The sequence below is a fragment of the Salvelinus namaycush genome, chromosome 4, assembly GCF_016432855.1.
Source record: "Salvelinus namaycush isolate Seneca chromosome 4, SaNama_1.0, whole genome shotgun sequence".
Classification (NCBI taxonomy): Eukaryota; Metazoa; Chordata; class Actinopteri; order Salmoniformes; family Salmonidae; genus Salvelinus; species Salvelinus namaycush.
In genome coordinates, this window is record NC_052310.1 from 63,642,573 (window position 1) to 63,714,661 (window position 72,089).

General features: G+C 43.5%; 1 protein-coding gene across 2 annotated transcripts; it reads left to right on the plus strand.

Moving 5' to 3' along the window:
- The first annotated feature begins 205 nt into the window (after positions 1–205).
- Positions 206–55,221, plus strand: LOC120046722 (disks large homolog 5-like). 2 transcript variants are annotated; one of them, XM_038992176.1, is made up of 34 exons: positions 206–912; positions 16,166–16,234; positions 17,920–18,097; positions 21,606–21,749; positions 22,747–22,930; positions 23,921–24,180; positions 24,362–24,560; positions 24,780–24,893; positions 25,249–25,479; positions 25,994–26,178; positions 26,409–26,534; positions 28,697–28,829; positions 29,042–29,169; positions 29,272–29,447; positions 34,031–34,134; positions 35,633–35,725; positions 36,182–37,261; positions 37,868–37,988; positions 38,582–38,735; positions 39,243–39,379; positions 39,568–39,657; positions 40,324–40,498; positions 43,513–43,675; positions 44,013–44,146; positions 44,461–44,625; positions 44,760–44,946; positions 46,397–46,545; positions 47,333–47,503; positions 47,875–48,068; positions 48,205–48,348; positions 49,209–49,336; positions 49,725–49,834; positions 52,455–52,564; positions 52,768–55,221. In XM_038992176.1, exons 1-34 carry the CDS (start codon positions 612–614, stop codon positions 52,869–52,871), a joined length of 6,141 nt encoding a protein of 2,046 aa, XP_038848104.1. In that variant the 5' UTR covers positions 206–611; the 3' UTR covers positions 52,872–55,221. The 2 variants fall into 2 exon arrangements, with proteins under 2 accessions (XP_038848104.1, XP_038848105.1); XM_038992177.1 differs by lacking the exon at positions 47,333–47,503.
- The last annotated feature ends 16,868 nt before the right edge of the window (positions 55,222–72,089 follow it).

A 72,089-nucleotide genomic window follows, 5' to 3' on the forward strand; every position in this document is an offset into this window, starting at 1 on the left:
ACGTTTTCATGCAAAATAAATTATCCATTGTCATCTTTTCCGCCTGGAATTTCAGAACGTACTACGGAGCACGCCCATTGAAAATCAGGTGTGTCTTGGGGTAAGGCCCACCCCGTTTTTACCTTACATGGCATTGTATGGGAATTTGATTGACAGCATGCAGCAGCTGCTGAACAGCCCAGACATGGCGGAGGATACAGTGTAAGTGGGGAACGGCGAGAGAGTTACGATAGTTTTCCTAGCAGTTGAGTCGGTTTAGTGCTTTATAGAAAAGCAAATGTGTTAGACAGGTTTTCGTCGGAATAACGCAAAAATGGACGAAGTTGCCAGACGTAAGTAAGCTGGGAAAATGTATCTCTGTTTAGTGCAGTCAACGGCCGTAGACAACAAATATGGCTTCTTGTCCCTTTTCCTATTTGTTATAAACAACTGCTCTCCCATGCTATTACATGTCATGGCTGTAATGCAAAATTCATACAAGTGACAATTAGGAAGTTAGTTCCTTGTTCGCTTATCGGGCAGGGGGTCATTTTGGAGAAATAAAGCCGAGGATACGTTAGCTAACCAGTCTGCTAGCTAGTTAGCTAGCTACGGAACTAAAGCGAACGGCAATGGAGCCAAAGCACAAAGAGTTGTTAGAACAATTCCACCAAAACTTGCTGGACTCTATAACAGACGCAGATCGACTGATAGAGTTGCTGATACTCTCCGGTACTCTGAGCCAGCTCGACCGCTTCGAACTAGACCAAAACTGCTCTTCCAGCGCGGAGAAAGTGGACCAGCTTTTGAAGATGCTTGTGAACAAGGAAAGCGACCATTTCCTCGAGCTGTGTGTGGCCTTGGAAAAGGCGTACCCTGACCTGTATTCTGCACTCTTTACTAACGGCGGTGGACCCGTGGACCATTCCTCCGGTAAGGCACCATGCACGCATACAACACTTTGGCACGCAAATGTTGGATGCATGCTAGCTACATTCCTCTACACAGCCTTTGAGATATTGAACAAGTTTTACGGCTACCCCAAGTCTCATAATGCACTTACAGGGTGGTCACCCGTGCAATACTTATATGGATAATTGACTAGGTCATTCTCATTTATATTTATTAACAGAGCATGTTTACGTTAAGGATGTTGATATGCCGCATTCGAAGCCAAAACTTGAGAACTTTGCTAACAACCTAAAATGTTACCAAAGTTCCATTCCGTTTCAGCATCACATTGTTCATTCCACAGCAATATTTCACCTTAAAAAAGCTAGTAATCACCAGCAGAGGCAAAGATACCACAGACTCTAAAACCAAATTCCATCACTATTTGCTACATGGGAGTGCGTGGACTCTGCTACTCTGTGGCTAGGCAGTAGATGAAAAATTATCACGTTTGCCAACCCTCCCTTTGAATGAGAACGGTTTCGTCATTTAGCAGATGCTTCTGTAATTTGCTGTGGACGAGCAATTAGGGTTAAGTGCTTTGCTCAAGGGCACAATGACAGATTTTTCACCAAGTCTACTCGGGGATTCCAACCAGCGACCTTTCGGTTACTGGCTCGCTCTTAACCTCATATTTTATTTATTCCAGACAGACACTTCAGAGACCTCATGTATCCAGGCCCCAACATATTCGGCGCAGTTGCAATGTGTGCAACAGCCTGTAGTAAAATCATGGAGTAGCCTACATATACCTATTCTACAATGTATAGGATACAGATGGGTCTATTTCACTGTATTTAGGTTTCAGATTTTCCATCAAACTAATTTGTCCTTTTACTTTAGATTTATTAGGGGAAATTAAATGCAGTAGGGTAATTCCATGATAACGGAATTACCCTGACTTTTTCACTTTATAATGTATACCAACCAAAAAACATAGATTTCAAAGTTTGATCAAACCATAGAACTCTATGCACAATGACTACTCTTAACAATTTCCACTGACAATTTTACAAAAACACAATTACAGGAAGAACTGTGCAGATACAAAGTTTTGTAACAGAATATAACTGCCGAGGAAAATTTTACCATAATTATGTTACCAAACTATGCATCTGCACAGTTTTTCTAGTAAAATGTTTTATTTACTGTGTAAATTGTTTAACGTAGTCATTGTTCATAGTTGTATGTTTTTTATCTCCATATTAAATCATTTCCGGGTAACAATTTAAATACCTTACTGTTTTCAATTAAAATGGTCAAAAAGAACTAAAAATAGCTATTATTGGCAAAGAGGTTTGGAACCCTCTTTCTTATTGGTCTATTAACTAATCTGGTTATGTCATCAGGCAGGCCAAAACTCCATCCCACCAAAACAGGTTGAAATTTCAAGCTGTCTTTTCAAACAGCGCTTATACTAAAAAGGATATTTCTTCCGCATAGTATGGAAATGCATATAAAACGCATGAAAATACTGTTTTTGACTGCAATGAGTCTTTAACCGTTGAAATCAATGTTGTTGTTTTTACATACATTTTAAAGTAAAAAATCAGTCTCAGCATAATTCTGTGGAATTGCCCAGTAGCCTATTCTAGGTAGGGTTAGATGTGCACAGCAATCTCCCAAGTTGTCATCAATGGTTTGCAATACTAATATCATGTAATTTGCTTTTCCATCCAAAGACAAGTACTTCCTCTTATGTTATTTGCTCACAGATAGCCTGACTTGTTTCCATGGAAACGCTCTTGCGGCTGAAGTGACGTTTCATATCGACCCTTGCGTGGTGTGCGTACGTATAACCATGCTTAAAAATCCATAATATGGCAGCAGTCATATTCTCTATTTTCCATGTACAGTAGTGGGCCCATAAGCCAGTAGTATACTATACCCCCAGTTATTGTCCTACGAGACCATTAAAATGTCTGTTAAGACAGTGGCTGTGTGGGGAGAGGAGAGACTAGGCTAAGTCAAGACAGACTCAAGTCGTTGTATTTATCAGGAGTCTACTTTATAGGCCTAGTCTGGTCATCTGAAAGACTGATATGACAACTTTCATTATGAAGAGTGCTAACACTAGTCTTCAGGTCTCATGTAAGGTCACTCATCACACAGGCATGGTTCACTCACTGAACCACATTTGGTACACTTGCAACATTTGCAATTTGCAACCTTGGTGTTTAATGCTGTAGACGAGAGGAGCAGCAGCAGGGCTGTATCTATGTAAACTTGGCTGCGTCCCACAAGGCACCCTATGGGCTTATGGGCCCTAGTCAAAAGTAGTGCACTACATAGAGGATATTGTGCTGTTTAGGGCGCAACCCTAGTGGGTTCATGGTGGTTATTCACCAGAGGATTAGCTCTATGCTGCCTGCCTGTTGTAAGCTCTCTCTGTGAGACGTGTATTATCATGCCTCCACAGCCCTCTCTTCTGTATTTTCTCCTGCTCCCTCCCGGCTGCTGCTGCCTCGGCACAGACAGAGAGAGAGCGAGGCAGGCAGATGTAGTGAAGAGGTATTTTTGAACACTTTTCATTATCTTTAGTGCAGCGATTCAGGCTGACGCGATTACTGCATTTAACCAGGCTGCCTGGCTGGTGAGAGAGTGGAGATGAGCCTCCTCGTTGCTTCAGGCAGAGAGGGAGCGTAGAGATGAAAGACTGAGCTCCAGTGCGTGTGTGTGATCTGCGCTGATAACAACCTGCTCTTAAGCCATTCTCTCAAACTGGCTGCCTTTGCCTTTATTCACTGGCAGGTTTCCTCTGCCCTTCACTGAGACACACACACACACACCGAGACACACCCCTCTAACTTAAAGCTGCACACACATACACTTGCATGCACGTAGACTGTGACAGCAGTGAAGGAGGAGCGGGGATGGTTCAAAGCAGGGTTCTCCTCCAACCCTCCCAGTATGGCAGCTGTAGGAAACCGAGAGAAATATTGTCCTTTTTATTTTATGCACCATTTATTGGATCTCTAAATCCAGGCATGTCACATCATTGCACAAAACACAGTGCCCTAATTCCACGTTTGTTTATCATGTTAATTATTTTAATAGGATATTAAGTAAATTAATCCTGTCAGTCCATCAAACTGCCAATATGATCATTTTTATTTAGTAAATATGAGAATATATTGCCTATGTAGACTACACCAGTATCAGTGCTTTGCTGATAAGAAACCATGCTAGAGCATTTCAAGCTGATTTCATTCATACACATTGCAATAATCAGAAACAATTTCATTGCCTTGACTTTGTCTTATGCAGTGCTTTGTTGGTAGACTTCTCTTAGACCTCTGCAGTGATTTGTTGTTGTTTCACCTATAGAGTAGTTATACCTGTAACTCTACTTACGAACTGTGACATTGATTCAAACACACACAAAGAGGAAGGTGTGACGCAATGCTCCTTGACAGGATGCTGTGTTTGCGTCCACTCAATCTCCTACTCCCTCCCTCACTGTGTGTGTGTAGAAGATGGGCCATTGCCTTTGGGCGACTGTGCTATACCTCAAATCAGCTCAGAGCATTGTGCACTAGGGCTGGCGCAATTTCCGTATAACTGTGTAACCGACGGTTATGGGTGAAGACCGTGATGAAAATAAAATAACCATTGAATAGATTGATTACAACAGGCTTTGAACCTCTGCAATTTGATTGGTAAACTCATTGGTACACATGCAATGGCTGCTTGGTCTTGTGATGCAATAATTCCCATGGCAATGTAGAATTTTCATTCAAATGATATTAACTGATGTGGCTCATGCAGTGGAATGTATTTTTTTTGTAATGTCTGGTTGATTCAACTCAACTATCACAGCAAATTTTAGCACGTATTTTACTAACTGCTTTTCTTCTATGGTTACACTTGCAATGGCCGCCAGTCCACCAATTCTGGCGTCATTGACCTGAATGGGGAGGAAATACCTGTTCTATTATTTATATGGCAGCACATGCAGTCAGGAGTGGAAGAGAGTAGAAAATGTACAAATAAAATAACGTTAAAAAAATACTTTATAACGTGCAATCTGCAGAAATCGCTCCACCATTTCCTGGTTGCGAAAATTCTAATAGCCTAATTTCAGTTTGTGACAAAACAAGCAATGCATAGTGTTGAGAATTATTGTACCATCTAAACCGCTGTGAAATATACAGTTGAAGTTGGAAGTTTACATACACTTAGGTTGGAGTCATTTAAAACTCGTTTTTCAACCACTCCACAAATGTCTTGTTAACAAACTATAATTTTAGCAAGTCAGTTAGGACATCTACTTTGTGCATGACACAAGTAATTCTTCCAACAATTGTTTACAGACAGATTATTTCACTTATAATTCACAGTATCAAAATTCCAGTGGGTCAGAAGTTTGCATACACTAAGTTGACTGTGCCTTTAAACAGCTTGGAAAATTAGGTCATGGCTTTAGAAGCTTCTGATAGGCTAATTGACATAATTTCAGTCAATTGGAGGTGTACCTGTGGATGTATTTCAAGGCCTACCTTCAAACTCAGTGCCTCTTTGCTTGACATCATGGGAAAATCAAAAGAAATCAGCCAAGAACTCAGAAAAAAAATTGTAGACCTCCACAAGTCTGGTTCATCCTCGGGAGCAATTTCCAAATGGCTGAAGGTACCACGTTCATCTGTACAAACAATAGTACGCAAGTATAAACACCATGGGACCACATAGCTGCCATACCACTCAGGAAGGAGATGCGTTCTGTCTCCTAGAGATGAATGTACTTTGGTACGAAAAGTGCAAATCAATCCCAGAACAACAGCAAAGGACCCTGTGAAGATGCTGGAGGAAACAGGTACAAAAGTATCTATATCCACAGTAAAACGAGTCCTATATCGACATAACCTGAAAGGCCGCTCAGCAAAGAAGAAGCCACTGCTCCAAAACCGCCATAAAAAAGCCAGAGTACGGTTTGCAACTGCACTTTGGGACAAAGATTGTACTTTTTGGAGAAATGTCCTCTGGTCTGATCATGAATTTTTATTTTTTTGAAATGTTTGCCAGAATGACCATGGTTATGTTTGGAGGAAAAAGGGGGAGGCTTGCAAGTCGAAGAACACCATCCCAACTGTGAAGCACGGGGGTGGCAGCATCATGTTGTGGGGATGCTTTGCTACAGGAGGGACTGGTGCACTTCACAAAACAGATGGCATCATGAGAGAGGAATATTTTGTGGATATATTGAAGCAACATCTCGAGACATCAGTCAGGAAGTTAAAGCTTTGTCCCAAATGAGTCTTCCAAATGGACAATGACCCCAAGAATACTTCCAAAGTTGTGGCAAAATGGCTTAAGGACAACCAAGTCAAGGTATTGGAGTGGCCATCACAAAGCCCTGACCTCAATCCTATAGAAAATGTGTGGGCAGAACTAAAAAAGCGTGTGCGAGCAAGGAGGGCTACAAACCTGACAGTTACACCAGCTCTGTCAGGAGGAATGGACCAAAATTCACCCAACTTATTGCGGGAAGTTTGTGGAAGGCTACCTGTAACGTTTGACCCAAGTTAAACAATTTAAAGGCAATGCTACCAAATACTAATTGAGTGTATGTAAACGTCTGACCCACTGGGAATGTGATGAAAGAAATAAAAACTGAAATAACTAATTTCTTCTACTATTATTCTGACATTTCACATTTCTTAAAATAAAGTGGTGATCCTAAATGACCCAAGACAGGAAATTTTACTTGGATTTAATGTCAGGAATTGTGAAAACTGAGTTTAAATGTATCTGGCTTAGGTGTATGTAAACTTCAGACTATAACTGTATATATTGTCAATAACCAAAAAATATTGTATTTTCAGCTGTTTGAAGCTGGTGTACAAAACCGAAGGAGGAACAAACACGAAACTTAAGAGCAGGAAGCATAGAAATGGCGCTCATTGAACAAATCTACTGCTTCTTAGACTTGCTATCAGTTAGAAATGTACGTTTTAGATCTGTCATTCTATGTGAATTTAGTCATGTTGCCCAAAAAGTTACAATATTGCAGCTTTAGTTTTTAAGTTTCAAGTGTTTATTATGGTGACCGCGGTCATTTGGCTGGCCAATTATCGTCATCCAAAATTCTATAACCGTCAGAGCCCTAGTGGTACAGTGTACTCAGAAAACAGCTCTGTTTTTCCCACATCACTCTACCACTCAGCACTCTGTGCTGAGGTGAGAGGCAGTTAACAGCAGGTGTCTCTTTCTGTATTCTTCTCTCTCCAAATCCTCTAACTATCTCACCCACCTTCCCAGTTTCTCTCTTTCTAGGCTCCACGATTTCTCTCTTTTTAGTCTCTTCTTCAGACTTGGCTGAGTGGTGGTTACTCCTCTGTGGTGTTAGAGGGACTGGCGAGAGGTTGCTAGATAAGAGAGAGAGGGATACACACAGACAACGGGCCCTTTGTTTTGAAGGGTAGCAGGCCCAAAGTGCTCAGTCAGGAGCTTGCTGTTATGTGTGTGTGTGTGTGTGTGTGCGGCCTAGGACAGGACCAGTGGGGCTGTCTGCCTGCCTGTCAACCAGTGTCCCACTCCCGGCAGCACATAAACCATGGGGACACAATGAGTAATGTCCTGACACTGTGTCACTACCAACTAATGCTTTTATATCTCTCCTGGGATCTGACTACTGTAGCTTCTAGCTACAGTCTATCCCTCTCTCTACTCCCTCTCCCTGCCACCCTACTCTCTCTCTCTTTCCCTCCCCCCTTTCTCTCCATGCATGTGTGTCTCTAGATTAGGCCATCAATCCATCCATTGTACACCCAGCCTGGCTGCTGGGTGTGATTGATGTCATTTCATAGCCCTTATTTTATACTACATGTCATTGGGCATTTTATTATTGCGCATTGCCGTGCTGGTGTATCCACTCCAGCATCACAGGTTACAACTAAAATGGGTAAAGATTGCTCTATTTTGTCAGACATGAACTGTAATGTAGTAGGAACGATCATTGCAGGAGTTGTTGTGACTACTCACTAATGTTGACCAATAAAGCCATCTGATTTAAGCCACATGTAGCCAATATTTTTTTTACATATTTTTTTCTGGGTCAGTGGTGCCTTGTCCCAATTTAACTCTTTTGAGCTCTGATAGCCTATTTAAACATGTGAACTGAGTACCCTGCTCCTTTGTTTTCAATGCAGTGGGCTGATGTAAATGTTGATTTGGAAGTGGTGAGAAAGGTCGTCTCCTCTCCTTACTCGATGCTGTGTGTGTGATTTGTGTTCTGACTGTGCCAGAAGGCAGTGCAGCAGTAAGAACAGGGCTTCATTACCATTTACACGTGTTGTTGCTGTGCTTCCTAATCACCCCGCAAGGCAGAGGAAATGCCACAGTCTAAACTCGCACAGTGTGGTGAGGTCATGGAAATAAACAAACAGAACTACTCTCCTCTACCCCTCTCTTGATCGTCTACCCCTCTGTCTTTCTCTTTTGCACTGCTGTTTGTTCTTTCTTGTCTACCACTCTCTATCTCTTCTACCCCGGTTCTGTGTTTTTGTTGCACTGCTTTGCTTTATCTTGGCCAGGTCGCAGTTGTAAATGAGAACTTGTTCTCAACTGGCCTACCTGGTTAAATAAAGGTGAAATAAAAAAATAGACAGAACCTGTTATCTAAAAAATATATATATATCTACCCTGCTCGGTCTCTCTCCTTCTGCTCTCTCTTCTGCTCCTTTCTCTCCTACTGTTTTGCTTCTCTCTCCACCTTTCTGTCTCTCCCTTCTATTTCTCTTCTACCCCTCTGTATTTTTGCTCTCTTCTCTACCTCTTTCTATCTCTCTCTCCCATCCAGTCTCTGATGCATGACAAAAGGCCTGTGTTTCCCGCCACTGTTTTTAATGTCATGATAATAACATGCACTATATATTCAAAAGTATGTGGACACCCCTTAAAAATAGTGGATTCATCCACACCTGTTGATGACAGGTGTAAAATCGAACATACATCCATGCAATCTCCATAGACAAACATTGGCAGTAGAATGTCCTTAGTGAAGAGCTCAGTGACTTTCAAGGTGGCATCGTCATAGGATGCCAACTTTCCAACAATCAGTAAGTCAAATTTCTTCCCTGCTCGTGCTGCCCCGGTCAACAGTAAGTGCTGGTATTGTGAAGTTGAACTTCAGGAGCAACAACGGCTCGGCTGTGAAGTGGTAGGCCACACAAGCTCATAGAACTGGACCGCTGAAGCTCGTAGCGCTTAAAAATCGTCTGTCCTCGGTTGCAACAATCACTACGGATTTCCAAACTGCTTCTGGAAGCAACATCCACACAATAACTGTTCGGGAGCTTCATGAAATTGGTTTCCATGGCCGAGCAGTCACTCACAAGCCTAAGATCACCATGCGCAATTCGAAGTGTCTGCAGGAGTGGTATAAAGCTCGCCGCCATTGCACTCGGGAGCAGTGGAAATACGTTCTCTGGAGTGATTAATCACTCTTCGCCATCTGGAAGTATCAGGGTTTGGCAGATGCCAGGGGAGCGCTGCCTGGCTGACTGCGTTGTGCCAACTGTAAAGTTTGGTGGGGGAGGAATAATGGTCTGGGGACGTTTTTCATGGTTCGGTCTAGTCCCCTTAGTTCCAGTGAAGGGAAATCTTAACGCAAAAGCAAACAATGACATTCTAGATGATTCTGTGCACAATACGAGGTCCATATTTTGGCTGGCCTGCACATAGCCCCGACCTCAACCCCCATCGAACACCTTTGGGATGAATTGGAAAGCAACATCAGTGCCCGTCCTCACTAATGCTCTTGTGGCTGAATGGAAGTAAGTCCCTGCAGCAATGTTCCAACATTTAGTAGAAAGCATTCCCAGAAGAGTGGAGGCTATTATATCAGCAAAGGGGGGGACAAACTCCATATTAAAGCACATGATTTTGGAAAAAGATGTTTGACGAGCAGGTGTCCATATACTTTTGTTCATGTATTGTGCTTACTTACATTGTTCATAAAGGAGCTACAGTATCGCTCAGGGTTCTGCTCTCAGAAAAGTTTAGAGAATTCAAGATTACCTTCAGAATTTAAATATGATATAATCTGTTCAGAATATATGACACAACTGCATGCCTATGTAAAGCTATAGCCTAATGACTATAAGCTTAGTACATTGCCAAATGGTCACCGCATTCTGCTGCTCCCTGGCATTTGATGCTTCTGATTGGCTAGAGAATGCGCAAACTTGGAGAAGTGTTTCACTTTTCATAAGACAAGGGTGAAATACAGCAGGACTACATCCCCCAGAGGACCAGTTCTGTTCACCTCTGGGTAGAGTCATGAGCTTCTATCCTATTTCAGTTTTTGCTGCCGTTCAGCACTTTTGATGGACCTTAGGCACTTGGGCTTCACCCCAGACAATGTCTTTCTATTAAAGGGGTAGGGAGCAGACTCTTTACCCCAGCCTAGTCCCAGATCTATTAAGTGCAACCTTGCACTTAGCATAAAGATGACTAAATGCCAGCGACTATAGGAGTTGGGCGATACAGCTCTTGAGAGATCTAGGTCCAGGCTGACTTCAGCCAGCCTCGACTTCTTCAGTGCTCACAGATCTGAAGTGGCTGGATTAGTATAAGAAGGATGGTGATCATGGCATGTTGTATGGAAGTTCCTCCACCATGTTTTTCTCCTATCAAGGTATTTTCAGATTATTGAATAATTGTCGTTTAGGATGATTTGTTCTCAAGCAGTAAGGGTGTATTACACTGCTATACAGCACACGCTTGCTAAGTGATGACTTTTTATTTAGCAAAATTAGTTTAGTTTGAATTTCAGTCCTGAGGAAAAGACTAGGTACAAGTCATGAGTGGTCTCAGATTTGTTTAGCCTGCGTTAGGCCATGCCATGTACTGGGGTGGGATTCAGAAGGGCACAATGTTGCAAAACATTTTTGCATGCTATTACAAACTTTAATTGGACAAATTCAGGTTATGTACCTCCGTTTTGTTTACGCTTGATTCTGTTTAAGAAACCATTTGCAACAGAATCAATGTAATGAATACGCCCCTTGTACCTCCCTGTTTCACAATGTTTTCTTTCTGTTGACCACGACCCTGGAGACTCTTCTGGCCATGTGGCCCAGCAGCCATTGTCTCACTCCCCACAATCCTGGCCCTTGGTGCCACTGTCATGCATGGCCTTGTGAGAGACAGACCCCCTAGCCAAACAAGTGGTCTTTTCTCTCTCTATAACACACACACACACACACACAGTTTGTTCTTGAATTCAGACACAAAGTGAGAGGAGCTGATGGTGGTTAATACAGAACAGCAGAGTATTTTTGGAATGTAACAATAATAACTTCAGTGGCTGTTGAAGGTTTTCTTCTTCTCCTCAGGAAGAGAATATCTTGCATCAGGTCGGTAGTTTCAGAGTTGTCAAGGTCTTAAGATAGAAAGTGTTTTGAAGTGGCAGAATACCATTCTTTACATTTTGGGTAGTTGGTGCATTTTTAGATAAGATAATTCTCTGGGTCCCCTCATACATTTTTTTTTTGTCACAGTTGACTCTTCTCTCTAAGGATGGGGTAACACTGTCGTTCCTTGCCACTCTTCTTATTTTCGTCACACTGCAGAATTTAGTATTCCTCTACTTCAGGGAAGGGGTAGATAATCTGGTCGTAAGGAACAACAACTGTTGGCCCTGGATGGGAGGGGGGAGCAGAGGGAGGATGGAGAGGAGTGATAGAGGGAGGGGAGGAGGAGAAGATGGGGAGGCAAAGATGAAATGGAGAGTGAGGGGAGACTTGATTAAGGGAGATGATGAGAAGCTTCAGAGTTGTGGGGGGGGAGCTAGGAGGATAGAATGATGGAGAGGGAGTAGTGGAGCCCCCAAGGCAGAGCCAGGGTTCCCCTGACCTAGTTAAAGACATGGGGGGGGGGGGGGGTCAGGAAGGGGAGAGGAGCCTTTGTTCTAGTATCCCTGACTGTCTACCATCAGCTCAGCTCATGTTACTATATATTACTGGATCTCTACTATCATCACATCTACACTCTGAGTAGTAGTAGGCTATAACTCACCTCTGGGTAATTACAGTAGCTAGTGGCTTCGTCTGCACTCGAGGACCATATAGCTTGGTGAAAACAGACTGAACGCTGTGCTCAAAGTGAAGTGAAACAATAGTGAAACCTTTTGCCTTTTGTTTAGTAAATCAGGTAATAAATCAGGTGAAAGGAGACTGGAGTGCCACTTTAATGCCCCTTCATTGAATGAGTGTGACAGTGCTGCAGCAGTCTCAGCTCCAGTGGCTAATACAGGCCTCGATGTTGTTTCATGGCTACAGTGTGTTTGAAGGTGTGTTGAGACTGCAGTTAACTTCCAGACTGTCAGGATAGATCTGTAGTAAGGCTGTGAACGTTTAAACGAAATTGGGATCCTTAACATTTTAAGAAAAATCCCTAATGGGAAAAATGATGCGTGTGTGTGTGTGTGTGTTCAGTCTTCAGTCTGTTGTGTGTAGAATATTCTAGCCTATTCATTGATGATGGGCCCTGCTTTACAGCTTTTGATTGCCGATAGATGGGCCTAGTGTGTGGTGGCCAACATGCCTATACTGTGCCCCTCCCCTCTCTCGCCGTCCCTTGCTAGCTCGCTATGAAAAGATGCAAGTGTTTGTATTCTGCAACTAATCAGTTTCCTTCGTTCCAAAAATACTGAATCTTAAGTCGATTCGTAGCGGAAGATGTTTTTCTTTCTACAAAATGTCTTGGTAAGTCACGGTATTTAACAAACTTTAAAGTACTTTTTTAGGAGAGGGTAGTCTGGGCGCAGGCAGCTCGAGATTATTTGATTGACAGTTCTAGTCGCCTAGTGATGGTCTGTCCCGCTTCGGAAGCAGCATTCCTTTACAGACAAGTAAAATGCCCGTTCAGAGAAGGTTTTGTGTCGGCATTTAAAAAGTTGTAGTGTACCCTTACAGACAAACAAACATGCCGTAGCTGATGCGCTTTCAAGGCTATATGACTGGTAGAGAGAACATTTATTTTTACCCCCTTTTTCTCCCCAATTTCGTGATTACGATCTTGTCTCATCCTCCGACACATGATCCGCCAAGCCGCGCTTCTTAACACCCGCCAGCTTAACCCGGAAGCCAGGTGCACCAATGTGTCAAAGGAAACACCGTTCAACTGACGACCAAAGTCAGACTGTAGGCATTCAGCCTGCCACAAGAAGTCGCTAGAGCGCGATGAGCTAAGTAAATCCTCCCCTAACCCGGGCGACGCTGTCCCAATTGTGCGCCTCCCTATGGGACTCCCGGTCACAGCCGGTAATATCATAGCCTGGGATTGAACCCCAGGCTGTTTTTACGCTGCAACACTGCAATGCCACAGCCTAAGACCGCTGCGCCACTCGGAAGGTGATTTTTCTCGTTTAAATGGAAAACCGATAAAATAATTGCTGTTAACATTAAGCTACATTTTCCATTTGTCACGTCTCTTATCTGTAGGAATGGGACCTGGATGTCACATTGTATTGCTCAAGGATTGACACTGACTGACTGGCATAAGGTGTATTCTCCAAGGTCGCGTTCAGAAACTCTTCCTAAAGAGTGCTTTGCTCACTCACCCTCAGTGATTTAAAAGCATTGGATTTTGGTGAACGTGTGCACACTTCGGGTTGCATTCTGATTCCCCACACTTCTTCCCAAAGTGTCCATTTACTCACACTCCCCTCATGGCGCGTGCACACTTCAGGGTAGAAGGGCTGAGAATTGGACTGTCTGCAGCCTAAGTGCCGACCACTAGATCTTTTGCAGCTCTAATTCATGTACTTTTATTGATGCTGTCAGCTTGTTTACAAATGAACGGCCCGGCTGAAAGAGGCTAAAGTCTAATTGCTATTGATGATAAAAGGCCTGTTAGGGGTCAGCAGCGATAGACCTCTTTCACCACCAGATGGCCTACTGCCATTCAATATCTATTCTGCATCATTGACCTGCTAAAAGAGACATAGTGTAGACTGTTGCCACTACTCAGAGTATTCAGCATTTAGTTCATTTCTATGCTCTTTCTCAATGTCCATATTGTATGTTATACCATCTATATCTGTTGAATTGGGAACAGCATAGGAGAGGTCCAATTTAATCTGTAGTGAGCAGTGATGATTATTACACAGAAGTGATTTTGGTCTAAGCAATGTGGCATGACATGCTGGTCCCAGAGGGGACAAATAACTGAGAATCTCTATTTATTTTGGTGTCCCGGGGCAGGCTTTTTCGAATCACACATCTCCCAGCCCTGTTTAATCCCTAACCCCATAATGAACTTTGAATTGTTGCATTGGTAAAAAAATATATATTTCTGGCAAATAATCCATCCTCTTACATAGAAGTCTGAGGCTATCTGCTGAGGAGCAAGAGTTATCGCGTAAAACAAATATATCTGTTTACTTCACACTGGTCTTCAATATCTGACACAAGTTTAGAAAGTTGTAGCCCACTACTTTTTAAATATCATCTGGGAGAATGTGTGTAACGAGTGTAGGAGCTGCCTGCCTGCCTTCAGTGTGCAGCAGAGGTGTAGTAGGCTCTGCCTGGTTCTCATGTCAAGCTGCTCTGAATGTGTTCCACAGTAGAGAGCAGCAGCAGAGAGAGCAGTGAGCACAGAGCTTCAGGGATTGTCAGAACAGATTAAAAGCCAGTCTCTTCTCTTCTACCCCCCATTTTTATTTCTTCTCTCTTTTCTCTCTTTCTCACTCGCTATATATATGTATGTACACTGAGAGACTCAGTGAGGGAGAGATTCTAGCTAATGAGACTTGGCCATGTCTGAGCTGCAGTGTTGGTGTTGTAAGGACTTTAGCTGACACAGCAGGGTGGGAAGGACACTGATGGACATCTGGGATAGTGGGATTTGATCGATGACCTCTTGACTTTATCTCTCCCCTTGGTGTGCGTCATGACTGGGTTTTTAGAGGACACACTGATTGCAGTCTTATATCTGCTTGAAATGTGACAGAGACAATATGGCTATTAGGCTATTTAGAACCAGCTATTGTATGTCTATTTGACTTCTTAACACGTAAGAGCACTAAACTTTGCACCGAACTGTAAAAATCCCAAAGTGGAACACTGAAAATGACGACATTCTAAGAACTCTATAACTCCATAAAGGGTTATACCCATGATATGTTTATGTGGCCCTTTAGAAAAGGCAGTCCATTTTGCTACTGCAGCTAGAGCTGTGATGTGCAGCAGAATGACTTACTATATCCCCCCTTCCTCAACATGGAATATCCCTGGGTTTAGCAGTGTGCAGCACTATGCAAATAGGACATCATTGTCCTGAGTGCTGTCTCCATGTGCTGCTTGTGCTGCTTGACTCAAAGGAGAAAATCACATTCTAACCACGTTACACTCTGCTTGACTAGCAGGGACATACGGGGAAGATACATCAAAGCAATGTACTAGGTGCATGGAGAGGGGACATGAATAAAGAGGAATCCTGAGTTAAGAACTAGGAGTCCAGAAATACAGGGGAAAATATACGTATAATGCATGACCAAAAGTATGTAGATATCTGCTCGTCGACCATCTCATTCCAAAATCATGGGCATTAATATGGAGTTGGGTCCCCCCATTTGCTGCTGTAACAGCCTCCAATCTTCTGGGAAGGCTTTCCACTAGATGTTGGAACATTGCTGCAGGGACTTCCGTTCAGCTACAAGAGCATTAGTGAAGTCGGGGACTGATGTTGTGCGATTAGGCCTGGCTCCCAGTCGGCGTTCCAATTCATCCCAAAGGTGTTCGATGGAGTTGAGGTCAGGGCTCCTGAGCAGGCCAGCACTCGGCGTCCCCGTTCTGCACTTACAGTTGACCGGGGCAGCTCTAGCAGGGCAGAAATTTGACGAACTGACTTGTTGGAAAGGTGGCATCCATTGAGGGTGCCATGTTGAAAGTCACTGATCTCTTCAGTTCGGGCCATTCTACTGCCAATGTTTGTCTATGCAGATTGCATGGATGTGTCCTTGATTTGATACACCTGTCAGCAACGGGTGTGGCTGAAATAGCTGAATCCACTAATTTCACTAATCCACATACTTTGTGGGTATGTTGTGTATTTTTCAATTTATTTCATGCAGATTTGTACTGTGTTATGAAGCTCACGTTACACTATTAATTCATCATCGATTGGTAAACCAATCGTTTCAAGGACTTCATGGAAAAGTGCATATGATTTCAGGATTTTCTTTTTGTACTGATGTCGTCTCTTCTTCCCCATATCACTCGTTCTGCAGGCTCTACATACAGTGTTCTCTCCACCATGCCCTCAGACTCTGAGAGTAGCAGTTCCCTAAGCAGTGTCGGTAAGTATGAGGCCAAGACGTGTGTGTGTGTGTGTGTGTAATCCAAGTCATGGTTTCGGTAGTTTCAACGCCTCTCAGTGCAGCTTTGTTTATACCAGAATAACCCCACTAGTCCAACAAGACATCTTTCACTAAAGACACATTAGTGCTGCCAATGCCCCCTACGGCAGCCCACCTGGCCAATCTCTCTCCTTTCTCTCATCCATGAGTTTAGTTCACCATGCTTCCTCCTTAACATGCACACTCACTTACTCACTCTTGCTACCAGAGCTTGACAGTGGTCCAAATGACTCAGCGCGTCACTGGCTGTTACATAAACCCTTAAGGGCCCAACCTGGTGCCAAGGATCCTCTGAGTTCCTCCCTGGCGCTGACTCTGCCTGTCGGTCTGTCTGTTGGCCAGGCCCACTCCTTCTGTTTCTGTTCTAGGAAAGCGGGAGGGAGGTAGAGAGAGAGGGGGTCTGCTGCCTGTCTGTTGGCCCGCTCCTTCTGTTCTGGGAAGAGTGGGGAGGAGAAGGGAGGTTTGTGAAAGAGGGAGATCCAATAATTTCACAAAAGTGGTCGTAAGGAAGAGACACAAAGAAAGGTAGCTGTTTTTAAAGTATTGGGACACAGCCCCGATCATGGAAGACATTTTATAACCGTGGCTAAGGGAACATGGCTAGAAGGAAATTATTAATTTCAATAGTAAGTAAGCATTTCACGGTAAGGTCTACACGCGCATGTGAGAAATAAAATTTGATTTGAATATTCTTCTTCTACTCAATTGCTTACGAAGACCTTTCTTACTCTATTTGAATGACTGCACAAATGCGTTTGTTAATCCACTACTATGAAAGTGCCCTAGAGAGACTGCATAAGCCAGTCAGACACAGTACCAGGAATATGTTTTATTGACTCTTAACTCCAATATACTGCGAGTCATTTTCCTGTCTGAGATTACCAGTATTGTTTCCATGTGAATCTGAGGGTATCTTGGGAAATGTAGAAAAGATTGTCATGGAAAAGATTAAAGAGGAATTTCATAGCAGACAACCGCTGTTCTAAAGCAGTACCTTTGGGTAGTGAATTGTTAAGAATGTCTAGGACAAGGCCTAAACCACTTTAGACCTTATGTGAGCAAAGAGCATTGTAATGCTCTACAGTTTGTCATAGTCCAGTGTATTCTGTGATGCATTCAATCATCATTTACTGTCCCAGTCTACTGGTGATGGAAACTGTGTTTTTCAGAAATATTGCACTTAAACCCAACATAATATAGTATTCAATAGAAGTTGACAAAGTTGCATGAGGTTGAAGTGAGGTTACTCTTTCCTGTTTGTAAGCTAAAGTCCTAACTTGGGATTTGTGTGCCTAATCTCAACCTGAATAATACACTGTCAACTAAATATTGTTGCAAAGGTCAGATTCTTGTTTAAGTAGCTAACTTTTGTAACTCAAGTCAGATGTCAGCCGTGGCAGACCTGCACCTGTTGTAGAGCTCTATTCCCCAGAATGAGACACAGGAGAACCAGATCAACCATCATGTCCAGTTAGAATCACCTCTAATACAAAGGACTGAGCTTATAAATGGATATACCCTTGTGTGTTTATATTGTGATGTAAGCGTCTTCCTCTCCTTCCTGTCCCGTGTATTCCGGTGACAGTGAGCTGCTCTTGCTCCTGGTGACATACTCACTGTTGCAGGTTCACCCCCCGGTAACGGCTCAGCCTCGTCCCCGCCCCCGGCCGTCAACGACAACCGGCCAACCGGTGACAACCTGGACACCATCCTGTTCCAGCTGCGTCAGGTGACCCGTGAGAGGGACGAGCTCCGCAAGCGCCTGGCTCTGGCATCGCCCGGCACCACCTTCGATGACTGCAGGTACAGACAACCCCAATCCCCCTTACCACATAACTGAGGAGAGGGCAGAGCAGAGTGGAATGTCTTTATTCTGTACATCAATGTATTAATGCAGTAAGTAGTCAAATACAACATCTAGACATAAGTAGAGTAGATTGTCTTCATACTGTACTATACACCAATGTCTCCATGCAACAAGTAGTCAAAATACAAGATTTAGACATAGACTGAGAATACATTCCAGCTAGTCATTAAAGTTAAGGTAGCCTACAGCAGAGTAAAAAATACTATTCAGCCATTGTTGTGTTATCCTTAAGCACACATACACATGGTTAGCGGATGTTACTGTGAGTGTAGCGAAATGCTTGTGTTTCTAGTTCTGACAGTGCAGTAATATCTAACAAGTAATCTAAAAGTTCCCCAACCACTACCTAATATACACAAATCTAAAGGGATGGAATAAGAATATATCCATATAAATATGGATGAGCAATGGCCGAGCGGGAAATGCATATGAGTAATGTAAGATATGTAAACATTATTGAAGTGGCATTGTTTAAAGTGACTAGTGAGTTTATATATAGGCAGCAGCCTCTCTGTGCTAGTGATGGCTATTTAACAGTCTGATGGCCTTGAGATAGAAGTTGTTTTTCAGTTTCTCGGTCCCAGCTTTGATGCACCTGTACTGACCTCGCCTTCTGGATGATAGCGGGGTGAACAGGCAGTGGCTCGGGTGGTTGTTGTCCTTGATGATCTTTTTGGCCTTCCTGTGACATTGGGTGGTGTAGGTGTTCTGGAGGGCAGGTAGTTTTCCCCCGGTGATGCGTTGTGTAGACTGCACCACTCTCTGGAAAGCCTTGCGTTTGAGGGTGGTGCAGTTACTGTACCAGGCGATGATATAGCCCGACAGGATGCTCTCAAGCCTCCTGTTTCCTGAAGTCATTGTACAGAATCAGGAGGGATGCACAATAGTGAGTTCATCTCTCACAAGCAGACTAGTACCTTCAGGGAAAAGGTTTAGGATCCGATGATGATATTAGGGAAGTTTTTTTATACAAGTCAACGAAGTGTATGTACAGACACTGCTATGAAAAGTAGTCTCTAGAAAGTTGCATAGGCCAGCCTCTGACTTGAGTGCAAGCAAGTCTTCTGCCCTCAGTGTCATCTGATTAGTAATGTTGATGGGTAGGCCTAACCATCTGGTAAACACCCTGTTCTGTTTATGAATGCTTTCTTGAGTTCCGGGTACCAGGTCGATTTAAAAACGCAATTCAGAACTGGGAGGGACGCCTAGTGGATTTGACCTGTGAGAGAAAGCACTGACAGAGAGGGAGGAAGATGTATATACATTTTTTAGTACCAGTCAAAAGTTTGGACACCACCTCATTCCAGGGTTTTTCTTAATTTGTACTATTTTCTACATTGTAGAATAATAGTGAAGACATCAACACTATGAAATAACACAGATGGAATCATGTAGTAACCAAAAAAGTGTTTAACAAATCAAAATATATTTTATATTTTTTAAAGTAGCCACCCTTTGCCTTGACAGCTTTGCACACTATTGGCATTCTCTCCAGAGAATGCCAACCAGATTCATGAGGAATGCTTTTCCAATAGTCTTGAAGGAGTTCCCACATATGCTGAGCATGTGTTGGCTTCTTTTCTTTCACTCTGCAGTCCAACTCAACCCAATTTAGATGGTTTGGAATGAAGTCGGGTGATTGTGGAGGAGAAGTCATCTGATTCAGCAGTGAAAGAAAAGAAGTGCCCATAGCAGCCACTTCTTCTTGTTTTTAGCTGATATGAGTGTGGTTTTCTGCTGCAAAACCACTGTTGTACTGTGCCGTTATTTGTCTTTGTAAAAAAATATATATATTTTTTTAAACGCTCTGTGCTCACAGGGAAAAAAACTGCTGCTCCAGATTTTCTCCATTCATTAAAATTACAATTTAACCAACATCCATCTGTGACTACCTGGACCTACCATTTGGTTTTGAAATATTGAAACCAAACCATATGGATTTGAATGAAAAGTATTTGACATGGGAAGGTGAATGTAAGAAGCAAACAATTTCAACTAGGCTACATGTCATATTAAACAGCATATAAACACTCTAAATAGGTGAGGAGCCAGACAGGCAGCCTAAGAAGGAACGAAAATGAATTATTTAAGCTTTATTATTTCAAGGCTGTAGCCTACAAATAAATACATTGTGATGCATTTGCGATTGACACAATAGGCTGGTAGGGACATAAAGCGCTCAGCATTTAAACAATATTTTGTTGTATTAAATCATTGTAGTCTATAAATTGCGCATATAGCCTGTGACTTAGAATTCAATACAAATTAAACTAAAAATCACTTAGTGCCTTAGAATTCATTTTTAGAAACACGAGATTGGCCAGTCTGTGGCTTCAGGTTCATGCGATGGTGTCTGGAGAGCCGGCCAGCAGCAGAGAATATCCTCTCCACACTTGCAGAGCCACTGGGGATGCTGAACACTCTTTTGGCCAGGCTGGACAGATGCAGACTTGTTGTTTTATTCTTTTATAGGTAGGGATGAAGGTTTTTAGGCAAAATAACCCAATCACAACGGAAAGCTCCTTGAATGTGGGAATATGCCTGGCCTACTGGGCCAAAATCAATTATGGCCTATTGTATAGATAATAGAACAAAAATGAACGAAACATTTAAGAGATCAGATTTTTTGTTTATAAATACTTTGCTACAATGACAGACTTAGCTAGCTACCCAACTCGTTCCTTTCTTTTAGCATGTGCACATAGTAAGTACACCATCATGCTTTTGGGAAATGGGTCTTTTCAGATTCTACAAGGATTCTTTATTTGTGGACACTACATCACCACACTCCCTCTCTTGCTCTTGGTTCTCATCTTTGTAAGTCACCTTGATTTTAGCACCTGTGTTTTTTTCTTCATGAAAATATTTAGCGAACTTCATGACAGTAGCTAAAGCAAGTGACTATAGCAACACACAAGTAGACTACAAATATGAAATTGGAAGTGGTGGGAAGGCCAACGCTCCAGCCTTTGGGAATCTCGCGCCACGCTCCAGTCAAATTGGGCACGCTCTGCTCCTCGCTCTGCTCCACTCACATACTCTGGTTTGGACGCTGCAGACAGAAGTTGGCAGATCGGCTGTACCGACTTCAGACGAGTCCCGTGACGCTTGTGGGGGTCGTAGAGCAAACCGTTTGGACTCTACAGAGGTTTCCTAGGGGAATACCAATTTTCAAGATGTTTGATGGTCTGATAAACAACGCTGTAGCTCGGCCACCTTCCACCGCAGATGCCAAACCCCGCCATTGGTGGATGCGGTGGATTGAGACGCAGCCCAGGCAAAAACGCATCTAGGGGATGGGGATATTTTTATTATGGTAATTGGATTTCTGCGGGGGTGAGAACATCAACTAGGGGGTTAACTGACATTGGGCTTACTTTGTAGACAAGGTCTCGGGTTGTTTATGTGATGCATTACTCAGCTTATGTTCTTGTTTCCCCAAAGGCCGAATTCCAAAGCCAGCCACGACTACGAGCGTCTGAAGAGTCAGTGTATGCGGGCCATGGCAGACCTGCAGTCTCTACAGAACCAACACACCAAGACTCTGAAGAGGTGTGAGGAGGCTGTCAAGGAGGCTGACTTCTACCAGTGAGTACCACCATCATCGACACTGATTTGGCTGGCTGGTTGGTTGGTTGGTTGGTTGGTTGGTCGACTGACTGACTGGTTAGTTAGTTAAAAGACATGAATTGTCTGGGTGACGGTGAATGTTTAGTAGTCCTTTGAGAACACTGCCCAGTCTGTCAGGAATCATCTGTTAGTCCAATAACTCTTTCTGAATAGACTGTTGTAATTAGATGGGAATAATTAGAGGTTTTATGGCATCATTGTTTTACTCATTTACAGACTGGAGAAGTGCCAGGTGTGGCAATTACAAATTGAAGGAACATTTATGTGCTAATGAGTCTGTTTCCATTTAAGTGGAATAGGGATTACCTAATGTGAATTAAGGAGTTGTACAGCAATATCTTTTATAGTCAACTTGACATGACTTCATTTATAATTATGTTCTATAGGGCTACCAAACACAGCACTAAACCTACAGTAAGTCTAGCCATCATGCTTTTAATCTGGTGGGTTTCCTTTGTACACACTTACTAGGGTAAACATAAACTCTTAAGAGTACCACACATGTACAGTTTTGCAAAGTTCTATAAGGACAATATACAATATGTGGTATTAAATCCAGGCATGTAAGGTGTGTGTGTGTGGGTCACAGTGAGACAGACACAGGGTGAGAGATGAGGATTATCACTCCACTCTCCAGCAGGCTTGTGTGTGATTGGATGTAATCCCCTGTCGCTGTCTGTCCAGGAAAGCAATCAAACAGAATGTGTTAATCTCCCTCCTAACCTCTGTCTGCCTTGTCATTGACTTATATGTTCACTGGGGGGAGGAAGGAACATGTATTGCAATCAGTACTTATTGAATAAACTCAACTCAGGTCTGCAGAGAGGTTAGTATGTACTTTCACTTTAACCTGCCTTTTGCAGACAGCCTAGAAATTGCAATCTGCTGTATAACTAATGTAACCTCTTGGTATTCTTCCCTCCCCCAGTTTTAACCTCTCCCTCTTTGTCTCCAGTATGCTCCACAGTCGTGTGTTAGGAGATCAGTCTCAGCTGAAAGAGGAGCTGGATGTGTTGAGGAGAGACAACACTCAGCTGGTCAGGGAACACAACCACCTGAAGCAGAGCTGTGAGGAGCTCCGCAGGCTGCACAGCGAGGACCAGAAGGAGGTGGCCGACATGAGGCGGCAGCAGCAAGAGGTACACGCGCACTCACACACACAAGGTTGCTGTGACCTATACTGGGTTGCTGCGCTTTCAGAAACCCACACATCACTGGAGAAGACTGCGAGCGCGCACACACACACAGCTGGGAGATGCATACAGAGCACTTCTGTAAAGGGCAGTGTTGCAGAACAAGGTCATTGGCTCATGTAAAGGGCATGTAGGCAGTAGGCACATTCCCCTTCTACCCACTGCTCCTGTGTTCACAGATCTGTACGTTCAGGAGAGGTGTTTAAACTCACCAGTATAGAATACTATGGCTCCATCTCCTGCATACTGCCACACCTGCTCCCACAGTAATCACTACAGACTCCAGCAAGCCTTACATACACCACACACTCAACTGAACACACAATAACGTCGGGGATGTATTTACATTTTATTAGTGATTTTATGATTGTGAAGGGCCAGCAAAAATGAAACCTAAGGGTTAGTTAGTTACACCATAGTACCTAAGGCTCCATTTACACAGGCAGAACAATTCTCATCTTTTGCACAAATATTGGTCTTTTGACCAATCAGATCCTTTGCCAATAATTGGGGAAAATATCAGTATTGGTCTTCCTATGTAAATGCAGCCGAATAGTCTTGAATAGTCCATATACTGCAGCTGCTCACTGTTGCCATCTGCTGACTAACTGGTGTAAAAGGAATCAATGTCATTCTGCCTTGGTTATGGTTCCAGTGGCTTGGTTTGGTTTCCACATGCTTCAGAATAAGTAAATAACCACAGACTATCACCCCGAAAAAATACATGTATTAATTAAGTAAAGCAACAGCAAACTTCGTTCATCGTTGTTTCAGCATGGTGCTTGAAACACCAAAATGGTGGTTTTGAATATATGTCAACTGTACATAATAAACTTTATTTGTATTGCACAATTCATACAGAGATGGCAACTGAAGGTGTGCTTAACTGTATGTGCTTGTAGAAAATCATCAGCTGAATGACTGTCCTTCCTCCAGGTGATGAGAGAGAACGGTTCATCAGAGGTTCTCAACAAGCTCTATGACACAGCCATGGACAAGCTGGAGGGGGTGAGGAAGGAATACGATTCGCTGAGTAAACGCTACAGCGAGAAGGTAGCTAATCACAACACGGACCTGAGCAGACTGGAGCAGGTGGAGGAAGAGAACCGCCGATTACAGAAACAGATGGACACGTTGCTGAGACAACGAGATACGGCTATACACTACCAACAACAGTGCTCTACGTCCATGAGGAGGTAACAGACAGACACACTGCTGAAACAAGACATATATACACTACCAACGACAGTGCTCTACGTCTGAGGTTACACACACACAATGCTCAACCCAAGATACATGGTTATACACCACACACACACACACACACACAAACACACGTATACACTACTACACACCTCACCATCTTCCTCTCCCCAGGTTTGACTCTGTACAACAGGAGCTGAACAAGTCTTCAGGCCAGAACAAGGAGCTGCAGAGGGAGATGGAGCGGCTGCAGTCGGAGGTGACACGCTGTAAGAACTTCCAGCTGAAGGCAGTAAAGGACTGTGAGAAGTACAAGGAGGAGAGGGACTCTGTGTTCAACGAGTACAGGCTCATCATGAGTGAGAGGGACCAGGTCAGAGATGCATATAATACATTATGGTTTCCCAGACACAGATTAGGGCTAGTCCTGGATTAAGAAACTACTTTCCATGTATCTACATTGAGTATGTTATTATACATTTTTTCAGGACTAGGCTTAATCTTTATGCAGTTGTTCATCCCAACGTTTTTATGATAATACAATAATAAAACTTAGCAATAATGAAGAGGTTTATTAAATTCTGGGTAACAGGTGATCAAGGAGCTGGACAAGCTGCAGACAGAGCTGGAGGCTGCAGAGGCCCGCCTCAAAAACACCTCGTCTGAAAGGATGGTGGCCAGCGAGGAGATGGAGGCTCTCAGACAGGTACAGGTCAATGAATCATTTTTATCTATCAGTCAATCAAACACCTCGTCCGAGAGCTTAATCAATTATTTAAGCAATCTATCGATCAGTTTATTAATAGTCAGTCCAAACACTTAGAGGGTGATAGCCAGGGAGGAGATTGAGGCTCGCAGACAGGTAATCATATGTTAACCAATTTAATATATTTCAATTAATTTCACTTTATTAATCAAACTCACCTCGTCTGAAAGAATGCTGGCCAGTGAAGCTCTGACAGCTGCTCGAGCAATTAGCTAAATTTGTCGCTGCCAGATCAACCAAGGGATTTTGTGATTGTGTTATGGCATTAAATCTGATTTGATTGTTTGTTTTTTAGGAGCTGAACTCGTCGTTGGTGGACCGGGACAGGGCAATCTGTGAGAGGAACGAGCTGTTGGAGAAGTACTGCCACGAGGTGAAGGACAAGGCTGAGGCCCAAAAGGAGCTGAGCCAAGCCTGTAAAGACATTGAGACGGTCCGGGAGGAGAGAGACGTGGCCCGCAAGGAGAGGACAGAGGCCATCATACAGAGAGACCAGCTACTGAGAGAATACTACCAGGCGCGACAGGTAACATTAATACACCTGAAAACAACACACGCACCTTACAGGTATGATAAACAACTGTATTAGGGAGAGGACCGAGGCTGTCAAAAGGTGACAGCTCCCAGCCAAAGGTTAGACACATGATAAAGAGCTTAGAGGATCCCATAAACTGTCAACCATTTGGATTATGTCAGTTGCATGACCCTAAAGCGGATTTAGTGCTTTAGACAAATGCTGCTTCTGCTCCTGACACTTCCCTGTTCAGACCACTAGATGGCCCCCCCTACCACGGTTTTACACTAGAGGAGTCGGGATGCTTAAAATCTGTGATAGAAATCCCAGTTGAAGGATTCCCTCGCTACTGATTTCGGAAATTCTACAACTAGGTTTTCTGAGAAACCTGGGAACTTGTAGACAGTTTCAGGAAATTTGTTTTTGATATCTTGAAGTTTCATGTTTTGAAAGTGGCTAACTAGCCTTTGTCTGTGTGTGTGCCCGTGTCTGTCTGTGTGTGTGCCCGTGTCTGTGTGCTCGACAGAAACAAGACTCAGCCACCCTGGACATAGAGCGGGCCAACAAGGAGATTGAGGTGTTGAGGAAGCAGTACGAGGCCATGTCCCAGGAACTAAAGGAGGCTACGCAGGAGGCCGAGGTGGCCAAGTGTCGACGTGACTGGGCCTTCCAGGAGAGAGACAAGATAGTGGCAGAGAGAGAGAGCATACGGTGAGAGAAAGCGGGAATAGTGGCGTAGGCTCTTAATTCCTCTTTCCTTGATTCCTTGCATCTTCTCTCTCTGCCTCCTTCTGAAAATGCTTTGGAGTAGAAGGTCCGAGAGGAGGACTCTTGCATCTTCCCTAATGTGTTTTGAGAAGGAGGCATGGAGAGAGGACGCAATGAATATTAACTGACTAAACTGTGCTGATGCTTGATGATGTCATATCCTGCCCCTTCAGGACGCTGTGTGACAACCTGCGTAGGGAGCGGGACCGGGCGGTCAGCGATCTGGCCGACGCCCTGCGTAACCTTGACGACATGAGGAAGCAGAAGAATGACGCGTCACGGGAACTGAAGGAACTCAAGTGAGTCCCAGAGCGCGCACACACAGAAAATGTCTGGCCTCCTCTAAATAACCTTTTTCAAAGCTGGTAAGAATATAGTTGAATAGCCCTGGTTTATGAGGTTAATTACACACACATACCATACCACACCACACACTTTCTCAACCCCCTTGTAGTGATGTGAAAAGCTCCCTCTACTGGTCAGTGTGTGACTGCCATATTCAATTCTCTGTCTTTTCTTTGAGAGCTCATCCTCCTTTCCTGCTGACGAAGAAGAAAAGAGTAACATTTAGGTTTTCAAGTCAAGTCAGACCCCCTCTAGGCATGCCTCATAAGGACATAATGTATCTTGGTGACAGTCAGCCACCATAGGCCTATTTCTCCTTCAGCCTTTCCTTTACACACTGTAGAATATGACTTTGCTGCTACTTTTTAGACTTTGGTAACACTTCCCTTGCAGCACTTTGAACGGTTGCTTTGCCCTATAGATATCTATGCAGACCTGCCAATATGCATGCATTTTGCGTACCAACTATGCAATTCTCTGTCCATGTATGCAGGTACGAGATCCGAGTTCAAAGTACGCAGAAATGAATAGGGCCTGATTTTATTTTAATTTTTTACATTTTAATCAAATATAACTCCACTGAGTAAATCTAACATCCCGATAATCGCGCTGCAACACACAGACATGTTCGGAGTTTGTGTCAACGGACATGGAGATTAATGCATCATTATTCGACGTAGCTACCACGTGTATGCCCCTCCTGTTTGTTGTGATGCTGAGTTCGCAACTGTCAGCTGTACGTAAACACATGGACAAATCCCCTTTCGACTCCGTGTGTTGTGGAAAGGTAAACTCTAATTGTTTCAAGCTAACGTTAGCGAACATAAGAGGGACATTCAGTGGAATCTAAAGTGCCAGCAGTTCACAAGCATTTGCTCGTGAAATGGTTAAATGCAAATACGAAAAATAACTGGTCGCATTTGTGCGAGTGTGATATACATTTAATTCTGCGTCCCATTAGTTGTATTTTCCACGTAACATTACGAGGATCACGCAACCCGATGGACTGTACCTGTAAATATGATCCACGTCACAAAAAGCATTACAAAAATATAATTAAAAATAAATATTTACATCTTGGCATTAAATGGGGTCGGGAGTTTAGGAGACTGCGTGATGAAGAATGAATGAGTGTCTGGTATTAGCTATAGAGGCAATGCTTCTAAAATGTCTTTGCACTAGATTTGATATTTTATCAATTTCGAAAATCTGAAATGATCTATGCGCTGCAAATAAGTACAATAGGCACCTTTACATAGGCTGAACCGGCGGACTCTTCTAGCGAACAACGTTCAGATTCCCTTTGCGGTAGCCTACTTAAGCTTTGTGTAGCCAGTTTGCGGTCTGTGTCGACTCGATCATCTGTTTTTGTTTTTATGTTTTCAAATTGATTTTTTTTTAGTGTTGATTAGGAACCGTGTCTAAAAAGCCAATACCTGTGAGCTGGTCCAAGTGATTGGCCCTGTTTGAGAGGTGACAAGCGTTCCTCTACTATAGAGACTAAACTTGGGGGCATGTGCTAAGAAAAACGTTATAGATAATTATCTCCGTTCTGCGCTCTACATGTAATGGAATAAACATGCAAACAGTCTGCTAATTCCACAAAACATATTTATTTTATATGTTCTGTACTTATCAGTATGAATCTTTTATTTGTGTTTTGTAAATACCTTTTCATAGGACTGAACTGAACCAGGTGTTATCCATAATGTTTGTCTAAGCACATGTGCTCATGAAAAAAAAGTAAGGTAGGTTGTGCAATAACAAAATTGGCAGCTAATTTAGCAAGTCATTGTTATTTCAGCCAGTCAGTAAAGCTATGTCAGACGATGAGAGTGAGGAGACTGAAAGAAACAGACCGGGCAGTAGCTACATGCAAGTTGAATCTCCAATTTGCTGCGTGTCTGGTATTCTAAAAAGTTCGACAGGGTTGGCAGGTCTGTCTATGGTGCCCTATAGATGTAGTTGTACATCATTTAGAAACTCTATGAAAATGCTACAAGGCACACGTTTCTGCATTTAGCAGATAGTGTACATGCACTCAGTGACATGTAGATATATCCTGCACACTGTTGTGATGTGCTCTGACCTGTGTGACATCACTTCCTGTGGTCAGAGAGAAGATGGAGAGCCAGCTGGACAAGGAGGCCAGGTTTTGTCAGCTGATGGCCCACAGCTCCCATGACTCCGCCATCGACACAGACTCTCTGGAGTGGGAGACGGAGGTTGTGGAGTTTGAGAAGGACAGGGTGAGTCTGGAGAGACACTATTTTCATTGATTTGAATGATTATTTGACTTACTGTTGATGTATCGATTTATTGGATGGGTGAATGGATGGGATTGACTGATTGATCAGATGAATTCATTTCCAGCAAATGTTAAAATCCAGCTTAATAAAGGGGCTCAGAACTGATATGTATGTAGATAACCAGTATGTTTAACTTTGCTGTTTTCCTGCAGGATGACATGGATTTAAAGGCACTTGGGTTTGACATAGCAGAGGGGGTAAACGATCCATATTTACCAGGAGATTGTGGAATATTTGTGACAAGAGTGGACAAAGGAAGTATTGCAGATGGAAGGTTAAGGTAATTCTCTGATTTGTAACATTTCTGGAGGTTCAAGTTCAGGAACCCCTGTTCCTCATCTTCATCATCCCCAATATCACATTTTTACTTCCTGCTTTTCAGAGTGAATGATTGGTTGCTGAAGATAAATGACATGGACCTGACCAACAAGGACAGGAAGCAGGTGGTAAAGGCAGTGCTTAACAGAGGCGGGCTGATCAACATGGTGGTTCGCAGGAGGAAGTCCCTGGGAGGAAGGCTGGTCACCCCTGTACACATCAACCTGATCGGACACAAAGGTAACACTTTTGTGGCACTCCTGGTGTGTATTCATTAGGAAACCATTTACTTCAAATGTCAAATGTTTTGCAAAGAACACAAGAGTTTCTATTTGACAAATTCAGGTTGGTCCATCCCCTTTCTTTCTGTTTGCTCTGTTTGCCTCCGTCTGGTTCTTAGAGTAAACTGTAAATCACTGTTGCTCAACAAAACAACAAATCAACTAGAACAGGCGTATTCATCAGTCGGATTATGTTGCAAAAAGGTTTGGTCTGTCAAACGGTTTGCATCGGAATTCGACTAATGAATACACCCCTGTTCTTGTTTTAATGTTTTGTATAATGATTGATTGGGTAATTGATTTGATTTATTGATTCAGTGTTTGGTTGTATTATGTCGTTTGTATGCATTTGGTGTTCTAGTACAGTATTTTAATGTAACACATTGCTTATCACAAGATGGTCTTTCATAAGATTCCTTAAATAATATCTCTTCTCTACTCCAGACAGTGTTATAGGTCTGAAGTATAATACTTACACTACAGGTCAAACGTTTTAGAACACCTACTCATTCAAGGGTTTTTCTTTATTTTTACTATTTTCTACATTGTAGAATAATAATGAAGACATCAAAACTATGAAATAACACAGTGGGGCAAAAAACTATTTAGTCAGCCACCAATTGTGCAAGTTCTCCCACTTAAAAAGATGTGAGAGGCCTGTAATTTTCATCATCGGTACACTTCAACTATGACAGACAAAATGAGAGAAAAAAATGCAGAAAATCACATTGTAGGATTTTTAATGAATTTATTTGCAAATTATGGTGGAAAATAAGTATTTGGTCAATAACAAAAGTTTATCTCAATACTTTGTTATATACCCTTTGTTGGCAATGACAGAGGTCAAATGTTTTCTGTAAGTCTTCACAAGGTTTTCACACACTGTTGCTGGTATTTTGGCCCATTCCTCCATGCAGATCTCCTCTAGAGCAGTGATGTTTTGGGGCTGTTGCTGGGCAACACGGACTTTCAACTCCCTCCAAAGATTTTCTATGGGGTTGAGATCTGGAGACTGGCTAGGCCACTCCAGGACCTTGAAATGCTTCTTACGAAGCCACTCCTTCGTTGCCCGGGCGGTGTGTTTGGGATCATTGTCATGCTGAAAGACCCAGCCACGTTTCATCTTCAATGCCCTTGCTGATGGAAGGAGGTTCACTCAAAATCTCACGATACATGGCCCCATTCATTCTTTCCTTTACACGGATCAGTCGTCCTGGTCCCTTTGCAGAAAAACAGCCCCAACACATGATGTTTCCACCCCCATGCTTCACAGTAGGTATGGTGTTCTTTGGATGCAACTCAGCATTCTTTGTCCTCCAAACACGACGAGTTGAGTTCTTACCAAAAAGTTCTATTTTGGTTTCATCTGACCATATGACATTCTCTTCTTCTGGATCATCCAAATGCTCTCTAGCAAACTTCAGACGGGCCTGGACATGTACTGGCTTAAGCAGGGGGACACGTCTGGCACTGCAGGATTTGAGTCCCTGGCGGCGTAGTTTGTTACTTTGGTCCCAGCTCTGTGCAGGTCATTCACTAGGTCCCCCCGTGTGGTTCTGGGATTTTTGCTCACCGTTCTTGTGATCATTTTGACCCCACGGGGTGAGATCTTGCGTGGAGCCCCAGATCGAGGGAGATTATCAGTGGTCTTGTATGTCTTCCATTTCCTAATAATTGCTCCCACAGTTGATTTCTTCAAACCAAGCTGCTTACCTATTGCAGATTCAGCCTTCCCAGCCTGGTGCAGGTCTACAATTTTGTTTCTGGTGTCCTTTGACAGCTCTTTGGTCTTGGCCATAGTGGAGTTTGGAGTGTGACTGTTTGAGGTTGTGGACAGGTGTCTTTTATACTGATAACAAGTTCAAACAGGTGCCATTAATACAGGTAACGAGTGGAGGACAGAGGAGCCTCTTAAAGAAGAAGTTACAGGTCTGTGAGAGCCAGAAATCTTGCTTGTTTGTAGGTGACCAAATACTTATTTTCCACCATAATTTGCAAATAAATTCATTAAAAATCCTACAATGTGATTTTCTGGATTTTTTTTCTTCTCATTTTGTCTGTCATAGTTGAAGTGTACCTATGATGAAAATTACAGGCCTCATCTTTTTAAGTGGGAGAACTTGCACAATTGGTGGCTGACTAAATACTTTTTTGCCCCACTGTATGGAATCATGTAGTAACCAAAAAAGTGTTAGAAATATCAAAATATATTTTATATTTGAGATTCTTCAAAGTAGCCACCCTTTGCCTTGACAGCTTTGCACACTCTTGGCATTCTCTCAACCAGCTTCACCTGGAATACAGTCTTGAAGCAGTGCTGAGCACTTGTTGGCTGCTTTTCCTTCACTCTGCGGTCCGACTCATCCCAAACTATCTCAAATTTGGTTGAGGTCGGGGATTGTGAGGCCAGGTCATCTGATGCAGCACTCCATCACTGTCCTTCTTGGTCAAATAGCCCTCACACAGCCTGGAGGTGTGTGTTGGGTCATTGTCTTGTTGAAAAACAAATGATAGTCCCACTAAGGCCAAACCAGATGGGATGGTGTATCGCTGCAGAATGCTGTGGTAGCCATGCTGGTTAAGTGTACCTTGAATTCTAAATAAATCAGACAGTGTCACCAGCAAAGCACCATCACACCACCACCTCCATGCTTCACGGTGGGAAATACACGTGGAGATCATCCATTCACCCACACCGCGTCTCACCAATACACGGCGGTGTGGGTGAATGTCCATTGCTCATGTCCATTGCTCATGTTTCTTGGCCCAAGCAAGTCTCTTCTTATTGGTGTCCTTTAGTAGTGGTTTCTTTGCAGCAATTTGACCATGAAGGTCTGATTCACACTGTCTCCTCTGAACAGTTGATGTTGAGATTTCAAGTAACAGACCTCTGTGAAGCGTTTATTTGGGCTACAATCTGAGGTGCAGTTAACTCTAATGAACTTATCCTCTGCAGCAGAGGTAACTCTGGGTCTTCCTTTCCTGTGGTGGTCCCAATTAGAGCCAGTTTCATCATAACGCTTGATGTTTTTTGCGACTTTACTTGATAAACTCAAAGTTCTTGAAATATTGACTGACCTTCATGTCTTAAAGTAATGATGGACTGTAGTTTCTCTTTGCTTATTTGAGGTGTTCTTGCAATAATATGGATTTGGTCTTTTACCAAATAGGGCTATTTTCTGTATACCTCCTACCTTGTCACAACACAACTGATTGGCTCAAACGCATTAAGAAGGAAAGAAATTCCACAAATTAAATTTTAAGGAGGCACACCTGTTAACTTCTTATTGGCAGGTGGGACGGTAGCTTCCCACCTGGCCAACATCCAGTGAAATTGCAGAGCGCGAAATTCAAACTACAGAATTATAAATATTTAACTTTCATAAAATCACAAGTGTAATACATCAAAATAAAGCTTAACTTTTTTGTTAATCCAGCCGCTGTGTCAGATTTCAAAAAGGCTTTACGGCGAAAGCACACTATGCGATTATCTGAGGACAGTGCCCCGCATACAAAAGCATGAAAAACATATTTCAACCAGGCAGGTGCGCCACGAAAGTCAGAAATAGCGATATAATAAATGCCTTTACCCTTGATGATGATCTTCTGTTGGCACTCCAAAAGGTTCCAGATACATCACAAATGGTCCTTTTTTTTGATAATGTCCTTTATATCCATAAAAACTCAGTTTAGCTGGCGCGCTTCAGTCAATCCACCCAGTTTCCCTCCATCAAAATGCAAAATCCCAAACGTTACTAATACACTTTTCCAAACAAGTCAAACAATGTTTATAATCAAACCTTAGGTACCCTAATACGTAAATAAACGATAACATTTAAGACGGAGAATCATTAATGACGGAGAACGCGTTCTCTTCCACGCGCTTGGAAACACTATAGCCCAAATAGGAGCCACCTAGAAAAACTACATTTTCTGGCTCATTTTTTTCAATAACCAGCATGAAACTCTTTCTGAAGACTGACATCTAGTGGAAGCACTAAACTGCAATCTGGGAGGATTTCGCCTTATAATAAAAGTGACAGCCATTGAAAACAGTGGTAGGCAGAATTTTTTTTGGGGGGTGGGGGTTTTTGTCCTCGGGGTTTCACCTGCCATATCAGTTCTGTTATACTCAGACATTTTAAGTTTTAGAAACTTTTGTGTTTTCTATCCAAATCTACCAATTATATGCATATCCTAGCTTCTGGGCCTGAGTAACAGGCAGTTTACTTTTGGCACGCTTTTCATCTGGACGTGAAAATACTGCCCCCTACCCAAGAGAGGTTAATTGTAATGCATTCCAGGTGATTACTTCACGAAACTGGTTGAGAGAATGCCAAGAGTGTGCAAAGCTGTCAAGGCAAAGAGTGGCTACTTTGAAGAATCTCAAATATAAAATATATTTTGGTTGAACACTTTTTTTGGTTACTACATGATTCCATATGTGTTATTTCATAGTTGTGATGTCTTCACTTGTATTCTAACGTCGGTGTTATAGGTCTGAAGTGTCTAATACATATTGTATTCTCCTCTCTACTCCAGACAGTGGTATAGGTCTGGAGAATGGTGTGTTTGTGACAGCCCTCGTCCAGGGGAGTCCTGCTTCCAGAGAGGGATCTCTGACTGTTGGAGACAGACTTATCGCTGTGAGTCCTCCTCCACCACCTCCGTTTCTCCTTGTAATTTTCTTCCATCTCCTCATTTTCCTCATAATCTTCATCTTCTTCATTCCTGTTCTTCTTCCTCCATCGCCCCCTCCTTCTCCACCTCACCTCCTTATCTTCCTCCTCCTGTTTCTACTCCTCCTCTCTTCCAAACTCTACCTCCTCCTTTTCCTTCACCTCCACCTGATTTGACCCCTGTTCCATTTCGGTCTCGTGATTTGGTGACAGAAATAATGTTTGCCAGTCATCACTTTACCTGGCAGAATGACCTTCTCTCTAATCATGATCCACCTACTGAATCTGCTGTCATAATCCTCCAGGTCCTTACTGTGAAGTTCTGCTGCTTAGTTAAACCACTGGGCTTAGATATCTCCCCACTCACCTTTTTAATGGCAGACCAAGGCTTGTCTCAAATTGCACCCTATTACCTACACAGAGTACTGTTTTTGACCAGAGCCCATACGGCCAAGGTCGAAACTAATGCGCAATATATTAAATGGGGTGCGCACCCGTTGACACCCTCAACTTTAATAGTGAAGCCTGGCTAGCTGATATGGGACATGATAGCTAAGTGTTGGTGATTAGCAAACATTAGACCAGATGCCTGCAGATGTCAATCATGGTTGTGTATCGTCTTATACCATGTCCTTGTAGTCGTTTATAACTTAATGTAGCAGGTTATATTTCACATATACAGATATGTTTAATTATGTTAGTAAGCGAAGGACTTGAACATGCTGAACCAACAGTGACATATGCAGTCAGTGCACAATTTTGCATATGTCACAGCTGCACTCTTAATGCTCATTACTTAGACTAGACTCCCCAGATGGAATAACATGTTTCAAAGAGTACTGTTTAATTTTAGGTGTTAAAAGTTCACTAGTCTGATCTCTTATTTTTTGGGGGGGTGGGCAGCAGGTAGCCTAGCTGTTATTGTTGGGCCAGTAACTGAAAGGTTGCTGGTTCGATTACCTGAGCCGACAAGGTGAAAAAATCTGACGACGTGCCCTTGAGCAAGGCACTTAACCCTAATTAGCAAGGCTGACCCTGTAAAACAACACATTTCACTACACCTATCGGTATATGTGACAAATAATTTTGCTCAGGCTTGAATACCTACTTTCCTGTTTCCTCTCCCTGCGCTCCTCTCCTCGCTGCAGTGTTTTATAATTCATCTCAGGCCTATTGTCATGGAAATGTGGGGATTGAGAAAGGAGTGTGGGGGTGTTAAAGTTCTAAGAAGAACCACTGGCCTAGATTTTCTAATAGTATCCCACTGCAGCAGCAGGCAGACCCAAATCTCTGGCACTGAGTTCTTCAGGTGCAGGGGATCTCTATTTGGGGTTAGGGTAGTTGAATTCTCAATCTCTCTTGAAAGCAATACCACCTAGCAAAACTGTATGTGTGTTTTAGAAGGATGTGTGGGAAGTGAATAGTGTGTGTACACTGTTTTTTATGTGTCCTCTGTTTCCCCCAGATCAACGGCATCGCTCTGGACAACAAGTCAGTGACGGAGTGTGAGACACTGCTGAGGAACTGCAGAGACTCTCTCAGCCTCTCTCTCATGAAGGTGAATCTAAACTAGCTCCTCTACTAAACTCCTTGAATGCACACTAGCCTCAAATTAGACTAAAGACAAGTTCTCCTCCAGTCAATGTGGTGCCACATAACAGCCTTATTTTAACATAGGGCTTTGACTTGAAGGTGAATCTAAACTTCACTGCCCGCTGGCCTCAAATCAGCCTTAATTTAGACTCCAGTTCTCCTGAAGTCCATGTAGTGCCATACACTGCAACACCCTTATTTGATGCTATAGCGGGCACTCTTTTTAGGACAGCGACTGACTTTCTCAAGAACAAACATGTTAGATATTACTGCACTGCAGTGACTAGATTCCTGGATAGTGTGAACTTTATTTTTTGGAGGAAAGTTTAGAGTTTAGGAAAAAAGGAAATGTGTGTTTACTCGTCTAGTGCTATTCCTAACACCCCCTCTATCTCTGTCCTCTATCCTTTTATGTTCCCAGTTCTTCCCTCACAGTTCGTCAGGCCAGAACATCTTCGACAGCCTGCGCGAGTCATCGTCCAACAGCCGTCTCTCCGAGGTCCACTCCAGGAACAGTCGTAACCTCAAACACAACAGCTCCACACAGACAGACATCTTCTGCCCCGACACAGGTGGTAGTGGGGGAGGTGGTAGTGTCAATGTCCAAGGAGAGAGGAGGAAGAGCAGGGGTGGGGAGGCCGAAGAGGGGATGGGCCCGTACGGGGACGTCAGGAAGCCCTTCTCCACGGGGTCTCTCCACGCCACCAGCCTCCGGCCGGCCTCTGACCTCGGTCTGGGTCCCCCGGGCCGCTACGGCCCCAGTGCCTTCCAGGAGTGCTGCTCTGGGTCCCCCTACGCCAAGCCCCCTCCACCCCCCATGACCTATGACCCCTCTAACCCCCCCGACTGCATCACCGTGGAGACCACCCTGGAGAAGAAACACAGCGGCGGTACCTGGCCGAAGATGATCGTAGGCGGGATGTCTGTCGCCGTGGATACGACCACAGCGACGACTCCGACCCAGCTGTCCATCTTCAAGTCACCTAAACAGAGGAAGTCCATCTTCGACACGGACGCCTTCAAACCACGGCCTGAGACTGCTCCCCCGTCTTCCAAGATAGAGTACCTGTTGCCCTGTCAGCTGGTGGCCCATTCCCCGCAGCCCTCCAAGACGGAGTCTCTCTCCTCCTCCTCTACGGCCACACCCACCCCTCCTCCGCCGCCTACCCGTAGCGATTCGTTCAAATTCAAACACAAACAGCAGAGCAATTCCGCCTCCGACTGCACGCTCACCTCCGGCGGTAAGGGGGAGGCTGTTTCCATGGTTACCGGGGAGGGCCACAGGGAACGAGAGAGGGAACGAGAAAGGGAGAGGGAACGAGACAGAAATGGGAACCACTACTTCCTGGATGGGAAAGTGCTGACATCGAGGAAGTCATGTGATGAGGACATCGGACGCACCAGGGGGGAGGAGCCTGAGGTGAAGAGGCCCCGCCCTAAATCAGCACCAGCTCTCCGACGCAGGATGACCCCTCAGTCCATCACTCTGCCCTCCTTCCAGGTCTGTTTGATGTTAATGTATAGTGCTTTTCACTAAGGCTGGTCACAATAGTCTGAAGTGGCTTCCTCGCTTCTCCTCTCCATATACATTAAAGAACTGAACAGGTGAAGTCATCCTCTAATATGTTGTGTTCACCTACCTAGCCTATGATCAAGGAGAGGAGACAAGAAGTGCATGCCACTTAAGACTACTGAGATGCACCTTATGTCTCATAACACTTAATATAAAAAGAGAAACACCAGCACTGTGGCCTCGCACCCAGCCAGTACTCCAGGGTGATACACGGCAGCCTTTTTGTGGCAGTATTTACAGCCCTTTCTGTGTGTGCCTCGCTACCAGGCTGCCTCAATGGTGATTGATGCCTCTGTACAGAGCTCCAGGCAATATGCAGCCCAGGGCTCAAAGTGCTGAGTCCGGGGGCTGTGGTCTCATCCCAGCACTCTTACACAGCTCCTTCAGTTTACTTCTCATCGTTCTCTTCTTTTTGTTTTTGGTCATTGGACTGTGACTGTGGTCCCACTCTGAATTGGGTCCTTCTCCTTATTCTCCTACTCTTTCTGTTCCTCATCATTAAACCCATTGATTTCTGTATCTGTCAACCATCAGAGCTACTCCAATGACGATCACTCCCCAGAGCCCAAAGAGATGCTTCGCTCCTCTCCCAACCGCTCTCACAGACACAGTGTGGGCTTCGTCTCCACCGTCTACAACAGTACCCTGCCTGCAAGTGAGTCACTCACACACTTTCCTCCTTTTTAATAAAAAAAATCAATAATTTAGCCCCTTTTTCTCTTCGATTTCGATTTGTCTCATTGCTGCAACTCCCTAATGGGCTCAGGGGGCGAAGGTCGAGTCATGTGTCCTCAGAAACATGACCCGCCCAACCGCGCTTCTTAACACCTGGGCGCTTAACCCAGAAACCAGCCGCACCAGTGTGTCGGAGGAAACACCATTCACCTGATGACCAAGGTCAGCCTGCATCCGCCCGGCCTGCCACAAGGATTAGCTGAAAGCGAGATGAGCCAAGTAGTCCCCTGGCCAAACCCTCCCTTAACCCGGATGATGCTGAGACAATTGTGCTCCGCCGTATGGGACTCTCGATCACGGCCGGTTGTGACACTGCCCGGGATCGAACTCGGGTCTGTAGTGTGACGCCTCTAACACTGCGATGCAGTGCCTTAGACCGCTGCACTACTCAGGAGGACCCATAACACATTTCTATCTGGAGCCTCTCTAGCCAGTGTGTGTTGCTCCTATTTAACCGGTGTGGTGGTTGTTGTTCTCTAATCAGTGTGTGTGTGTGTGTGTGTGTTCTATCAGACTCGGCCCATCGTGGCCTGGCCCCGTGTCCAGCGGTGACCGCAGTGATGAGGAACCCAGTCTACACAGTCCGCAGCCACAGAGTCCACACCAACAACTGTCCCTCTGTCTCCTCCCAGATCTGCCAACACCAGCACAACAACCAACAGCCCAGGTAATTACCCCAGACAGAATAACTACCCCGAAAATCAGGTGGAGCCCAGTCATTCCCCAAGGGGGCAAATTATCGTTTAGTCTAAATTATTGGCTTGAAAATATGACATTGCTTTTAAGTAGGCAAATATTTAGTAGGAAACAACTTGGTCATCATTATGATGAAGGCAATTTTTCTTTATGGCAATGTTGCCTTTAGTAAGGTAAGTTAGTTAAAAAATACCTTGCAATGCTAATGTTAGCTAGCTGAAATCCGGTGCTCTCCCCTCAATCTTAGCTAGCTAGCTAATGTTATACTACATCTAAAGTCAATCTGATGACATTACAATGATGATCAAAGGTTCTCCTACTAATTAGTTGCCTCCTTTGGAGATGTCGTGCTGTTTGAGAATGTATTGATTAACACGTTCAGTCGTGCACCATTCCCTAAGATGACTTTCATAAAAAGACGTTAGTGACGCTATGTTCAACCCATGAATTATGTAGGAAGAGTGTGTGTGTGTGTCAGTCCGCAGCACCAGGGGCGTCTGAGCCTGGACCTGAGCCAAAAACGTCCAGCAGCAGACTACTCCGAGTCCTCGTCACGCAGCAGCCGCACCTCCCATGGTACCAACTCACTACCCTCCAGTGCTCGCCTGGGCCTTGGTCAGTCACCCATGCACGCACGCCACATACACGCGCTTGTGTTATACATGCGTGCGCACACACACACACACACACACACACACAAAATACTTATATTATACACACACACACACACACACACACACACACACACACACACACACACACACACACACACACACTGATGGACTTTTCCTCTATTGCATCAGATTCTTCCAGTAATGTCCAGTACCGGAACGAGAGGATAAAGATCCCCTCCACTCCCCGCTACCCTCGATCTATGCTGGGCTCTGACAGAGGTACATGCATGGATGGATGGATGCATAATTGAACAAACAAATTAGTTAACAAAAATATTGATGGGTGGGTGGATAGACAAATTAATGAATTAACAAATGAGTGGATGGATGAATGAACACATATTAAGATGCCTATTCCCTGAATACTGTACCTCTCAACCAATATTACCTGACTCTGGTCCCAAGGGGACTTTAGAATGCTCATTTTCCACTCAACTAAATAACATTATTCCAAATCAAACAGCTGACTACACTTGTGTTTTCTCTGAGATGTGACAGCCCTGTTAGCAGGTCATTTAAAGGTGCTGTTCTGTAATCTACTGCTGAACAAGCTGGAATCCCCACAGTCATAACACGAAACACTTTAACCATATAGATTTTGTGTCCTGGGCCATTAAAGCTGGGGGTTAACATGCTTGTGTCAGGATATTTACAACCTGGTTACCTGTCTGAGAAATGACACTGTAACTATGGACCAATTCTTTCCCTTTCTCACTCTCGCTTTCGCTCTACTACCATGTTTTAACTGTTGTGAGTATTTTAATTGTTTTTACTATGGTTGTAAGAATGACAAACACATTTTCCCTTGGGAATTAATGAAGTACGATCTCATCTTAATATCTCATTTAAAGTCTCTTACCCTCTCTCCCTGCCCCCCCTTTCCAGGCTCCCTGTCACATTCAGAGTGCAGCAGCCCCAGCCTCATCACTCCCCCCCAATCACCTCTGAACCTGGAGACTTCCTCCTTCGCCAGCAGCCAATCACAGAGCTCCATATCCACCCTACCCAGAATCTCCGTCAGCCCTGTGCCAATTGGAGAGCGGAAAGAGAGGAAAGACCGGTAGGATGGGAAAGACAACAAACGTGCGATAGGGCTGGACGGTCTAAAACATGATGTGGATTGGAGTGTCCCCAGCAGTTTTTTTTATTTGCTCTTTTCCACTACTAGCAATCCTGATTCAATTGGTCAAATAATCACCAAGCCCTTTGTTAGCTGGCTGTATCACAACTGGCTGTGATTAGGAGTCCCATAGAGTGACGCAGAATTGGCCCAGCGTCGTCTGGGTTTGGCTGGGGTAGGCTGTCATTGTAAATAAGAATTTGTTCTTACCTGACTTGCCTAGTTGAATAAAGGTTCAATTAAAGCTAACTCAGGTGGACTAGTACTAGAATAGATTGAATAACACTGGTCTAAAGGAGTACAGGTAGGAAGCTGATTATATATCAGCTATAATGCTCTTGGTATATGCAGTATAAAGGTCAGTTGAGTGTTGCTGTCATTTCTCCTTGTAGCCTGGTCCCAGATCTGTTTGTGCTTTAGCCAACTCCTCTGACCATGCCAGTGGAATGATTACATTTTATTTGTCACATGCGCCGAATACAGCTGGTGTAGACTTTACCATCAAATGCATGCTTACGAGCCTTTCCCAACTATGCAGAGTTTAAAAATAAAATAGTAATGCGAGGAATAAAATAAAATACACAATAATGGAGCTATATACAGGGAGTACCAGATCAATGTGGAGCTATATACAGGGAGTACCTGTACCAGATCAATGTGGAGCTATATACAGGGAGTACCAGATCAATGTGGAGCTATATACAGGGAGCACCAGTACCAGATCATACAGGGAGCACCAGTACCAGATCAATGTGGAGCTATATACAGGGAGTACCAGTACCAGATCAATGTGGAGCTATATACAGGGAGTACCAGTACCAGATCAGTGTGGAGCTATATACAGGGAGTACCAGATCAGTGTGGAGCTATATACAGGGAGTACCAGTACCAGATCAATGTGGAGCTATATACAGGGAGCACCAGTACCAGATCAATGTGGAGCTATATACAGGGAGTACCAGTACCAGATCAATGTGGAGCTATATACAGGGAGTACCAGTACCAGATCAATGTGGAGCTATATACAGGGAGTACCAGTACCAGATCAATGTGGAGCTATATACAGGGAGTACCAGATCAATGTGGAGCTATATACAGGGAGCACCAGATCAATGTGGAGCTATATACAGGGAGCACCAGTACCAGATCAATGTGGAGCTATATACAGGGAGTACCAGTACCAGATCAATGTGGAGCTATATACAGGGAGTACCAGTACCAGATCAGTGTGGAGCTATATACAGGGAGTACCAGATCAGTGTGGAGCTATATACAGGGAGTACCAGTACCAGATCAGTGTGGAGCTATATACAGGGAGTACCAGTACCAGATCAATGTGGAGCTATATACAGGGAGTACCAGTACCAGATCAATGTGGAGCTATATACAGGGAGTACCAGTACCAGATCAATGTGGAGCTATATACAGGGAGTACCAGTACCAGATCAATGTGGAGCTATATACAGGGAGTACCAGTACCAGATCAATGTGGAGCTATATACAGGGAGTACCAGTACCAGATCAATGTGGAGCTATATACAGGGAGTACCAGATCAGTGTGGAGCTATATACAGGGAGTACCAGATCAGTGTGGAGCTATATACAGGGAGTACCAGATCAGTGTGGAGCTATATACAGGGAGTACCAGATCAGTGTGGAGCTATATACAGGGAGTACCAGATCAGTGTGGAGCTATATACAGGGAGTACCAGTACCAGATCAATGTGCAGAGGTACCAGATATTTGAAGTAGATATGTACATGAAGGCAGGATAAAGTGACTAGTCATCAGGATAGATTATAAAAATAGTAAAATATAGAACACAGTAGTAGCAGCAGCACATGATGAGTGTAAAAGTGTGTGTAATGTGTACGTGTGCATGTTTGTGTGTTAGAAGGGTTCGCTAAACACATGCAGAAGGAACCAGGCTATTTTCCTTTTGTAATATTTAGTTTCTTCTTCTCACACCAGACCTGTTTGGCCTCTGCATTTCTCTGTTTTCTTTTACTGTCTGTCCTTCCTGTCCACTTCCTGTCTGTTTTTCTCTCGTCCATCTCCTCTCTTGTTTCTTCTCTGCCATGTGTGTAAATGTCTCCAGGTCTCTGCACCGTAACAGGTCTTTTCTGAGGATCCCTCTGGCTGCTAGGCCGAGGTTCTCCTCTCTCAGGAGCCTCAGGTTTGTTGACTGACTGACTGATGGTCTTACTGTTAACATGCTTTGGTGTTGGATAGAAATACTGAAATTAAGATGTAGACAGAGGCCCACTTCAGAAACAACTCTTTGCCCCCCCGTCTTGTGATTAGGAGCCAGGAGTTGTTTCCAGGCAGAGCCCATAGAGACTTGGAATGTGTAAAGCATGTGTTGTGTGGTATTTCTCACCCCTGAACAGCAGCTAGGCCTACATCCCACTTCTCAGTTGAACAGGTCAGTGCATGCCAGGTTTACATTAGCCTGCGTTTCACGGAAAAGATCCAGAAAACATCTCAACTATTCCTCTTGAACCGGATTTGATAGATAGACGTGTGCTGCGTCTCAATTGTCACTGACAGTTTAGTGTTTGTATGGTTGGACTTCTATAAATGATGTGGCCACTTGTTTCATGTGTGAAGTCCTCACTGAGGCTGCATGCTACTGAATGTCCGTGCCCTTTTGCAGATGGGATGGCATTCTGAGTGTGTTTGGGCCCAATGCTAGTCACCAGGCTGAATGTGAAGATAACTCTGTCCACCTCACAACCTCTGGATCTTTTGCTTGTCTTCTCCTTGTAGCACACACACTCTGTTATTTCTATCTGTTGGTTTTTCCTGTGATATGTAATATGTCTCTGTCTTGTGAAAATCAATGTGTGAGTTTCATAGCACCCTAATCCCGATGTAGTGCACTACTTTTGGCAATACCCTCATAGGGGAGATGAGATGCAGCCCTGAAGTTTCTCATCCCTCCCTCCCGTCAGGCCGTACCTGGAGGAACCTCGTAATGTGATCGTTCACAAAGGGGCGGAGCCTCTTGGCATCTCTATCGTCAGCGGCGAGAACGGCGGTATCTTTGTCTCCAAGGTAACCGGAGGCAGCATCGCCCATCAGGCCGGGCTGGAGTACGGCGACCAGCTCCTCGAGGTAACTTCCCTTTTCCTGTTTCATTGCTCCTTCCTGCCAGGGTTAAGGGTCATATCCGTTTCAGCTCAGGAGGAAATTATAAATGTGACGATGTAGACTGCAGCCAGTGCAGTCGCATGCACATCTAGACTACACATGCTCCAGTTCCCCCCTCATGGAATCAAACATTACATTTAGGATTTTTGTAATTTAGCAGTTGTTCTTATCCAGAGTGACCTACAGTCAGCCGTTCATGCCTGAGAATGACAATTGAGAAGTGCTATTTATTTTCAGCAAGTTTTTTCAATAACATCTTGCCTTTCTCTCCTCCTTTTCATCTCCCCTCCTTCTTCTCCAGTATAATGGTATTAACTTGCGTAATGCCACAGAGCAGCAAGCCAGGCTGATAATTGGTCAGCAGTGTGACACCATCACCATCATGGCTCAGTACAACCCCCACATGTACCAGCTTGGACACCACTCACGCTCCAGGTCTCACACACACACACACACACACACACACACACACACACAGCTGGAAAACCATTCACAATCCACATAAAATAAAATCTTCCCAGAGGTTAGTTTTTTAAATGAAAGGTAATCAAAGACAAAATGTTACTCATTCATTGTTCAAAAGTGGTGTGGTCGGCCATGCCATTTATGTAAATCCCAAAGTAATCATTTGGAGAAATATACAGGCATCATTTGGCACCTCTATCCCATTTTAAATAGATGGCACCTATCTCTCCCATTCATTTGACTGAGGTATTAAGGTTTCTGTTTCTCTCTCTTTGCGTGTGTAGTTCTCGTCTGGAGCCGGTGAGCAGCCAGTCAACTCCCCATGGCAGTGGAGCCACCACCCCTGACAACCACTCTACTATAGACACTCTGAGTGAACAAGACGAAGGAACACTCACCCCCTCCTCCAAACAGACCACCCCTACAACTAGTCCTCATAGTTTCATCAGGTAACAAACACACCTCTGACTGCTCCAGCCTCTCTAACCTAATGTGTGTTTGTATTGCAGGGGTTGGATACAGCAGAAGACACATTGCCGTTTCGTAAGGATTAGTAAAGTATTCTTCTTCCCTCCCCCTCCAGGATGTTGTCAGAGGGTAGTCGTAAGGTGTGTGAACCACGGGTGGTGACGGTGCGCAGAGCCCAGGGGGCAGAACTGGGGCTGGGGCTGTGTGGAGGGAACCTCCGCGGGGTCTATGTAGAGAGTCTGGAAGAGGACAGCCCTGCTAGGGGAACAGAGGGGCTGCAGCCTGGGGACCTCATACTGGAGGTAGGTTATATATAAACCAGCATGTGCGCAGATTTGATTTGAGACACTAGGGATGGTGTTTTGAAAAAATGTCGCTATTTGAATATTTTTTATTTTTGTTGGATATCCGGATATTCAAAATTAGTATCTTTTTTTTAACGTATGTTTTTAACCTGAGCACTGCTGCGCGGGGGAGAGGCTGGCTCTATTGCTTCCGCGGCCTGCGGAGTTTATATGGGGCGGTGTGTGTTGCGAGCAGACAGAGGGAGAGAGCGAGACAAAAAGGACATTTTGCTACAGTCAAGACTAGCTAACTTGTAGCAGTCACAATGTTATTTTATAACAGTGCCTGTCTTGACTGGAGTAGCCTACAGAAGCTAGCTATTTACATACTTTTTAGTATTTTCACTAACCCTTTTCCTTAACCTGCTACGAAAAAGTGACTTTGGTATCGAAGTGGCAAGAAAATAGTTTTTCCCCAGCTATAACTAGCAAGGCTAATTAAGGCCATATGCTGCACTTTCTCCCCAACCCCATTCAAATAAAACAGCCTACCTGTTTCTCGTTATAGCCTACTCCTCATTACCCTAACTTTTAATTCCGTTATTTTATTCCATCTTGCATTGCATTAGTGAACGCTCACTCAACTTGCTACGCATTGAGTCGCTTTGATTGGCCAACATTAACAACAAGCTACTCACGTGAAGGTTACCGGTCTTTATTTATGGGGCGCACGGTGCACGTCATAAAAACAACATTGAAAAGTTTGTTTCATTAAATGAAAGATTTGAAATGTCATGGTATATCCTTGTATGTAAGAATGTCACATGGATATTTTCATTTAATTTAGATAAAGCCTTTTCAGTGTTAAAATCAGTTTAAATTAGGCGAAATATTTTTTTTATTCCCGTTCAGATATTTCGAATAGCCGTGCACACACACACATTGTATAATAACCTTTTTCTAAGTGAACAATTTGCACCCTGCAGTATCTCTTCCATAGCTCATTACCACTCCTCCTGCCTGTCTTTGTTCCTTCATCGATTGCCCCTCTCTTTCTCTATCATGACATACTGTGGTCGATCTAACTCATGCTATCCCATTCCTGGCATGCTCCCTCCCTGTCCCAATAAGCTCTGTTCTCCAAACAGACCTAGAGCTTTTTCATCAGGACAGAACACGCAGTAGAGCTTTCACCTTTCATCCCCCTGGCAATTCTCCTCATCTTCTGTCATCATCCTCCTCCCCCCCAGAATGAATCAATAGACGGACACTTCATACAGCCAAGGGGTTTCCCTCCTCCTCCTTTCCTCTTCTCTCTCTCTCTCTCGTGTACGCTCACACTCTCGATCTCCTTCTTTTCGTTCTAATTTGTTACGGTTGAAATTTGAACGTTTGTTTTCATTTGTTTGTGTAATGTAAGTACCCCAGTGAAGGCGATTTGTAAATTCAAATTCTCTCTCTCTCTTAGTATGGGTCAGTAAACATGAAGAACAAGACAGTGGAGGAGGTGTATGTAGAGATGCTGAAGCCAGCGGAGGCGGTCACTCTCAAAGTCCAACAACGACAGGACGACTTCAACATTGTCAAAGACACACCGGGTGACGGCTTCTATATCAGGTACACACACATATCCTGTCCCCAAAGTGCCTGTTTTTCTGATTCCCGCTATGCGATCTACTGTACCTCCATGCACCTCCACTTCTATGCCTTCAGAAAGTATTCTGTCCAAATGCACTTTCTCTTCATCTAAAGCAATTAGGTCCCACATCCAGGAGGACCATCCACCATCTCTCTCCCTAGATATACTATCTATCATACAGCAGGGTTGGTTTACCTGCGGACAGACCGAGGAGACTCTCCATTGGGCCCAGGATAAATGCCCTTGTAGAGAGTGTGTGCGCAAGCGCTGTCACTTTGCATCTATGTAGGCTCAAGGCAGACTGAGACAGACCATACAGTGAATGAAGAGTAGGGGGAAGTCTGTTGGTAAGTGCAGCTGTTTGTTGTTAGAAGTCTGTAGAAAGCTGAGAGGTTGTGTCCCAAATGGCACCCTATTCCCTATACAGTACCCATTAAAAAAAAATATATATAAACCAGGCCTCATTGGGCTCTGGTCAAAGGTAGTGCACTATATAAGGAATAGGGTGCCATTTGGGACTCAATCGGAGTCTCTGCATGGCAGCCTCAGTCACTAGTCATACAGGCTGGGTCGTGATGTCAGCGACACTAAATATGCACACAGCCCCACAGATACACTTCAAAAGAGTTACGGGGCTCCAACCATACTGGGTGCAGGTTTGCACACACTGAACACGCATGCGCACACACACACTTAACCCTCTCTTCCTTCCTCTCCCTCACTCTTTCTTCCTACCCTCCTTACCCCCTTCCGCCATCTCTCCAGAGCACTTTATGAGCGGATAGTGGAGGCAGAGCTGGACCTGAGTTTTAAGAAGGATGACATCCTGTATGTGGATGATACTCTACCAAAGGGCTGCTTTGGCACCTGGATGGCCTGGCAGCTGGATGAGAATGCACAGCAGATCCAGAGAGGACAGATACCTAGCAAATACATGTGAGACACACTCAGACATACAGACGCATACACACACACACACACACACACACACGGGCGGCAGGGTAGCCTAGTGGTTAGAGCGTTGGGCTAGTAACCGAAAGGTTGCAAGTTCAAATCCCCGAGCTGACAAGGTACAAATCTGTCGTTCTGCCCCTGAACAAGGCAGTTAACCCACTGTTCCTAGGCCGTCATTGAAAATAAGAGTTTGTTCTTAACTGACTTGCCTAGTTAAATAAAAATAAAAAATAAAATAAAAAGGTTAAATGTAAGTCGCTCTGGATAAGAGCGTCTGCTAAATGACTTAAATGTAAATGTGTCATGGCTCTTTCGTAATTGTATTGTGTCTCTGTGTGCCTATGTCTGTGCAGGATGGACCAGGAGTTCTACCGTAGACACAGTATGACAGAGCTGAAAGACGACAAGGACAGTAAGAGCCTCTCTGCCGCCGCCAGGCGATCCTTCTTCAGGAGGAAGCACAAACACAAACGCAGCGGCTCCAAAGATGGCAAGGAACTGGTGGCTCTGGACGCCATTAGCACAGACTCCATACCATTCCTAGAGGGTGAGGGGACACACACCTTTACATGGATAGAGAATCGGGCTGGAGTGTAACTACCTAGAGGCTAGGTGCAACTGATTTTGGTATTGGGCATTTGTGTGTGTGTGACCATGTATATGTGTGTCTCACTCCCTCTCAGACTGTGTGAGCCTGGCGTACCAGCGGGTCCAGAAGGTAGAGTGTGCGTCTCCCAGGCCGGTTCTGATCCTCGGTCCTCTCTCAGACCCCGTCAAGGACATGCTGGTCAAAGAGTCCCCCGGGAAGTTCTGCAGATGTGTCTTGGGTGAGCAAAGTACAACATAGTACCACAATATGATACTAATAATACATTACAACGGCGTACATAAGTATCTACAAAATAGGGCTACCCCAACTTGCCGACTGAGCGCAATTCACTCACGACAGATTTTTTTAAGTCCTAGAGAATGTGTTCCAAATGGCACCCTATTCCCTATATAGTGCACTACTTTTGACCGGGCCCTGGGGATAGGCTGCCATTTCTGACAGACATTGTCTTGCTTGCACTCCAAAAGCCACCTTTGTCTTAAAATAATTAGAAAATAAGACATACATTTGTCATTTAGCAGATTCTCTTATCCAGAGCGACTTAGTGTATTCATCTTAAGAAAGCTGGGTGGGAAAACCACATTTCTTAGTCATAGTAAGTACATTTTTCCTCAAAGGAGCTATCAGCAAAGTCAATTCAAGTGCGAGTGTTAGTTTACGGAAAGCTTTTTTGTATCATGGTCTTGAAGTGGATGGGTGCTTCGACTGGGCCAATTGTGCACCGCCCTATGATACTCCCGGTCACAGCCGGTTGTGACACAGCCTGGGATCTAACCCGGGTCTGTAGTGACGCCTCAAGCTTTGCATTGCAGTGCCTTAGACCACTACACCATTAGGGAGGCTCTCTGTATTCCATTTTCAATAAATGTGCAAACAATTCTATAAATATGTTTTCACTTTGTCATTATGGGGTTGTGTGTGTAGACATTTTTGCAATGGAAATTATAATTTCTTATTGGAGACGTTGAGGTAGTCCCTCCCTGTTTCAGTCTGTTTTCTACTGTTTGGTGCCTAATGAATATGACCCTGGTGTTACTGGTTTTCTGTGATTCTGACGTGTGTCTGTGGTTTCCTTAGAGGTGATGAAGGCGTCCCAGCAGGCTATAGAGCGCGGCGTCAAAGACTGCCTCTTCATCGACTACAAACGCAGGAGCGGCCATTTTGACGTGACCACCGTGGCCTCCATCAAGGAGATAACAGAGAAGGTACAGCGTCAGGGCTGGTCTAGGATAAGTTTTACCTTTTCAGATAATAGTGAATAAGATATGAACTGGGGGACCTGATCCTAGATAAACATTCCTTCTTCATTACATCCTCTTCTCTTTTGTCAGATACAAGTGTTCCCCTTTGATAATTCAGAATTTGTGAAAGGTGGGTCAATTTATAAATGTAGAATTTTAAAGATGTGGTCAATTAATAGCAGATTTTATGCCACCTCAAAAGAATTCCTTGGGTTTTTGGATTATCACAATTAACAACGTTCTGTGGTACCGGAAATGAAGTCTCTTTCATTTGATCCATTCTGAATGTAGTATGATCATGTTGCTTGTTGTACCTTAAACAGAACTGAACTAAGATGTCCTCCTCTCCCAGGACTGTCACTGTCTGCTAGACATTGCGCCCCATGCCATCGAGAGGCTGCACAGCGTTCACATTTACCCAATCGTCATCTTCATCCGCTACAAAAACTCCAAGCAGATAAAGTAAGTAGCCAGCCAAACCCATCATTTTCAAAGACCTTTAGTGTTAAAACACTAGTTCTTTTAAATGCTATCTTTAGTGTGTTTTCTCCATTTCTACTTGGTGGTTGAGTTCACAGAAAGCTTTTGTGCGTGGGATGTTCCCATGGGTCAGTAACTCATTGGAGAAATGAATGGGATGTAAGGGTGTTTAGCCCTATTTAAAGCTACAGTATAATAGCGTTATAATCCCCAGGCTCCTTTTCTTCTCGACTACCCCCCTCCCCCCACACACACAAATCTCCTGGCTGTATCTCAATGTTCTTTGATAACTTACTCTCCTTCTTGACCGGTCAGTAATAAAGAGATTGGATAGATTTCCTCTGTACCATGGTACCATTAATCACTCAGCACTAATAGGCGGGTCCCAGGTAGTGAGTTGAATTGTAGTGCCATGTTTTGGGGATTTAGAGAGATCGATCTATTATTTAGAAAATATATAAAAATATTGAATATATTGTATAGATCAATAAGTTCAAAGGCTATAAAAATAGGGGTACTTTTTAAATTATTATTATTTGTACATATACTGTATAGTATGTGGCCCTAAGTTTTATCATTACAAAGATACAGTTGAAGTTGGAAGTTAGCCAGATACATTTAAACTCAGTTTTTCCACAATTCCTGACATTTGATCCTAGTAAAAATTCCCTATCTTAGGTCAGTTAGATCACCACTTTATTTTAAGAATGTGAAATGCCAGAATAATAGTAGAGTGATTTATTTCAGCTTTTATTTCTTTCATCACATTGCCAGTGGGTCAGAAGTTTACATACTCAATTAGTATTTGGTAGCATTGCTTTTAAAATGTTTAACTTTGGTCAAACATTACAGGTAGCCTTCCACAAGCTTCCCGCAATAAGTGGGGTGAATTTTGGCCCATTCCTCCTGACAGAGCTGGTGTAGCTGAGTCAGGTTTGTAGGCCTCCTTGCTCGCACATGCTTTTCAGTTCTGCCCACATTTTCTATAGGATGAGGTCAGGGCTTTGTGATGGCGACTCCAATACCTTGACTTTGTTGTCCTTAAGCCATTTTGCCACAACTTTGGAAGTATGCTTGGGGTTATTGTCCATTTGGAAGACCTATTTGCGACCAAGCTTTAACTTCCTGACTGATGTCTTGAGATGTGGATATATTGAAGCAACATCATTTCCCTCCCTCGTGATGCCATCTATTTTGTGAAGTGCACCAGTCTCTCCTGCAGCAAAGCACCCCCACAACATGATGCTGCCACCCCCGTGCTTCACGGTTGGGATGGTGTTCTTCGGCGTGCAAGCCTCCCCCTTTTTCCTCCAAACATAACCATGGTCATTATGGCCAAACAGTTCTATTTTTGTTTCATCAGACCAGAGGATATTTCTCCAAAAAGTACAATCTTGGTCCCATGTGCAGTTGCAAACCGTAGTCTGGCTTTTTTATGGCGGTTTTGGAGCAGTGCCTTCTTCCTTGCTGAGCGGCCTTTCAGGTTGTCGATATAGGACTCGTTTTACTGTGGATATAGATACTTTGTACCCGTTTCGTCCAGCATCTTCACAAGGTCCTTTTTCTGTTCTGGGATTGATTTGCACTTTTCACACAAGTACGTTCATCTCTAGGAGACAGAACACGTCTCCTTCCTGAGCGGTATGACGGCTGCGTGGTCCCATTGTGTTTATACTTGTGTACTATTGTTTATACAGATAAACGTGGTACCTTCAGGCATTTGGAAATTTTCCCAAGGATGAACCAGACTTGTGGAGGTCTACTAATATTTTTCCTGAGGTCTTAGCTGATTTCTTTTGACTTTCCCATGATGTCAAGCAAAGAGGCACTGAATTTGAAGGTAGGCCTTGAAATACATCCACAGGTGCACCTCCAATTGACTGAAATTATGTCAATTAGCCTATCAGAAGCTTCTAAAGCCATGACCTAATTTTCCAAGCTGTTTAAAGGCACAGTCAACTTAGTGTATGTAAACTTCTGACCCACTGGAATTGTGATACAGTGAATTATAAGTGTAATAATCTGTCTGTAAACAATTGTTGGAAAAATTACTTGTGTCATGCACAAAGTAGATGTCCTATCCGACTTGCCAAAACTATAGTTTTAACAAGAAATTTGTGGAGTGGTTGAAAAACGAGTTTTAATAACTCCAACCTAAGTGTATGTAAACTTCCGACTTCAACTGTATACAAGGACCTTGAGCATTCTCCAGTGGCTAACTATTATCAGGGGAGGGGTCTATATTAAAGAACATTATTAGCTAATCACACCCTATTAGTATGTCAAACATTTGAAGATTCCATTGATCATTTATCTAAATAAAAAGTGGCATTGGTGTTACTCAATTTAAATGAATGGCAATGACATTGTGAGCTAAATTAATAATCATAACACTTTAGTAAATCATTTTTAAAGGGTTAGTTACCCAAAATATCATACCAAAAAAACACTGCAATTCAAGAGTGACCCAGAGGCTGTGTTTTAATACTCTAAACATGCTTCCTTTCCTCTTGTACTCTGCCAACTTCTGGGAGAAGAGGTTTGTCTGTGTGTTAGTAGCGAGCCTGTGTCCTAATACTTTGTTCTGGTTTTCTCTCCTCAGGGAACAGAAGGATCCAGTGTATCTGCGGGACAAGGTCTCTCAAAAACATTCCAAGGAGCAGTTTGAGGTTGCACAGAAGATAGAGCAGGAGTATAGCAAATTCTTTACAGGTTGGCATATTGCACTGTACTGTGTTGTCTGTCTGCGTGTTTGCCTTTGGCTATGCCCGTGTGTGTGTATGTGGGTAGATGAGTGTCTGCATATGTGGCTGTGTGGCATCTTCCCCGATGAAGACAGCTTAAGTGTGCGGCTTTTCTTTTTTTGTGTGGCATCTTCCTACCTTGTTAACCATTTGTCTGCTGTATCTTTACAGGTATTGTCCAGGGCGGCACTCTTCCCTACATTTGCACTCAGATCATGACAATAGTTGATCAGGAACAGAGTAAGGTCCTGTGGACTCCCCTTGGCTGCTCCTAGAGGGTGGAGGCCACCACGGCACCCTGCGTCACTGCACCTCATCTCCACTCACAACAAACACTAAAAAACCTTCCACACTATACCAATAGGTACACTACAGTGAGCTATTACACATGTAAACTAGTGCTATTTTTGTTATATAGTTTTATTATGATGTTGATTCGTACCTTAACCGGAGCCTCTTATTATTCTGTGTATTCTGGAGCAGGTTGGTAGCACTGACAGTTGATGTTAAAGTTAATTCGGTCTTCCTTAAGGGTTTTATGGTTGTGTTTTTGTAATGTTGCGTTGTATGCATCTGTTTACAGTAAAAAAAAAAAACTCTTGAGTATTGGTGTTAAATGTTCTGCTTGAATGTGCATTACACCCCCCCCCCCAGATGAAGTAAAGAACCCTGACCCAGAATCGGCCCCAAACAAACCTGTGTACCAAATGACATCAACCTGTTTTACACACCACGTTCAATGACTGACAACTAATAATGTGGAATAATAATGTATGTGTGTGTGTGTGTGTGTGAGAGAGTTTGTGTGTATGAGTGATAGTTATATTATTGATAAACTAATGACTTTGTTGGTTGGATTGAATCATGGATTTTGAAGTTGACGCCATAGAAACGAAACCTGTAGAACAGATATAACGCTCTCCAAGCGACATTTGTCTTATCGGTAAAAATATATATAATCCGAAAATCGATTTTGGATCGGTCAAATCAATCAATTCTTGCTTCAGACCAAACTTTTATGTGCACCATGTGTGCAACAGTGTATCAATCAATTTTATTGTGTTTCTATAACAAAGAAAAAGCCATGAAAATCAGACATGGCAGTAGCGAATGGTGTCTGTTCTACTCGTTATGTTTCTATGGTCACTGTATGTGAGTGGACAGTTTACAGGCCTATCGGAAGTGCCTTCTGTCAGAGACTTGGTCCAAAAACAGACCCCCAGCCCTTACCTATTCAGATCTAATGGAACAGGATAAGTAGAAGCAATATGGAGGTAGAACCTCCCCACTGCCCATTGGAAGGCTAGGTGGAGCCATCACCATGTTGCTTACACCTATCTGGTACCTTCAGATCTGTAAACACCATAGTGTTAACACTAAATCTGCAAACACCGTAGTGTTAACACTGTAGATCCACTTACAATGTTAAGTGTTAACACTAAAGATCTGCAAATAAACACTATAGATCTGCAAGGCTCGGGCTTGTTTTGGGGCGAGGCAGTACAGAGCATATGACAATGGTGAGGTTGTGAGGGCGACCACCTCAGAATGCACTCCAGGGCTAGACAGACCACTGTGTCTCTATCACATGCTATCTCTTGGTCACATATTTAAAGAAGCTATAGAATATAACAAATATGTGTGTAGGAGTGTACATACAAACTCACAGGCACTTGAGTACCTGTATGTACAGTATGCAGATGCATCTGAAATCTTATATTAGATGTATTTTGACTAGGTCTCAGGCCTAGGGAAGTTCAACAGTTAAGTCATGTCTTAGCAGGTATTAGCATGTTTTTTAACGGTTTTATTTTCGTCTTGTTTTGTGGTTTGTTGTCAGTCACTTTTTAAATGTACTCACAAACCAGAAAGACACCATGGAGCAAATGTGCAGGGCAAAATCTTTCTTAAAGAAAATACATTTTTTTTCTTCCTTAAATCCATTGAAATGTTAGGTTATTTTTGTTTTTTCATTATTTAATTTCTTAATTTTTTTTTATCCAAGAGGCACAAAAATATTGCTGTTGTCCCTCATTCTTCTGTCATCCTTGAACCCCATTCTCCTGTATCCTAATGTTGTGCCAAAATCCAGTACGTCAGTTGTATCTTTTTATTTCTGTTTTGCACTTGTTATTCTGTCGACCTTAAAACAAATAGCTGTTTCCCAGTAGACTTTATAAATAAATAGGTACTATATTATAATTTTTACTGTAACTAATTCACATTTTAAATGTATCACGTCAGTTCCTTACATTTCATTGATGGCCTTTTTATTCTTTAATCTTGATTAGAAAACAACTGACAGATTGCTCCTCCTTAGTTGCATTCTCGATGAAAAAGGGATTTCTTGCACAGTTTTTCAAATTAAAATCGGACATGAAGTTTGACTATTGGGCTATATGATTAGGCATAGTAAGTAAAATTGTAATGTAACCCATTTTCTGAGTAGATAGAGATGGTTTAAAATTAGAAGAGGGATGCCACGTAACATGGTTGTATTTTTAGGAGGAACTACTAGCTGCCAGGTACTATTCTGATTGCGGTTTTCTTTATTAAAAAGAATGATTTGTATCAAATGTTGAGACATTAACATGAGAATAAAAGTCTTTTTCTGTATCACGACGACATGGCTTCTGTGTCAGACTCTTTAATGGGGACTCACACTTGGCGACAATGGTGAGACTATCAGCAACTTGTCATTTTTAATAGAAGACATGAGACACACAGCGACTTAACGTTTGGCAACTAGAGAGCTAGCAACCAGTGTTCAACATTTCAGAAATGTGACTGCACAACAGCCAATTGGGAGACCCCAGCAAGCAAGCTTTGATATTGGCCAACAACCAAACTGCCGTCATGCATACTGTTTGAAGGATACACCCACCAGGGGAGATCTCCCTGACTTGATCGCTGATTATCTCGGCAAGTCTGAGTCTCCAGTTATTAGTCTCTTTCACCCTCTCACTGTCCTTGAATGAGTTAGTTAGCAACCTTGTTTCATTCAGTGCTAGGAAATATTAGAATTTAGACCACTTAAAGGTCCAATGCAGCTGTTTTTATCTCAATATAAAATATTTTCTGGGTAACGGTTAAGTACCATACTGTGATTGTTTTCAATTAAAAAATAAATCTAAATGGCTTCTTAGCTAAGCGCAATTGCTCAAGCTAGAATTTTTCAGGAGTGGTCTGAGTGGGGAGGGGAAAACTGAAAATTAGCTGTTTTGAAAGTCTTTCTTATTGGTCTATTATCTAATTTACTGCCTGGTGATGTCACCATGCAGGCCAAAACTCCATCCTACCAAAACAGGCAAATGTAAGGTGGTCTTTTCAAACAGGTCTTGCACTAAAAGGGCATTATCATAATTTTCACTTTCAGAGTATTATTCCAAACTAATAGTGGAAACATATAAGACACAGGAAAATCATGTTTTCTTCTACTTAAATACTTTTGAACCCTCCCCTTTGTCTGGAAACAGAGTAGATATTTATTGTCCATTTTGCATTAAAGGTACCCAACCAGATACCACACAGTTACCAAAAGGACAGTTTCAGCACTTGGATGGCCTGGCAGCTGGATGAGAACGCACAGCCGATCCAGAGGACACATCCCCAGAAATTATACTGAACAAATATTGGAGTCCACCTGTGGTAAATTCAATTGATTGAACATGATTTGGAAAGACACATACCTGTCTATATAAGGTCCCACAGTTGACAGTGCATGTCAGAGCAAAAACCAAGCCATGAGGTCAAAGGAATTGTCCTCAAACCACCGAGACAGGATTGTGTCAAGGCACAGATCCGGGGAAGGGTACCAAAACATTTCTGCAGCGTTGAAGGTCCCCAAGAACACAGTGGCACCCATCATTCTTAGATGGAAGAAGTTTGGAACCACCAAGACTCTCAGAGCTGATCAACTGGCCAAACTGAGCAATCGGGGAGAAGGGACTTGGTCAGGGAGGTGCCCAAGAACCTGATGATCACTCTCACTCTGAGTTCCAAAGTTCCTCTGTGGAGATGTGAGAATCTTCCAGAAGGACAACTATCTCTGCAGCACTCCACCAATCAGGACTTTATGGTAGAGTGGCCAGACGGAAGCCATTCTTCAGTAAAAGGCACGACAGCCCACTTGGAGTTTTCCTAAAGGACTCTCAAACCATGAGAAAGAAGATTCTCTGGTCTGATGAAACCAAGATTGAACTATTTAGCCTGAATGCCAAGTGTCACGTCTGGAGGAAACCTGGCACCATCCCTACGGTGAAGCATGGTGGTGGTAGCATCATGCTGTGGGGATGTTTTTCAGGGACTGGGAGACTTTTTTTCACAAAAGGGATTTATTACAGACAGAACCCCCCCCCCCCCGGCTTATAGTGGAGAAATTAACATTACATTATCTGGCAACAGCTCTGGTGGACATTCCTGCAGTCAGCATGCCAATTGCCCGTTCCCTCAAAACTTGAGACATCTGTGGCATTGTCTTGTGTCAAAACGGCACATTTTAGAGTGGCCTTTTATTGTCCTAAGCACAAGGTGCACATGTTTAATGATCATGCTGTTTAATCAGCTTCTTGATATGCCACACTTGTCAGGTGGATGGATTATCTTGGCAAATGAGAAATGCTCACTAACAGGGATGTAACATATCATAAAAATGTATGGGTGAGGTAAAGGAGGTAGGGTAATGTTTTACAACTACAGGGTTGAGACGTGACTTTGAGGAAGAATGACAAAGTTCCTGATGTGTATTCTGTACCACCTTGTCCTCCAAGTCCCCTCCTGTCTTGCCTGTTTTAGAAAAGGGTAGGCTGCTTATGCCTGCCTTCTGTGGTGTCTGTTTCAAGACAGCTGCTGACAGCGCATCTTAACTTGAGAAAACTCCCGTCTTACGGCCAGTGATCTTTGCTGTTGCAGCCCTGGCCCAAGCCGCAGCCTTTCTTAGCTTAACATTCCCTCCAACCACGTTGCCATGGTGAGAGGTAATGTATATTTGTATTTTCATCTTTCTATCCGGGTAAGTTTTCAGCACCCCATGATTGAGGTCTTCCATCATGATGGTTACATCCAAAATGGCACCCGATTCCCTTTATAGTGCACTACTTTTGACCAGGGCCCATAGGGCTCTGGCCAAAAGTAGTGCACTTTATAGGAAATAGGGTGCCATTTGGGGACGTAACTGATGACTTCCAGTCCCACCCTTTCGAAATGGCCTGTAGGATTATCACCTGCCTGATGCTAAACCCTTCATCTCTTCACCGGTCCACACTGGGTCGGGTCATATTCATTAGGCACTAAACAGAAGACAACACACAGACAGGGAAGGACTAGCTGAACTTGTCAAATAAAAAAAGCTTGTTATTGTTTTCTGTTGCAAAATGTGCAAAATACCCAAATTAATATGTCCCAGGGCTAAGCTGGGTGGCTCTACCCTTCCTCAGCTCTCTGGGCCCTACAGGAACTGACTCCTCAGCTGGCACCTTGCCACGACAGCTGGCCAGCCGTGACACACACATGCTTTCCTGGAACATGATCAGTCCAGGATCCTATGGCCTGTCCACTAATAAACACACTGAACACTACGGACAATTTACCATTTAGGGACAGGAGTTTTCCCTAAACACGTGACCGGACTATGAAAAACTCTGGGCCCTCTAGTCATACAGTGGCTGTAGTCTGATAATTAGTAGACCATTTATCATATGTTATGGACACTGCATTGGATCCTGTTGAATCTTATTGCCTACAGATGATTTGTGTAGATATGATATTACCCACTAGCTACATTAGATCTCAATAAAAATGGTTTAAAGAATGACACTGGAATCCATTATATATGGATGGTTCCATATTATGTAGTAGATGTTCTCTTTACTCACGCATGGCTTACATGGGCCTTTGGCTCCTTGGAACCCTTTTTTGACACCACACTCCAAAAAGCAAGTTCTGCAGGCTCTAGTTTTGTCTAATCTTGATTATTGTCCAGTCGTGTGGTCCAGTGCTGCAAGGAAAGACCTAGTTAAGCTGAGGCTGGCCCAGAACAGAGCGGCACGTTTTGCTCTTCATTGTAATCAGAGGGCTAATATAAATACTATGCATGCCAGTCTCTCTTGGCTAAGAGTTGAGGAGAGACTGACTGCATCATTTCTTCTTTTTATCAGAAACATTAATGTGTTGAAAATCCCAAATTGTTTACATAGTCAACTTACACACAGCTCTGACACACACACTTATCCCACCAGACATGCCACCAGGGGTCTTTTCACAGTCCCCAAATCCAGAACAAATTCAAGAAAGCGTACAGTATTATATAGAGCCCTTATTGCATGGAACTTCCTTCCATCCCATATTGCTCAAATAAACAGCAAACCTGGTTTCAAAAAACAGATAAAGCAACACCTCGCGGCCCAACGCCTCTCCCCTACTTGACCTTGACCTAGTTTGTGTGTATGCATTGATATGTAGGCTACATGTGCCTTTTTTTTTTAAATTTATGTAGTTCTGTCCTTGAGCTGTTCTTGTCTATTGATGTTCTGTATTATGTAATTCTGTATTATGTTTTGTGTGGAACCCAGGAAGAGTAGCTGCTGCTTTTGCAACAACTAATGGGGATCCTAATAAAATAACAAAATACCAAACTGACCAAAGCTTGGTTGATTTGCATACAACTGGTTGCTTCCTCTCATGTCGGGCCAAACTAGGTCTCTGATGGGGACTATACACAAACAAAGTCCTCACACACACTCCTCAGCCCACCAGAGGCCCTTCAGAGTGCCGCTTGGAGCGTTGTATTTCTTTGATCTACATGTATTTCAAAATCTGTTATTTAGAAATGTATGAAACCTGCCTTAGCGTGTAAGGAGGACACCTACTGATGTATGAAACCTGCTTTAGCGTGTAAGGAGGACACCTACTGCAGCATATGAGTCACTGTTCCGATAAGGCGAATTTCATCAACATTTGTAATATTTATTTTCTTCCAAAATAAGAGAATATGAAATAAATGCAGACCAGACCATTATAAAATCCAGGTGCAATACAAAAGTCAACATATACCAACAAATCAACAATGCTTTGATCAGAGTGGGTTTCCCTTGCCTTATTGAAATAGTGATTCATGATGTGTTGACGCTATATTGACTTAATCTTGCAGTTCTTTAAATGTCCAGCAGGAGGACAACTAGCATGTGTCCATGCAGTACTATACTGAGAGAGAACAGCAGAGGTTGCATTCATAACCTCTCATAGGTTACTATCGAGTGTAACATCAGTATATAATTTAAAGCACTAAATAAACCCATGTATACATCTGTAACATTAATACTGATTAGTATAGTTCGGCAAGACATGTTGGGCTCATTTCAAGTATAACAGTACAAAACACTGAATCAAAAATAAAAGTTTAACATTTAATTAATTGATATGGAATTTGATTTGATTTAAAGACTCAATGTCTTTAAAGAGACAGAGTTCAGTAAAGATGTGGAAAGGGAAAGGGTTGCTACTTTCAGCAGTACAGGCCTATACACCTTCCTCCTTAGTGTCACTACACTACAGAAGATCATTAACACTGATTTGTGACATCTCCATTTAGAATGAAATCAAACTGCTTATAAAGACATACAGCAAAGCTATATTCCTCCAATAGGCTCGCCTTTCACAGCCCATCCACCAGATTGCAGATTTGGTTATGACAGCTATTTCGGTTGAGGGAATAATCTTCCTACACTATAAATCAGCAGCATATACCTCCCACTGACTCCACAGTATATCTTCTTTACACCTCAGTTAAACTGGATGTATGTTTACATTCTAAATATAAATGGTCTGACCAGGAGATCCTGTGTCCTAGTAACGACCACCCTAACTAAGACCAACATACTCTCACACGCCAAGAAAAACATGGAGTGTATGAATGAATGAATTAACAAATGAATGAAAGAAGGAATGAATGAGAGGAGGGATTAATAAATTATGGAATGGAGGGATGGGTGAACGAGTGGATTCATTAATTACATGATTAACCATTAATATAACATGGATATAGTAATTTTGGTGGCTTAGCTGTCACCTTAACAAGTAGGCTACACATCTCCCTCAAACTGTTGATTAATGAGATATATTTGATATGCGTATCCTTGGTCTTATCAACACTGATCTGAGAGCAGTTTAACAGTGTAGTTAGTGAATAACCTGGTGAAAACTCATCAAAGCACAGAGATAATAAGGGAGGTGTTAAAACAGTGTAGCACACTATGACCTCTAACAAGACAAGAGGTCTGGACCTTTATGACACATGGTAGGCCTAGTGCACTTGCCCTGGAATGTTGACATCTCTGGTTCCAGTCCCAGCTGTGGATTCCCATGCCCTCTGTGACATCCTGTCCTGGGACACAGCCATGTCCTTCCATAGGCTATTGATGCACCGGTTCCTGTCTTATGCTGTGTCTAATTGTCTTCAGAATCTAAAGACTAATAGACTGGGGGCAGAATAAGGTCTTTGGCAATGGAAACACCTGTTGTCGGTGAATGATTGAAGGAGCCTCCTTCAAAATGCAGATGAAAATAAGCCAATGTCATTTACAGATCGCAGAGAATAAGAGAACATCTTCATCATAGTGTCAGTGGCTGTGTAGCAAGGGAATTCCTATCGGATTCAGTTCTGAGAATACAAATGGGGACAACTGCTGTGTTCCATGCGCTCGATGGAATCATCTGTGGCCAAGCTAATAATGGTCTTAAAATGGAAGCCTTGGCATTTCACGCCAAAGCTGCTGCTGCATCACAGTAGGAGAGTTATAGTGGGCTGCTGCTCAAATGAACAGAGGCAGAGCGCAGCACGACAGTCACATATGCAGCTCAGAGACATGCGTCATTTTAAACACAACTACATTACACGGAAAGAACGCAATGTAGGCTGTTGCCTAAGTACTGACTGAGACAAGGGGCTGCTTGGCACTTCGTATAAATATCCGCGCTCAGCGGTATTACTGCGCTCTTTATGCCCATCTTTATTATTAGAACTACGCCCCGCCCCTCCTACCTGTTCATCTCGCCAGGGTTCTCTGGGCGAGCGGATCTGACAGGCGCAATCAGCTGGCGGATCTGCGCGAGCCTGGGCGGGAGCAGAGGAACAGTGGCGGAAAACAACATTTACCCGAGAGCTTATCATTGTTTGCTGAATTTAGTGGAAACACCGTTAGATTATGTATTTTGTGTTTTCGCATCGTGGCAACCGTTTGGGGACTTGAAATATATTCAGCCATTCGAAAACCATATAGGCTATCGATTATATTGGCGTTTAGAAAAGTGACATCGATTGTCCGCCGTTAATCGACGGAATCACTGGACGGAAGACGGTTTGAGAGGCCAGACAGAAGGTGGTTGAAGAAAACAGCCTTGGTTTAATGTCGCTGCGCCTATCATAATCTGAAACATTGGCAGCCTCGACGCCTGCTAGATGAGACCATCTTTGCCATGGCATTTGTCCTGAAAGACATGGAAAACCCCTAAAAATCAAAAACGCTCAACGTTCATCATTACTGCGGATTTAAATGCCTCTCGCGAATGGACACCGACCCGCTATTTCGGTCCAGTTTGTGCGTGCGGCGTTCTCCACTGTAGCGGAAATCTGAACTAGATTGCAATAAACAGTTTAGTGCGTGCGGGTGACAATAATATAGGACGCGAAGGGGGGTATTTTTGTTTCAAGCAATATGGCTGGTGAGTGGGGCTGGGGACGCTGGCACAGGCTCTCCAAGACTCCTAGATGCTAGCTGAGCCGGATGCCACCGTTCTCCATGGAAGCGGCAACTCTATGATGAGTAGAAATATCTATCATAATAAAAATCAGGACTCCTCGATCTCTATATCCAAGATGGACGTGATCATCCCCTTCTCGCCAGACGTGCCCTGCGACAATAATGGCCAACGCATGTGGTGGGCATTCCTTGCCTCCTCTATGGTGACGTTTTTCGGGGGTCTCTTCATCATTCTCCTTTGGAGGACCCTTAAATACCTGTGGACCGTGTGCTGCCACTGCAACACCAAAAAGAAGGTAGGCTAATGACAAACACATAAACCGTTGGTTGTTGATGTGGCGCTCATAACATCACGGTATCTCGTGCGTAATTTAACCTTTATGGTGACATATATTGCGCCACTCACTGTCTTTCATTACACATTTAACTGTATACCCTATGACCGACCCGACGTTGTCATCCATTGTTTATAAGAGCTTACCAGCCTGGGCCGGGGCGGTTGATTTACCATGGCATATTGACTTGAGTCCAGTTCGTGTTGTGTTGCATTGGCCTTCACTGTGAAAGTGACTCACCATTACTTACACAGTACGAGGAGCTGCCCCATAGCTAGAACAACTGTCACCCACCTGCAACAACAGGCCAGTCTATGTGGTAAGGGAGTACACAGAATATAGGCTACCAACTTCTCTATTTTATCTTCATCCATGGTTATATTCCAGACCCGTGGTCTACCCGTTATTACATGTTTTTCTCAGTACAATCAATGCTTTGTATATATCAGTATTTCAGTAGAGTCAATGCTTGGCACATGTCCGTTTTTCGGTTGGTAACAATACTTGGTATATATCAGTATTCAAATCAATGTTTATTGGTTGAGTACACATTTGCAGGTGTTATAGCAGGTGCAGCGAAATGCTCCAACAGTGCAGTAGAATTCCAAAAAATCTGAAATAAATAACAATCCAAAGTAGATATATTAGAGTGAGAATCCAGAATATAAATAACTGGTGTGTATAGACAGTATATACTTTGGAAAATAGTATGTACAGTAGTAGGTATATTAGGATGAGCTATGTCCAGAATACAGTATATGCATAAACATTGTGTAAACAACAGTATATAAACAGAATAGGAAGTGACTAGCATTCATAACTGTGTATATATATATATATATATATATATATATATATATATATATATATATATATATATATATATATATATATATGTGGGGCATTAGTCTCAAGGTGCAGGGCTGAGTACCGGGCAGGTAGCTGGCTAATGATGTGCTGTTCAACAGTCTGATGGCCAAGTGATAGAAGCTGCTTCACAGTCTCCTGGTCCCGGCTCTGATGCACTTGTACCGTCTCTACTAGATGGTAGCAGAGTGAACAGAGTGTGGCTCGGGTGGCTGAGGTCCTTTTAATGAGCTTCTTGGCCTTCCTTTGACACAGAGTGCTGTAAATGGAGGACAGCGGGCCCCCGGTGACGCATTGGGCTGACTGCACCACCCTCTGGAGAACCTTGTGGTTGAGAGTGGTGCAGTCGCCGTACCAGGCGGTGATGTAGCCCAACATAATGCTCTCAATGGTGCATCTGTAGAAGTTTGTGAGGGTCTTAGGGGCCATGCTGAATTTCTTCACCCGCCTGTGGTTTGAGGTGCTGTTGCACTTTCTTCACAACGATGTCTGTGTGGTGGGACCATTTCAGGTCCTCATTGATGTGCACGCCAAGGAACTTGAATCTTTTGACTCTCTCCACTGTGGCCCCGTGGATGAGGGCTTCCTCCCTCTTCTTTTTCCTGTAGTGTACGATCAGCTCCTTTTGTTTTTTTTGACGTTGAGAGGTTATTTTCCTGTCACCACTCCACCAGGGCGCTAACGTTGTCCCTGTAGGTTGTCTCGTTGTTGTTGTTGGTAATCAGGCCTACCACTGTCGTGTCGTCAGCAAACTTGATGATTGAGCTGGAGTCGTGCGTAGCCACAGTCATGGGTGAACAGGGAGTACATGAGGGGGCCCCCGTGTTGAGGATCAGCGTGGTGGAGGTGTTGTTGCCTACCCTCACCACCTGGGGTCGGCCAGTCAGGAAGTCTATGACCCAGTTGCAGAGGGAGGAGTTCTTATTTCAGGGTAATCAATGCTTGGTATATTTCAATATTCTTTGTCTGTGAAATGCCTGGTTGTGTTGCTTGAGTAATGTAACCTGAATGGTTGATCTAGAAATAGACTGTATGGATGTCCCTGCTGTGCTGACTGCCTAGTTGGTTCGTCCCAGTGCTACAGTAGGTTAGGGGTGGCCCACATAAAACATGAATCATGTATGAATCACCTTTGGGTAAAAGCCTGCTTCAGTTTGTTATGACTCACTGTGTTCTATAGGGCACAAGGGGTCATCTGGTTGGTTGAGCCGACTAGTTATAGAGAACTCCGAGGTGGGCACGTCGCAGATAAATTGCACACACAACATGCACATCACAACATGCACATAACATACCCTGCAACTCAAAGAGCATTTCATAGTAATCGCTGTTGATGTTTTCTCCAGTCTTTGCACAGATGATGCCGTTGGTTAAATAAAGTCATTCAAAATGTCTAGTTTAGTTGGGGTTCTGTCCTGGTGTATTTCACCCTACTGTCTAGCATTATGGTTGAATCTGACAAATCCTTGCTCCTATTTTTTATTTTTTATTATTATATATATATTTTTTACCTTTTATTTAACAAGGCATGCCAGAACAAATTCTTATTTACGGTGACTGCCTACACTGGCCAAACCCGGGCGATGCTGGGCCAATTGTGCGCCGCCCAATGGAACTCCCAATCCCGGCCAGTTGTGATATAGCCTGGAATCGAACCAGGGTGTCTGTAGTGATGCCTCAAGCACTGATATGCAGTGCCTTAGGGCTCCCGAGTGGAGCAGCGGTCTATGAGGAAACTGTTTTAAGAATCATGTGACACTTTGACCCAATCAGATGGACATGTGAGAATACATTAGTAGACAGACTGTGGCTGTGTAGTTATCCATCCATACTTTGTATCGAGAGATGGACAGAGAAAATCAGAGAGAGAGACCTGAGAGCGTGACCTTGCTCACCCTTGATGCTGTTTGGGTCGCTTCCAGTTCAAATAGGGCTGAGTCATGTGCCTCTCTCTCTTTCTGCCTCTCTGCAAAGTCCTCCTGGCATAGGGCAAGCAACGGCCCGTTACTGCCCATCTATGTTGAGCATTGTATCGTGACAGCCAGGGGCATCAGAGCGAGGACGGCAGGGCAGGCAGAGGGCTCTCTTCCCAATCTCCCTCCCTCCTACACCCTCCATCTTTCGACCACCATCCCTCTATCCTCCCTCCAATGTGTCTTGTTTCTGGGTTATATAATAGTAGGGGAAGCACAGAGCCAGATCACTCTTAGGTAGATCATGGCAGATTGCATTGCACCCCTAAAGCCGATTTGGGGGCGATGTGAAACCGGGCATTATGTTGATTGTTGTTGATGTGACAATGGCCCCTCTGGTTCTGAGTAATTTAAAGACTGAATCCAAATTTGAGAAACGCACGAATGAAACTACTTCACATTTAAATCGACCGTTGATCTCAATGGGAAATTTGTGCTAAGATTTGAGTTGCATGCGTTTGTCTGCATATCAAATTAGGATGAGGCCAGGGAGATCTAAAGAGTTAACAGGATCTCCGAAGTTTCTTTCCTTCATTATGTCTTAATTATGAACACATCACCCAGGCCAGCGAGCCAACCAGGCAGCCCTGCTGAAACTCACCTAGGACGGGCCTTAGTACCTGGGGAGAGGTTCTAACACAACCAGGCCTGACCTGGGTCTCTGAATGGATCACCTGCCTTTCTCAGTATAATGTATACAAACTGAGCAATCGGGGGAGAAGGGCCTTGGTCATGGAGGTGACTAACAACCTGATGGTCACTCTGACAGAGCTCCAGAGTTCCTCTGTGGAGATAGTTGTTCTTCTGGAAGGTTCTCCCATGTCTGCAGCACTCCACCAATCAGGCCTTTTATGGTAGAGTGGCCAGACGGAAGCCACTCCTCAGTAAAAGGCACATGACAGCTTGCTTGATGTTTGCCAAAAGGCACCTAAAAGACACTCAGACCATGAGAAACAAGATTCTCTGGTCTGATGAAGCCAAGATTGAACTCTGGCCTGAATGCCAAGGTTCATGTCTGGAGGAAACCAGGCACCTCTCATCACCTGGCCAATACCATCCCTACGGTGAAGCGTGGTGGCATCATCATGCTGTTTGGATGTTTTTCAGCGGCAGGGACTGGGAGACTAGTCAGGATTGAGAGCAAGATGAACTGAGCAAAGTACAGAGAGATAATTGATGACAACCTGCTCCAGAATGCTCAGGACCTCGGACTGGGGCAAAGGTTCACCTTCCAACAGGTCAACAACCCTAAGCACACAGCCAAGACAATGCAGGAGTGGCTGTGCAGGAGTCACCAGACATCACAGGCAACAATGTCGCCTATGGACAAATCCCACCGTTCCTGGACCAGACAGGACTAGCAAAAAGTGCTCCTCACTGACGAGTCACGGTTTTGTCTCACCAGGGGTGATGGTCAGATTTGCGTTTATTGTGGAAGGAATGAGTGTTACACCGAGGCCTGTACTCTGGAGCGGGATCGATTTGGAGGTGGAGGGTCCGTCATGGTCTGGGGTGGTGTGTCACAGCATCATCGGACTGAGCTTGTCGTCATTGCAGGGAAGACATCCTCCTCCCTCATGCGGTACCCTTCCTGCAGGCTCATCCTGACATGAACCTCCAGCATGACAATGCCACCAGCCGTACTGCTCATTCTGTGCGTGATTTCCTGCAGGACAGGAATGTCAGTGTTCTGCCATGGCCAGCGAAGAGGCCGGACCTCAATCCCATTGAGCACGTCTGGGACCTGTTGGATCGGAGGGTTAGGGCAGGTGTCTTGGTGGAAGAGTGGGGTAACATCTCACAGCAAGAATTGGCAAATCTGGTTCAGTCCATGAGGAGGAGATGCACTGCAGTACTTAATGCAGCTGGTGGCCACACCAGATGATGACTGTTACTTTTGATTTTGACCCCCCCTTTGTTCAGGGACACATTATTCAATTTCTGTTAGTCACATGACTGTGGAACTTGTTCAGTTTATGTCTCAGTTGTTGAATCTTGTTATGTTCATTGAAATATTGACACATGTTAAGTTTGCTGAAAATAAACGTAGTTGACAGTGAGAGGATGTTTTTTTTGTTGTTGCTGAGTTTATATCTCAGATAAAGGTCAGACACTTGTTTCATCAAATAATTATTGTATATATTTTTATGATACTTCAAGGGCTCTTAAAATTCTAACTCAAATAGATAGATGATCCTTGATATGATCCCCGGCTCAGACAGGGCTTAGTCTGTAGAGGGTTTTAACCGTTACGCCAAGATGTCTGAACATCTTGATGAGGTCCCTAGGTGATGTGTTAAGGTCAGTGGCGGTTCTAGCTTGTATGGCTCTCTGGTCGATTTATATAAACACAAAAATAAGACTCGTAACAAAGACAAATATGGAAAAATGGTAGTATATATAAAAAAAGAGAATCTAATTATTACACTTACCCTATTGCTAACAAAAAAACATACAAATTAAACTCAATTGCACAAATCCTATATTACACAAATAGAATAACACACTTATAAAGAAGAGAACCTGAATATTACACTATTGCACTTCAAACAAGCAACACAAACTAAATTGCACAACTAATTGCATTAGTACTGTACAAAGTTAGAGGTGCACTATTTGATAGATTCCCCCACTCCCCCTACCTCGGGCTTCCAGTGGGGAGGCCTGAGGTCAACCTACCCCCGCCCCCCTCCCATCTCGTACTTCTGAGTGGGAGACCTTCCCAGGCAGTAGCCTGCCAAGCTCACAAACTAGAATCAGGGCGCCCACTTCGACAAGGTTAATTGACCCACAGTCCCACAAGGTGACATGATATCATGGACGTGACGTGCAAATGAGCGATAGAAAACCGATCGCGCAAATGTCACCATTCGGAATAATATTATTTGTACATTTTTTTAAATGTGTATTTTTTTTAAACTCTTTTGTTTTGTGAGCCCCATGCCGCCCCCGGCAAGATGCTGCCCTGGGCGGCAGCCCATGTCGCCTATGCCTAAATTCGCCACTGGTTAAGGTCACTACATTATTGATTAGGGCTGGAAATTGCCAGGGACCTCACAATACGATACTTAGGTGCCGATACGATATGTATTGCGATGCTCACGATTCTATATGTATTGCAATTCGATACTGTAATTTTATTGCAATTCAATGTCCTTAACCTAGTGCTCATCATATGTCTGCTGCAGAGGAACAAGAGAGAACTTTGAAAAAATTTGTTTCGATCAGTCATGGAAATAAGTGCTTAAAGCAAATGGGCTCCCTATTTTTAAAAGTAGACGGAGAACAAGCTATGAAGGAAAAATACTGCCGTTCTGGTGCATGTCTAGGAAATTACTGCAAAAATGATATGCTATATCGTCAAATATCATCCGATCTGTAACTGTATTGATTACCTTCGTTGGAAAGTGAGGCAGCGACAGCATACATTTTTTCTCCTAACTGAAAAGAATGTAAAAAAGGAGTCAGTCCATCATAGAGCCACGTATAACTGCTAGATAATGACACTATTCTATGCTGCAGTATGTACCCATGCTATTTAGACTGTCATTTAGCTGGCTGTCAATTCATTGTCAGTTTATTTATCCATAGCTCGGTTGATCTAAAATGGCATCATCATATGTCTTCTCGTACAGCTACAAATATGCTCATACACATCAACCCACACACGGCATAATGAAGCATCCATCGTGTGTCTGCTGGTGTGTATCCCTCCGTATCAAGTTTCCTCTAAATGTAGAACTGCTATAAGAAGGTCCCCACTGTTAGGGCTCCATGTTGTTTCCCTTGTGGGGGGCAAGGGAAGGCAGGGCAGAGCAGGGCTAGTCCTTCGGGGGTGACTTTGGTAGGAGGGTGTTGGTTTGACACTTGGCCACAGAGGGAACAAGCTTGTTAGGAGTATTAAGGAGGGAAACCAGATCTGTGTTGAGCTGAATGGCGCGGCCGGCTCCGTTGGCATGGTATTAGTAACGTGATGCGGGCCCACAGGGCTTAGTACTGGGGATACTGGGAACGGGGAATCGAGGGTGACAAAACTGGAGCTGGAAACTGACGGGTCGGGTGAGTCAGGAGGAGGTGGAAATTGAGGGGCTGCGGGCGTGAGGCGTGTGTGTGTGGTGTTGCATTTCCTGTCCCTACCCCTGTCTCTCTACCATCCCTGGGTTATGTCCCAATATTTTCAAATGACTTCCTCTCCTTTAACCTCATCTCCTCACCTTGTCTCCTTCCCCTCCTGATCACTGGATGGGCTGCCCACCTAATTGTACTCAACTCAGGGTTCACATAGGAAAGGAGATGAGGAAAGTAAAGTATTCCAATCCAGATAATTGGAACACAGCCTCTGCCTCTCACATTCACTCTGCCCGGTGTTTTCTGCAGAAGAGGAAAATCTCCAATCCAAAACCATGCTAATGTAGCTATGTGCATATCTAACACACATCTGCTCAATGTCAGATTTGTTTTCACTGAATCTTTGTATGTTGCTTAGGCTACAATTAGGCTGGGGTTAATTCTAGCTGAGGTGAGTGCTGCTCATGATCATCTTCATCTAGTTCTCATTTATTAGCACTGATCAGAACATTTTGTTACAATGTTATGTAGCTTAACCCCCTAAATAACATCACAAAAATAACCCCATCAAAATCCGTCAGTTTAGAGTTATGGTTTTTGCATTGGCTGCGTCTCAATCCACCGCATCCGCCGGTGTTGCACTTCCGCATCTGCGGTAAAAGGTGGCAGAGCTGCAGCGGTGTTTGTCAGACCTATCCTTTTTTCCATTTCTGAATGTGTTATTCAATATGTTTCTATTTAGTAGTGAAGGCCAAAATCTATATTTTATCAAATATATATATATATTTTTTACCCCTAAAGATCTTCTACATTTTTAAAATTAAATAGCTAAATGATCCATAGTATGACCATCTTAAAACAATTCCATATGTCAGTATAGCACACCCCCTCATCCCCAACGTTTTAGACTCTGGATTATTTTGCTCTTCACTCGCAGTTTCTTAGTAGCCTAATCCTGACCCTCTCCGTTTGTATATTTGGTTGATTGGTCTCTGGCTGGTAAAATAAGTGCTATTCGTTTCCTTTCCTCATCCATCACTGATCAGAAATATTTAACATGCAATAATGTAGCCTAAATCAAGTGTAGGCCTATTTTCAAGTGTAGGGCTCAATCGTGTATAAGAAACTCCAAAAGCCTGCAGATGTTGTGAAATATGAACACGAGACTCACATGCTTTGGAAAATATGAATTGCTATTATTTTCTATGGGTATCATGGTGAAGATACTCATAATCTAAGATCCTACACCTGCTCCCTAAGAAAGCAGAGTGAGAGTAGGAAAAAAAGCTAATGTGGATTTTAAAAAGTGAGAATAGAATTTCAGGAAATAATCTTTAAAAAAGCTACATTTTCTTTCAGCATGGCAGAATATGTAGAATCCCTGTAAATTAGCTTTAAAACTGCAACGTTCTCGCTCAGCTCCATTGCAAAATGTGTATAATTGCAGGAAATGTGCTTTAAAATTGCAAAAATTGGTCTTGGCTCCAAAAATGTTCCACACCTCTCCCAAGTGTGCACAGTTCCTAAGTCATTTCAATGCACTGTTATGACTCAAAGAAGAGTTCAACTATAAGGTGCTTTTATTTTAATTAGTCTAGTTAGTCCAGCCAGCTATCTACACTTGTAGTAATCATGGCTGAATTACTGACCGGGCACGTGCCCAGGGGCCCTGACCGTCAGGGGCCCCACATTCTTTTGATTTCTTTAGTCATTTTCAGTCAGATATCATATTAAAGGGACATTTCAAAATTGTTGAACTTTATATTAATCTCCAGCACCTAACATCAACATATGTGAAAATTGTGTTTTATATGTTTTGTAGTAAAAAAGATAGAGGAAGATAACATCATCGGTCTGCATCATGTGATACTAAACAGTTATTAGTAGGCATTGCCTCCTAATTGTCCACTAATTGGTTTATGATGTAATTTGTATTTTTTACTACAAAACACAGAAACACCATTTCACATATGTTGATGTTAGGGTGGTGCTGGAGATAATGAATATGAAGTTTTAACATTTTTGAAATGTCCGTTTTAACATGGCATAAGTAATGGATGGCAAAATGTGTAGAATTGCAGGAAAATAGCTGTTTAACGGCACACTTTTTTTTCTGTAAAGAACTTATTTGTTTACCTTTTGTTTCCGAAATACTTTTTCTGCTAACATCCCTTTGTACGTATTAATTTATCGGTTTTTAATCCCAGTACTGAGTTACTGTGAGTTCATGTGTAGTGGCTAATTGTATAGCTAATAAGCTATGCGTTTGTAGATTAACTGGTGTGAATGAAGCCACAGCAGCCAAGGTGATTTTTGCTTGTTTTTGCTCTTCTCCAAATAGCCTTTTAGAGGTTTAACAACAAAAAACGGCCAACTGGACATCACTATAACGCAAACCCTGGCCATGGCCCTGGGCTTGAGGTATGTTTCAAAATACAACTTTTTTGTTGTACTGTATGAGTGTGGTTTAACACGATCCTGTGACACTCAAGTTG

Excerpts from the sequence above, each read along its gene's own strand:
- LOC120046722 (XM_038992176.1), top strand. The coding sequence starts at position 612 with ATGGAGCCAAAGCACAAAGAGTTGTTAGAACAATTCCACCAAAACTTG. Across the intron at positions 18,098-21,605 it reads ACCACCTTCGATGACTGCAG|GCCGAATTCCAAAGCCAGCC; the intron begins GTACAGACAACC and ends GTTTCCCCAAAG. Across the intron at positions 48,069-48,204 it reads CTCCATACCATTCCTAGAGG|ACTGTGTGAGCCTGGCGTAC; the intron begins GTGAGGGGACAC and ends ACTCCCTCTCAG.